Genomic DNA, 72,089 nt, shown 5'->3' with positions numbered 1-72,089 from the left:
GCTACGCCCAGCCAATCACATGACCACCAAGCCACACCCACCAACTAAGCCATGCCCACTGAACCGTTTGTTAAAAAATTTGAATCCCACCCCTGAGGCTAACCCTAACCAAAGCAGTCATTCGGGCCCATGCCTTTATCTCCGTCTTCTCCTGCCATCACTGCAGGAAGGGAAGTGGAGGGAGAGAAGGAGAAGAACGGGCCCATTGGTGTTAGCTCTCCCAGCATCCAAATGAGCCATTTTCTTCTCATTAAGTAGCGTCTGAAGAACTTTTCCTCCACTTCTCTCATGAAACACTTTCTACAATGAAACCATGAGCCACCTTATGGTGGAAATGCAGAGCTACCGTTCTTCTGTAAATGCCTCCCCTCTCCCCCCCTCCACCACAAGGAAGTGCAACCCCATCATGGCATAGGTCCTACAGCAATGCGTCAGGAGCATCCATTTTCTACATCGGTACTTGGAATAATGTGTGGGAACAACCTTGAAAGATGGGAACCAGCAGGGGTGGGCTTCAAAAATTTTAGCAATGGGTTCTCTGCCTGGTTGCTCAGTGGGCATGGCCATGATGGGCGTGGCCTAAGTCGGCTTCCTGCAGTCGGTGGCAGGGAGGTGCTTTTGCCCTCCCCGGGCTCCGGAGGCTTTCCTCGAGCCTCCGGGAGGGTGAAAACGGCCTCTCTGGGCTCTAGAGGCTCTCTGTAACTTTCAGGAGGCCTGTTTTTCACCTTCCCCAAGCCTCCATGTGCACCCTGCATTTACCTGCATCCAAAATAAGCCATGTGGGGACTCCTCCTGGGAGGGGCCGGGTGGGCAGGGGCAGCCAGGATTGGGATTTGGGGGTTCTCCGATCTGTGCAGAATCTTAGCTAGAGGATCTCCCGAACTGCGAACCCCCAGCAGCCCATCCCTGGGAACAAGCACACCCAGGCACCAAAGGGACCAACTTTTCTTCTCTCTCTCCTCCCTACTTCTCTTTCCCACGCATGCCAATAGGATAACAAAGATAAGGCGGCTCTTTGCTACCCGTTCGTTGATCCCATTGCTCTGTGTGATTGGAAACCTGACAGCAGAACTTCCACTTGTCCTTCTTCTCCCTTCCACGATGCAAAGTGGGGTTTTTTTTTAAGTGGCAGGAGAACTACTTGCCACTCTTTCTCTCTCTTCATTTCCACCACTTGTAGATTGGCAAGAGAAGTAGGACGAAGCTTCTGGCACGATGAGAGAGGCCTGAATGCCCCACTGCTGAAAAGATAAATAGCTTTTTTTGAATTATAATCAATTGCATAAAAATCAGTGGCATCATGCCCATGGCTTTATATGGCCAAAAAAGAGACAGACAGAACTTCATCCCTAACCTTATCTCAGGATGAATCACATGAATTTGCCAAGAAAGCAGCAGAGTCTACTCCAGGCAGCCTCTGAGAATTGGACAAAGAAAAAGAAAACTATAGGCAGTAAACTAGGGATGGGTGAAACACAATGTTGGGCATTTGTGTCCTCAACACGCCATTGGAGGGTCATCTTTGTGTTATGCCAAGCAGGATGTATGGATAAGACTTAGAGAAGCACCTTTGCCCAAAAGCTTTCTTCTATCTCCTGCTTTGTGCTCCTTGTTACAGCAGGAAGCAATCACCTGGAACTGTCCTTCAGAAGTCTTGGAGGAGTCATGCCTGCGCTTCCTTGGTGGCGCTGACCTTCTAATCTCCTTCTCAGAACTCCAGTTCCAAAGCAAAGACCTTCCCAGAGGAAGTCCGCAATCAAAACTGCTGAGTAGAACTGAAACGCATGAGGCTTTTTATGTTCATGAATCAAATTCAAGAATTCATTTCCTTTGATGAATGCCCACATTTTGAATCAGGAAACCTTTGAGAATCTTCAAGAGACATCAAGGAATACGCTGATTTACCATTTGTGAACTCACTTTTCATAATCTCTTATTTCTGTATTTATGTGCTATGTGGTTGACAGCCCACTTGCTTTGGCATTGAAGTAACACACGGCAAAATACATAAAGTAGGTTGCAAAAAAAGGTGATGTTACACCTGGAAAACCTGCAACTGAGTTTTAGTGACAGAAACAAGAAACACTGGGGAAAGTTAGCACATCCATCCTGACTTCAAATTCTTTTAATACTTACCAAGATATCTGACGAAGCTTTATATGGCCATGTTCAGTGATTTCATACAAGATAAGATTCTCTAGTCATTCTGCTTTCCATTAAACATCAGTTCCCCAGTATGGAGAAAATGAAACAGGATGCACAGGCCTTAGTTATGTATATCCTAAAAAAAATTATCTACATCCAGGTTATAGGTAATTCTCCATTTACTACCTCAATTGTGCCCAGAATATGGTCATTGCAGTCATTAAGCAGGTTATGAAGTGATCAGACTTGATTTTACAACCATTTTATGATGTTGTTAAGCAAGTCACCATGGCCTTTAACTGAAGCATGTGGTCATTAAGCAAATCCAGCATGTCTAATGGGCAAGTTTTGCCATTTTCAGAAAATAGCAAAAGTTGCAAAGCCTGGTCTCATAATTATGGGACATTGCAACCAGTCATAAATGTGACCCAGTTGCCAGGCGCCAAAATGAAATCACATGATCGCAGTCAGGGAGGGGGGAATGTGCCCATCATAACTTTGAAGCCTGTTCATGCATAGCTTTTTTGAAGTCTGCCGTAACTTCAAATGGTCATTAATCAACCAGTCACTGAGCAAGGACTACCTGTATAATCTACATTACAAGGAAGTTGATACCAACAGTCTGGGGAAATTTGTACACAATTGCCAAGGAAACATAGAGGCTCTCTTCAAACAACATGCAGGGGTGGGATTCTACCAGTTTGCACCTATTCGCTAGAACCGGTTGTTAGAAGAAACTACTGGCCCAATCCTGTAAGGAAGGCAGGAAGGAAACATTCTGGTTTTGCTTACAGAAACTGTCTCTCTGTTAACCCTTATTACATTCTTGGCAGGACTAGACTTCCTGTCTCAGGAACTTCTCTGGAGTTTTCTTCCCCTCCTTTGCTGGTACTTTGCTTGTGTGGAGTGACCATTCAAAGTTACAATGGCACTGAAAAAAGTGACTTATGACCGTTTTTCATACATATGACTGTTGCAGCATCCCCACAGTCATGAGAGGCCAGGTGAGGAGATGCGTGCCTCGATGATATTGAGTTGGCCACGCCCAGCCAATAACATGACCACCAAGCCATGCCCACCCAGTCACATGACCACCAAGCCACACCCACCAACTAAGCCATGCCCACAGAACCGCTTGTTAAAAATTTGCATCCCACCCTTGACAACATGGTTATGTGGGACAAGGTAAGTTAGCATGTTGGCATGCAGGATTCAAAGATGCTGCTAACAGAGGAATGAAACCCTGCAAAAATGGACAGCTCTAGGAATTTTGTTGTTTTCAATCAGCTGTTCTTTAGTGGCCCCAAGTTGATCTCCTGGTGATCTGAAACACATGGGTCTGGTTGCTTTTTATGAACATTACTGGAGCCTTTCTTCAGTACCCATTTAGATTGAAAGTAAGGTCATTTGAGAAACAAGACAGCATTCTCAACAACAGCACTAAGGCTGTATAATCTCTTTCTATTGGAAGTTTGGTCAGTTCCCCCTTTTTAAGTGAATGGTCCAAGCTTTCTTGTGTCATTAGGCTTTTGAAATGTCTGGACTTCGCACTCTGCTGCTACAAATTATTTTTTTTCAGCATCGCTTTCTTGAAAATAAAACTTTTAACATGCCACTCTCACAATATATGTGTGTCAATGTCTTAGATACAAAAGCTCTTGTCTTGAAATTGCATCCATTTACAGTAGATGAAGTTATACTGTGTTCCATATTGAGCCTTTTCCGTTATAGTCACTCTTTCCATAAATTACTGACAGTCTTTACTATTTTTATTTCATGTATAGGAACAGCTGGCTGAAAAGCCACCTACTTTCAGCCATTTACGTAAAGCTTTATTTTCTTCTGGCGGTTCTTGAAAAATATAATGAAATCTCTCCTCTACTATTCTAGATTAGATTAAGGTAAGGACATGGATGTATTGATATTTACTTTCATATATTTGAGGCAGGTAAATCCACCAGCAACATTGGTTCCTACTGTCCCTGGGACTAATATCCTTGATTGTAGGTAGAGGATTTTGTTTCTGCTGTTCTTTTCTTATGCAAAAATAACTCTTGAGACTTCAGTTCCAGGTAGAGTATATACAGCACGTAAATTGACTTTTTAATGTGCCCTGTACAATTCCGCAGGGGTAATTCCAAATGACGTCATCCTTTAGGTGTGAATTCATGCTGCACCTCATTTTCATCCAGTTTTCCTCTTGGTGGCAATAATCCATTTATATGGATAGATCCAGAACAGAAGGACATAAATTCCAAAATTCCAACAGAAAAACCTGTTTCCAGAGGTGTGGGGAAGAAGGTGAGGAAGGACTGTTAGGCTAATCCATCTCACACTAAATTGTTTTGAAGATATGCATATTTTAAAATAATGGTTTGACATCAGAATTCTTGAGTTTCAGATACACAAAGATTATGCTAAAATGAATTCCATGGTTTGTCTCTGCCTGTCATTTTACATTTTTGCTTACAAATTCGTATTTTAATATGTATGAACAGGTTGGGGATGCCAAGAAGCATTTTTATGTAAGAGTATATATGTCCAGGTAGCTACGGTATTCTGATGATTGGAAATGGGCATAGAGCATTCACTAAGGGTGGAAGCGCCGCTTCCCATGGAAAGTTCCTTTACTGATTAAATAGCATTTTGGATTATGCATTTTGAAGCTAAAGATTTTGATGTTTGAATACCTTTTTCTCATGATTGCAAAATCAAGATTAAAATAATGTTTTCTAATATATCAATAGTTTGCCTTTCCAAAATTCTGGTGAAAAAAATATTAACAGATGTACAACACTCTTTTGCACAAGCTCGCAACTGCTGTTCCCTTCAGAAAGAATAAGAAAAAGACTGCGGTAACAGTGCTAACTATATAAAGTCAAGGATACTGCATCATAATCTGCCCACTAGTGCAAAGAGATATAGCCCTTCAATATAGCTCCATTTAAGAGACTCGTATTGTGGTATTATTTTATTTGTTTTTAATCTATCTTCTAACCATTTTGGGGCAGTCTGTGTAGCCACAACACAAGATGTAAACAATGAGAAAAGAAAGAAATTAATTTTCTTTCCTTCTCCACAGATTCTGTTATAATTAGAAATAAACTTCTCATACGGATGCCTTTATCAACTACAGAAGCAGGCAGGAGCAAGACTGGGATCTACTGATAGATTCCTTTGTGATTTGCAGTAGATCTCTAAGGTTCATGAATCTCAGGGCTTAGAGTGAAGCAAATAAATGACAACAGAAAGTAAAACTTGGGCTTGCGTTATTTGGTTTGCCTGGACTCAAAATCTATAAATCTATTTATCTATAAATCAGGAATACAAACTGAATGTTTCTAGAAGGTTTTGGGGCAAATTGGCTGGCAAAGCTTGTTGAATCATGGAGTTGGAGCCATCGGATCCAAACCCCTTGCTTGGTGCAGGAATATAAATTAAAGCATCCCAGACAGATGGCTGTCTAACTTTCAACACTTCCAATGAAGAAGTGCCCATCACCTCTACGGGTAATTTGGAAGAACTGCATTATAACAATCCATGTCGCCTGGAAACTTATAGCTAGATTTGTATGTCTGCCAATCCCTGCGGCACAGCGGATAATTAACTCCACCTCCTAAGCTACCATGTTGGGTTTGAAGTCTTCTATCATCCGCTATCCTAGCACTGCCACTGCTTAGGAAAACTTCTGTAAAGAAGCAGGAAAGACCAATCTGTTTACTGCCTCCTCCTCTTCTTCATCATAGAGATGTCTAGAATGTGTACAGATACAAAGACAGATGATATAGACTCGTATACTGTATGTTTCTCGTTTTCCAGGGCTAATATTTTATTTAAAAGTACAAACTTTCAAAGAGAGGTCTCAAGGTCTGATTGGATTCCCTTCTGCCAAATTGATTGTCCTAATCCTGTTTTTTGTGGACCGTGAACGTGTAACATTGGAACTCATTTTGTCCATTTCTTTAACCTGCCGTCCCGCTCCAAAATTAACCCTGCCCCATTGTACCATGAAGTCCAAAAGGCAGAGAAGGAGAGACCTTGGATTTACAACTCTGAATCCTTGAATCTTTGGAATCATGGAGCTTTGCAATGACATCTTATTTTTCACCAGAGGGCAGGGGGTACATAGCTGAAACTTTATTTTCTGTTATCAATCCACCTCCCCCAAACACATGCACACATACTTTTTATTTTATTTTTGCTCCTGTCTTTCTCTCCACCCACCCTCCATCTCTCCTCCTCCTCCCTCCCCACACCCCCGCAGCCCCCATCCCCTGCTTCTTTCATTGGGCCTTGTAATGCAGATCTAGTTTTCAGGTCATGTTTTCAGTAATAACCTTTAATGCAGCTGGCTGGGGTCCAAATTGTTGCTATGGTGCCCTGCGTGTAACTGATCAGATGGACTATGAAGTGTTAAGCTGCCTCCGGGGTGCAGTCCCACATAAAGCTATCATTAATTTCTCTGAATTACACCAATTCCGGGACATTCTTTATGGACAGATAGTGAGAGAGACAGTTATATGACAGGACTTGCTGTGCGAAGCAGATGTGCCTGCTTTTCTGCTATTCTATGAATACTAAATGACTGCTCTGGAGAGCCCACATTACTCCTTGCTTTATTGCCAGACAGGAAAATGGCCGACCACATGCCTCTTTGCCAAAGCGGTAGGGAGGGCAGGGCAGCTTAGTGGAGTCCTCAGAAGTTGGCTTGTTTGGAATTGCCATTTCCCTCCAACTTTCCAGAGACTCTCGGAGGTGGGGAAGTGCAAAAGGAGAGAGCTCTTTCCCTCCCTTCTTTCCAATTTATCCCCCTTACATGTATAAAACAACCTGGAGATATTCGCATATGTGAAATCTCTGAAATTCAGACAATTTTTTTTTTTTTACAAAATATGTTTGGGGAAAGAAAAGAGAATGGGAGGCGGAAAAACCAGCATATAACCTTTCAGAGCAGTTGAAATGATGGATAGCAGTTGAAATGGTGGATAACATCCATTAGTTTTGGGATGTTCTTCCCTCACTTTCTCACCCCTTTTTATGCTAGTCTCCATCTCCATATTATATTTCCTCCATTCTTCTTCTGTTTCCTCTTGTCCTCTTGAGCTCAGTTGCAAAGGTAGTCTGACAGGAAAGTTGATGCAATTTGAACAATAGGTGGGAAACAATTAAGGGGACCAGCTAATGTAAAAAGACCACTAGGACAAGCCCAGATCTCTTCAAGGGTTTAACCCCCACGGACTTGATTATCAATCTGCACGTTGATTCAAAAAGCAGTAAAAAAAACCATAGAAACTACATCAAGGCTTAATCATGGCTAGAAATATGAAAAGCCTACTGAAATGGAGAGAATAAACATGAGAAGGGGGCATATCTTGTTGTGAATTCTTTGTGGGTCAATGCTGGGAGATGCTTGAAATTCCTCATTACTGCTTTAAGGCAGTGACTCCTAAACATGTTACCATCACATCTCCTAAGATCCAAACACCAAAATGAACACAAATGAACAATGAAAACAATACAATGAACCTTTGAGAAAGGTGGAATTCTTCATACTGCCCTAGACTCTCTCTGCACCCTTCAAGGGGCACCTCACAGTTTTGGAAACTTTGCTGTATGAGATCCTGGATATTTAAGAGTTGGCTACAAATACTAGATAGTACTGGAGAGTGAGTTACATTGTCCCTGAATCCTCCTTTACAAACGATAGACTTCTATTGGAAGATATTGTGCTGTCCAGCCAGTATATAGTTAATAGGGAACTGGGACAGTTAGTTAGGAATTGGGAGCTGTCCCTTTAAAGGAATGCATCATGGTACATGTAGTTAAGGCATCCTGGGAAATATAGTCCATGTCATGTGGTCACATCTGTAATCCTGATTGGTCATTGAATTGACCCTTGATGGATTGGGGGAGTTTCCTTTACTCTTGCTCGGACCCCAGCACCGTGCTGGCGTTTCTCACCTTTGCTCCACTACTATGGAATGAAAAGAGTACTATCCTTTTACACTAGGAAGTCAACTATGCAAGGATTTGGACGAAGAGATGAATCTTGATGTAACCGTGAGTTATATAAGAGGATGCCTGATGAACCAATAAAGGAACTTTGTATGGATGCTTTCTAGAGTTATCTGTTTGTCTTTATACATTCAGTTGGTAATTATAAAGGACAGAACAGATATCCTCATTTGAAACGATTTTAAGTCTAATTTAAACAGTACTCTAAGTAAGATCACAGTGAAGCACCTTAAACATACTAATAACACACAACAGCAGAATCATACAAGTCAAATCATCTGATTATAGTCTTCCCCAGGATATTTCCATTTATGTTGCAGTATTTTTTCTAACTGTATGCCCCTGTCAATCTACTGGGATGTGCTCATTATTTATGCAAATATTTGCTCTTGTTCTCTTGGTGATACATTTATTCCTTCTTCTTAAGATGGAAAGAGGGTCATCCTTAAGCATGCCAAACTTCAGCTGATTTAATTGTTCTTCTAGCACCAGGTAATGGGAAGCTGGCATTTCAAAAGCATTGGATGATACTTCCTCATTTCAGATTTTTAATTCATGAATAAAAGGGTCAAACAATACAACATCTGACTCAACACAATCTGAAATTGGCATTGTGTGGAGGAAGATATGATTAAGCTGCCTGAATTAAGAAGACTGGGCTGCTTTCTAGAAAGATTCTTAAACATTATTTGAATTTATTTTCTGTATTTCCATTTATTTATTTATTTATTTATTTTATTCAGATTTAATGCATCCCTTTCTTTAGCAATTTTGCAGATATATTATTTAATGTTCATTTAAAACCAGTGTTAATGGTAGCTTGAGAATTCCTACAGTATTTAGGTAAAATCCCCTTTTTGCTTGAGGAAGGCAAAGAATATATTAGTTATAACTATCCATTCAATACCAGTCCTTATACTGGGGAGAGTTTTCTCCCTGTCAATTTTTGAAGTGATTCAGAAAGATGGGCTTATTTTTATTTTGAAAATAAATAATGTTCTTTTTGCTTGCTAGGAAAAAAAAGAGCTCTTTAAATGTGCCTATTTTGAAATAATTTTTTCATAAGCAAACAATTATGGATGGGTTATTTATTTTAGTGGGATGAAGGGTCTGTCAAAAAACCTAGGGGAAAATTTAAAAAAAATACTATTTAGGATTAATAAACTTTTGAAAAACAGAGTAGAGCTCTTGGATGGAATCTTTTTTGCTGGGACATGGCCTTAAAACTGTTTCCCATTTCATAGGTTCAGTACCCTATGAGTAATGGCACAGTAAAGACTATGCCCCCTAAATATACCTATTAATACTAAACATTCTGTCTAGTTACAGCTTAGCGAGTACACACACAGAGCGTATTAAAATCCTGAATGCCCTCGGATTTGGGAACAAGATTTTATGATGCTTTGATAACATACTGATTTATGGCATTCAGGAGTAGAAACATGTGATTTGTACTGAATGGCAAATGTGCATTTTGAAGTTTAGGCTTCTCAAAAAACGATTCAAGGGGGATTGACGGCTGCCAAATCCTATGAAAACAAGCTACTTATTCTGTTTGTAATCTCTATCCCATGACGTGGAGCTGCTCTTTGGATTTTAATCTTTTAACACAAGTGATGTTGCTTTTTGAATTTTATTTAAGGACTTAGTCAGATACAGCCTCGTTTTTAAACTTGGAGTGGCATACAAATAAAAAATAAAAACTGCAGCAACATGAAAGGGGAAAGTGATAAAGTAACACCATAAAATAGGATCATCACAATCCCGCATCAAGAAGTAGTGACTAACACACACACACACACTCAACTTCAAAACTGCCTACTGGAATGTAGTAGCTAAAGAACCCAATGAGCAAATGTTAATAGGCCAATTCATAGTTTATTTATTGATCCAACTGTTTTTTGCAGCAAAATAATACTTGACTGGGTGATTAAAAATCTAAAATCAAAATCAGTTATTAAGCTCATCACAAATTATTAAATAAACAAGCTCCAATTGTTAAAAACTACTTCGATAAGGATGAGGTAACCATTCAAAACATCATGATCTCCCTGAGGTAGAAGCAAGCTCTGGAACTGTCATTCAGAAGACGCCGCCTCACCTTCTCACCAAATGGTCCTCATGTGAGCAGGCTTATTGTGAGAAAGTACTTCTTAGTCATACAGAGAGTTATAAACAACAGTCGAAATTATTTTTAGAAAATGAGCAAGCTTAAGTCTATTGTTTGGCTCAGCGTTGTATATCAACTGATCTTTCTAAAGTATTCTGAAATAGTAGAAGTTATAAATCCAGCAATTTTCTTTTTATTATTAAACTTTTAGCAGAAGAATATAAACCAACACAAATACAAAACAGAAAACAAAAAGAACAAAGCACAAATGAGTAAACAAGTGTCAAGGTTATTTTTTTTTAGTATTTCATTAGTAAAATTATGAATGATTGAAGATATCATTTTAAATTACTAAAACTTACCATTAAACTTTAAGAAAGGTTAAATATTAAGAATCATGGTCGACACAGTATAAATCACCAAAATAACATTATTAGCTATAATAGACTGAGTCAACACTGAAAATCTGTTCAGTGTAAATATGCCATAAAACTGAAGTATGGATGCTGTAAATAAACAAAAAATATATTTTCAGATGGGGTAATCTAAAAAAAATCTCATTTTGAATTAAATGCTAAGTCAGATTTACTTAGAAGTACAGGTGAAACTCGAAAAATTAGAATATTGTGCAAAAGTTCATTTATTTCAGTAATGCAACTTAAAAGGTGAACCTAATATATGAGATAGACTCATTACATGCAAAACAAGATAGTTCAAGCCGTGATTTGTCATAATTGAGATGATTATGGCTTACAGCTCATGAAAACCCCAAATCCACAATCTCAGAAAATTAGAATATTACATGCAATCAATAAAACAAGGATTGTACATAGAACAATATCGGACCTCTGAAAAATATAAGCATGCATATGTACTAAGTACTTGGTTTGGGCCCCTTTTGCAGCAGTTACTGCCTCAATGTGGCGTGGCATGGAAGCTATCAGCCTGTGTCACTGCTGAGGTGTTATGGAAGACCAGGATGCTTCAATAGTGACCTTCAGCTCTTCTGCATTGTTCAGTCTCATGTGTCTCATCTTTTTCTTGGCAATGCCCCATAGATTCTCTATGGGGTTCAGGTCAGGCGAGTTTGCTGGCCAATCAAGCACAGTAATTCCACAGTCATTGAACCAGGTTTTGGGGCTTTTGGCAGTGTGGGCAGGTGCCAAGTCTTGCTGGAAAATGAAGTCAACATCCCCATAAAGCTCATCTGCGGAAGGAAGCATGAAGTGCTCCAAAATCTCCTGGTAGATGGCTGCGTTGACCCTGGACTTAATGAAGCATAGTGGACCAACACCAGCAGATGACATGGCTCCCCAAATCAACACAGACTATGGAAACTTCACACTGGACTTCAAGCATCTTGCAGTGTGTGCCTCTCCATTCTTCCTCCAGACTCTGGGTCCTTGGTTTCCAAATGATATGCAAAAGTTGCTCTCATCAGAAAAGAGGACTTTGGACCACTGAGCAACAGACCAGGTCTGTTTTTCTCTAGCCCAGGTGAGATGCTTCTGACGTTGTTTGTTGTTCAGGAGCAGCTTGAGAAGAGAATGTCAAGCCCATGTCCAGGATCCATCTCTGTGTGGTGGCTCTTGATGCACTGACTCCAGCCCCAGTCCACTCCTTGTGAAAGTCCACAACGCTTTTGAATGGCCTTTTCCTGACAATCCTCTCCAGGCTGCAGTCATCCCTGCTGCTTGTGCACCTTTTTCTTCCACATTTTCCCTTCCACATAACTTTCTATTAAGGTGCTCTGATACAGCACTTTGGGAACATCCAATTTCTTTTGCAATTACCTTTTGGGGCTTTCCCTCCATATGGAGGGTGTCAATGATGGTTTTCTGCACAACTGTCAGGTCAGCAGACTTTCTCATGATTGTGATTCCTACTGAACCAGACTGAGAGACCATTTAAAGGCTCAGAAATCCTTTGCAGGTGTATGGCTTAATTAGCTGATTAGAGTGGGACACTTTGAGCCTAGAATATTGAACCTTTTCACAATATTCTAATTTTCTGAGATTGCGGATTTGGGATTTTCATGAGCTGTAAGCCATAATCATCTCAATTATGACACATCATGGGTTGAACTATCTTGCTTTGCATGTAATGAGTCTATCTCATATATTAGGTTCACCTTTTAAGTTGCATTACTGAAATAAATGAACTTTTCCATGATATTCTAATTTTTCGAGTTTCACCTGTATAAAACTATTTTAAATGGCGAAGGATACACCACAACTTGGTTAACTGTTCTTTCAAGGAGAATCCAGTATCCGCAGATTCAATGCACCGAAAGATAATATATGGTTTAATTAACTGTAATAAGAATATCACAGGCTGAAATGGGAATTCAACTTTAAAAATTTGTTTAATTGTAGAATGAATCATTTTTCAGAATTATTGAGCTTTATACCATTGTCCCCAATTATGAAAAAATTATCTGACTTACATGTAACATTGACTTGTACATTACCAGCTATTGTTAGAGATTGCATTATCCATTTTAGCAATTAAGACTACAGCGATATACCAATGATAAAACATCTTGCACTGAGTATGATATTTAGAGTAAATATATTTTTTGCACCAAATTTTCCATCTCTATTATTTCATTCGGCATCCATTTAATCTCAAAAAAGTTAATTTGTTCAGATTTTGAACCATGTTTCACAACTATTTATAAATTTAGTCCAACAAATGATCCAAATCACTTGTTAGAAGCATTTCAAATTCAAGTCAAGTCTCTTGGTATTTCCCCTTATTTCTGCTGTTATTTGAAGATACTGAAACTAATCATGTAAATGAGACCATTACAAAGTAAGAATATCAAAAGATTTCATCTTCCATTTAATTGAAACTCAATTTTGCAAAATAAATGAGTTATCTATCTTCTACTGAACAAATGTCTTAGTGCTTTCCTCTTCATAAAAGTAGATATTTAATAATGAAGTGAAGGGGGGAAATCTGGATATATTATCTTCCTGTATTTGTCCCAGACATCCAATATATTACTTATTATTGTATGATCTCTCATAAATTGTTTATTTCTGTATCAGTCCAGAGATATTTATGAAGGCCATCTGGAGGTCCTTAGTCTGACCCTTCCATAAAAGTATTTGGGCTATAAAGAGGTACAATTCTGAGACTCCTGTTAATCCAGCACATTTCAGAAAATGAAATGAAATTAAGTCAGTGGTGGGTGTCAGAGTATATTCATGAACTGGAATAGAGCTTGGTAACAATAGGCATAGCAACTAAATCAGCCAATGAGGACAGTTTGGAAACTGAAACTAGAAGTAGTCTAAGCTGGAAACTGAAACTAGAAGTAGCCTAGCCATGGCTCTATATTAAGCTCTGCAGCTATGTTGAGCTCTGAGTCTGTCAAAAATAAAACTGCTTCTCTTCTCTGCTTACTTGCTGAACTAAAATGAAACTAGAAGTTCTCTCTGTTCTTTGGGGCTACTGAAGTTACTTGCAATGTGTTTCTGTCTGAGTTTTCTCCATGTTGGAGAAATCCACAACTGGTTTGTAAAATCTACTTATTATGTTTATAAAGATGTTAAATGAAGCATCAGCCATCTGTGTTTATTTTTCTGGTGCTGAATTAACTCTGCAAAACTCTGAACAGTGGGCAATTAATTTTCCCAAGGGGGGCACATGAGAAACTGGGATTTTTTGTGGAAGGCCATTGCTGCCCCATCCTCCACTGATGCCGCTCCCCGATTCTGATGCCATGGGCCACACAGGAACAGCCAAAGAGTTGGATGTGACCCATGGACCATCAAATGCCCAGGTCTGAATTAAGGTATGTATCACTGTTGCCAGATATAATACCTTAATGTATGATGCACATTAAGGTTGGCATCAACCGTTGGCATAAACCGTTAGCTGAGAAAACATATACTGCTGGGCAACTGCAGAAACCCAGGCATCCAGATACCATCATATTGCAAAACTGGGTTGGCAGGAATGTAGTCCCAAATTTATGCAAAGTCCAGTTCTCCTATCTGCCTTCGGAATGGCAAGAAGTACATTTGTCTGGTCTGGATTAAGCTCTAGTGAGATGTTTCCTATCTATTCCGTTATTGACATCAGATTTAAACTAGAGGTGCTTTCTTGGATTTGGATAAAATAAAATAAATGTGAGGCACGACTGAAAAGCTTTTCCTTCTGTTGGAGAAGGCATCTGTGCATCATGTGATCTCCTGAACTAAGTGAAAATGAAGCTTAGTGAATAAAATTCTGCTTTTTAAAAAAAACCACTACTAATTCACATATCCCAAAGAGACGCACAAGGTCTGTTCTGGGCCTGGAAAAAAATGACCCTCTGCTAGATCAAGTGATAGATGATATGGCTCCACTGGGTTAAAATAATTTTAATTCAGTACACCATAGAAAAAGGAGATGCCAATAATGAAAACCGTGAATATATTGCCTTCTTTCCCACATTATTCTAGTAAATACATAACTTCTCAACATCATAGCTCCTAGACTCCAGCATGATGTTTGCCAATGTTGTTTTTCACAACCCAGAATATTTACAAAATGCTGCCACAGCTTTTTGCTAAGGTGGCCCTCACATCAGGTAGAAGGGCTGCCTCGCTCCCACCTTAATAGCTTGGCTACCATTTGAAGAGTTTTGTGATATCACCAAACATTTAATTTATTTCTAATCTCTGTAACACCAGTATTAAATCATAGAAACCACATATTAAGCCTACACAAATATTCAGTGTAGAAAGATGTGCATAATATCTAAGTACATGCGTATGAATGTATTCACAGTTACAATGAGCACATAGTAAATCATGCAAATTAAATAAATTACATATATACATATAGCAATTTATACATACATATATATATACATACATACATATAGTAATTTATCTGAAACTGGAAGAAAGTTACCGTAGTATTTGCCATTAAATTGCGAAATCTTTGTAGCACTATTAGATGGTCTATTATCTTACTTGTGGGAGCTGTTGCCTCACTTTGTCTCCTAGGAGTCAACTCAAGGCAAACTTTACCTTCCTTCTCCCCCTCAGGGCTTCACCATCTTTTTCCTGTTGCTCATCTATAGGCATTACTATAGCTTCCTTTTCTCCCATCCAACACGACAGCAAAAAGCAATATTGTAATGTTATCACTTGAATTTGTCAACAATATTATGTTGCCCTTCCCGTTTGCAATGCTTTTCAATGCAATAAGCATGGGCACTAAGCAGCCGTGAAGCTTCCCCTCGGAGCAACGACTGAGTTTGTTTTGTTTTGCAAAACAATTAGAAAAATAAATTAAAACTGCATAGCCAATATATGAGAGAGGGGTTCCAGCAATTTCTTGTTTCCTTTTTTGCTCAAAGGGGGAATTTTTGTTTCTCTAGGATTGTTAAAGCTCAGAGTAGGGTAATACTTAAATTATATCATTTGCAGGATCCTATTGATCAACTGGGGGAGTGTATTAATTGACTGACTGCTTTTTCTGAATGTTCTTAAGTGTTTGGAGAGATGCAGAAGTGAAGCCAATTGTAGAACAGGTGCCAATTGCTCGCTCAGAGATTGGGGACTAGAATAAGCAGTGGTATGTATGAAAGTGAACTGAGTTAGCAGAGGTATCTATTATGTGTCATCACTCTGCATTTCCTAGTTCTGCCCTGACAGTGAAACCAATAAAATGGAATGGGGGCAATAACATCTTATATCATCATTAAATAAGTGATGTAGACAAGCTTAGTTGAAGACATAGGTCAAATGCTCATTTATTGTCATTTAAGATTGATGAAGATCCTCTCTCATTTTTTCTTGCAAGAATTGATAAGAGAATTATCCCTCTTTCTTGCATGAGTGAAAAGAAAAAAATGTTTTTCTCTGAATATATTCTTGGCAGGAAGCAAAGATTTACAACATAAATTGCATTTCTCCATTGGCACCCACCTCACATCCCACCACCTATAAGCAGAATAATCAAAAATATGTTTAGGGGCAGTTAGTAAAGGAAAAAATGGAAAAACTTTCACCTGTATCCCTGCTTTCCCAGAATAAGGCAGAAAACAATTAAAATTTCGTAAAAGAGGCTTAATGAGTCCCCAAGCTCCATTCAAAGTCATCAGGTCTATGCCACCGAAAGGCTGTGATGCACAGAGACTTATATATAGCTGGTAATTTACGTAAAGCAAGTCAGCAGATGGTTCGGCAATTTAGATGTAGATGTAGATCTCGGCTTTATGTAGAATTTTATTGTTCCTAATTGTATCACTTATTTTTCTTTGCCTTTTTTTTTCAAGAAAAGAAAATCTTAAACAATATCTATGGCTCCTGCTGTTTGAGGGTTGGCTCAGGGAAGCTCAAATCCCATCATCCTGTTTCCAGAGCCCAAGAGATGGGATCCTTGTTTGTCTGGATGCAGAGGAGGGGCTCTTAGTTACAAGGTGGTTGTTGTTTTTTTTCAATTTGTCCTTAAGGATAAGTCACGTTAAAGGTGTAATCGTAAAAAATAATTGCCAGGCATAAAGCTTTCGTGAAAATGTTGTGCCCATTACAAATTGTCGTTGCTTTCTTATTGGGCTCTAGTGACATCTTGTGCTAATGCACTCCACTAATTGCCTCGGGAGAGGCTGGGTTCAAATCCTAGGTAAGGTCACTCATGAAACGAGCTCTTGGGACCTTAGCATTACAACCAGCATTGCCTTTGTAGGGGCATTGAGATTTTGTCTTTTAACAATTGAATGCCTTAGTAATTTGAAGAGGTGGATGGGTGGGACCCAAGAGAGCCCTATCAAAGCTGCTTCCAGAGTTGTGTTTTTGCCAATGCAGCTAAAATCTCCAGAGAAGGGATGGTGAAAGCTGGAAGGAGGGCAGATGTGGCTCTAGCTTATACGATGATCTTACACACGGTGGCTGACCCCAACCTAAGGAGCACTCAACATCTTGTAAGATGCTGTAAAACATCTTGTAAACAGACTCACAGCAAAAGTATAGAGCTGGCAGTCTGGCACCACCACATAGAAGAATACGAGTTTTACATGTAAAAGACCTGGATCCAATCCGTAGTATCTTCAGGTAGAGCTTTTAAAGACCTCCACCTGAAAATCTGTAGGTGGGTGAAGGGATGGCCTTGAAGGACAGGAGGAAGAGCCCATACTGAGACAATAGTCCGATGAAAGAAACCCGTGTCCAAGACAGAACTGTAGAGAACAGCACCTTCCATAATTCCCGCAGAGATCAAGAGGGAGGGGAAAGCGTATTCAGACTTGCAAGATTCTGCAGGAATATCTGAACAGCTCAGGAGGATCTTCAGCCAACACAACATGCATGCACACTTTAAACCCAAGAATACACTAAGGCAGAAACTTGCCCACCTCAAGGATAAAACATCCAAACACAAACTGAGCAACATGGTATATGCAGTACAATGCAGTGGGGCATGTGCAGATCTATACATTGGGGAAACAAAACAACCACTTCATAAATGCATGGCACAATATAGGAGAACAAACCCATCAAGACAAGAGTCAGCAGTCCATCTGCATTTAAAAGACAAAGGCCGCTCTTTTGAAGACAGCAATGTCCACATTTTGGTTTGAATGAGGGGTCACAGAGGCCATCTGTGTCAAAACTGAACAGCCCTCTCTCAACAGAGGGAGAGATAATACAACATCATCTATCTCCAGTCTACAACACAGTCCTTTCAGCAATTCCAAGAAGGCTCCACACCAATTTGCATACTCAGGTGACCCTGAGGACACAGATAAACTTCCAAGTGGCCTCACCGACCCTCCAAATAGAATGCAAATGACCAGCTGTCTGCAAGGAGTATAAATCCTTCCATTTCCCACCATTTAATAAAAGTTGAAGACGCTTCTAGGCTGAAAAATGAAACATCTTTAAAGAAAAACAGTCCAGTTGCCTCTTGCAAAAGCACCTTTGGGACATGGGTTTCCTAGTCTGCCCTTGGGTGTCAAAATCCCAAGAAAGCAGGTATCAGTTACAGATAACAGTATCAAGGAAGATAGCCTCAGTTGTCCTATAGCATGGCTGTCAATCTCCCAGCCCGCAGGCCGGATGCATCACATGCTGGCCATGTCCACATCTGGTTTAACAAAGGGGGGGGGAGTCCTGATACATCACGTGGTACCGCTGTGGTGTAAATTTGACACTCCTATAGCAACTTCTAGGTACCCTGAGGACTCCACAATTAGCACATACTCTATAGCCACTGTTTGGGATGGAAAGCTATGCCAGTATTACTGACCCAGTTCTCAGTCTCACTAATCAACTGATTGGTGTACTTTGGCTTTTTCTCAATTTAGGGGTCACGCTGAAAGGTCATTTTCTTGGACTTCAGTAACCTCCAAAGAAAAATCTTCAGTGTGTGGACCATCCTTCTGGATCTTTTAAGGCACTGTCTAATTAACAGCTCCCCAATAATCCTGGCATCCAGTTTGCATAATTAGCCTGATTTAAAATCAATAAGGGCTACACAAATCAGTTCACAGATTAAAAGCCAACATAATCTTGTTGGTTGGTTCTTATTAACCATATACCTTGCGAGGGCATGAATGTCAGCTATAATTCCTCAGAGGAAAGACAAGACAGGACATTTGACGACAACAATTCTGCAAATGTATTTATTCATGTATTTGCAAGTGTCTGTATACCATTTCAGTCAAAATAAATCTTAACATCTTACAAAAACTATATGGAATAAATAAGCATTCTATTTATTTATTTGTCTGCTTATCTATCTCTATATCTATCTTACAAAACAGTAACAATAGATGGTGGGGGAGAAGGAAGAGGAAAATAATCCACATTCAGTATTTCATTCTGAAGTCAGTCCAAAAAAAGTCTTGGGTGCAGTATGTAGAAAGAATCCACTCAGCAAAAATACACAGCAGGAACCCAATCACAGGATGAACTGGGAAATTTCCGGACAGTGGAATGAATTGTGAGTTGCCTCCAAAAGTTGTGGGTGCTGCAACACTGGAGGGTTTTAAACTGGTTTTAAATTGTTTGGACAACCATTTTTTCTGGAATAATATAGGGCAGGGGTCTCCAAAGTTGGAGACCCTGATATAGGGAGTAAGGGGTTGGACTGGAAAACCTCCAAGATCCTTTGCAACTTTTATTCTGTTAGACTGCCCATTAAAAAGTTCCTAATTTGATTAGTGATTCCATGTATGCCAGAAAGTGTGGGGGGGATCTAATCTGATGTTGGTAAACATTTATTCAATGCCTGAATTATGATTTGTAATTGCCCAAGATCCAGGCTCATGTTAGATTTCTTAACCAAAACATAGTTGTCGAGAGCTATGATTTTTGACTGGAGGAAAAGCAAGAATGTTTAAAGAGACCATTTCTCCAGACAGAACCGCTCAAATGCCCAGATCAGAGTTGTCTGATCCTAGCAACTTTAAAGATTTGTGAACTTCAACTCTCAGATTTCCCAATGCTATGCATGGCTGTCTGGGGAATTGCACCAGACTTAAAGTTGCCAAGGTTGGACACCCCTGGCTTAGATCCATTTCTTCTCAGCAGAGGGGAGAACAGCATATTCTGACAACATGCTTTCCTTCCCTCTCCTTAAATCTAAATGTTTGTGGGACAGAAAATAGCTGGGAGAAATCACTGCTCTGATCAAATTCCTAGTAAGCCGGGAATGTTCTACATCAGGGCTGTCAAACTCCCAGCCCACGGGCTGGATGCGTCATGTGCTGGCCCCACCCACGCCCGGTTTAACAAAGGAGGGAAAGTCCCAATAGGTCACGTGATGCCACCACGACGCCATGAGTTTGACACCCATTCTACATCATATCTAGTTTGGTCTGATTCTCAGGTAGGTTTGTTACCAATGAAGCTCAGGGGGACTGAGGAGGCTGCATTAAAGGACGTGCCCCCTTTGAACCTTTACTCCTCCCCAGAGTATATTCCATTTGGAAATTTGTGCTCTAACCTTGATAACAAGTGATGTGGGAGGAAGACATTGCAAGGACACTCCATCCTGTCACTTCTGCAAATCAGCATTATTTGCAATGAACTGCAACTCTTTTAACATGAGTACTTTTAGAGCATTTGCTACATGGGCATTTTAGTAGTGCATTTGCCTATTAAAAAGCCTCACAAGTATTCAAACAGAAGTGAACTATAGTTCATAAAATTCTTTGTGATCTTATCCTTTAGGGAAATGGTGCATTTGTCCCTACCTTGAGATGGGTTTGGCTTTATCACTGCCCGGGAGAAATGTTTTTTGGGGGGAGAGCTATTTTTTGGAAGGGGGTTGTTTGTTTTCAAAATCATTTCTTATTTTAGAGGGGTAGAATAGCAGAATAGAGACCACATATACAACACGAAGCATATGAACTACCCTTTATGTTACTTATTTAGGGGTAGGGAGAGAGGAGTATGAATATATATAGTACAACACTCAAAATGCAAGCATGGCTAGCCTTCATACATGGCTAGATTGATAGATCCTGTTGTCCCTTTCCAGGTGTGCCAGCAAAACAGCCACTATATGAGTCATTGAGTCACATGATCTCGGATGGCCTATCAGCTATCAAGGAGCATGTTTGGTGATTGTTAAATGAATGCAAATAGGGTTCTTCATCCCATAGGCTAAACAAAACGGCCAAGCAACAACAGAGCCAACTTTGTATCTTTTATAGGACAAGCAAACAAACTATTAAATTTAAATCAGAAATTGAAGACCAAATCTTTAAGCAGGGACATAGTTAACCTTGAGCAAGAGGCTTTAAATCAAAGTTCCCCAACCCTTCTGGGTTAACGGCCTGGAGTGAGGGGAGGAGTTTTGTGGGAGGGACAGGCACGTGTGAGCATTTGTTGTTCATGTGAGTGGGGCCAAGAGCGCCTGTGACGCTCGAGCAAGCAGGGCTCTGAGCATCTGCAACATTTGAGCACCAACTGGCCACTAACACGGCCTAGTTGCAAATAAGCCGTGGGCTGGTAGTGGGCCACAGCCCACAGGTTGGGGACCTCTGTCTTAAATAATCCCTATCATTTGAGCAGCAACAGGAAATGACATACCTCTACTGTGTGGTCAGTGTTGGTAATGTGCATGACATTGGTTGCACTTATTGTGCAACCAAAAGCATATTATTCAACAAAGATAAGCTATCTGGTGCCTTGCTGTATAACATGTCCTTGCTCGTCCATCCACCCCATTCCTCACAGCACTGAAAAGGGTAACAATAGACCACCGCTGTCTTATATGTTCCATATACGTTAAAAGGAAACACCCATCATCCAAAGTCAGTGCCTAGGTTGGCTAGGGATAAGAATTGTAGCTGAAGTCCATTCCAGAGGCGTCATATTAAACAGAGCTGGTTTCATTCCTCTTTGTGCATTTTTCTCTAACGAACTGCATTCTATTCTGTTCTGCGTAGCAGACTTTTCCTTCTTTTAAAAATGTGCCCTCAGATATGTCCTACACTTGAAAATGGCAGGATGCTTACTTCTAAATTTCTGTATTCAGGCCTGTTGTATCTAATAGGATTTGCTTACCAGCAGAATTGGCCCAAGGCAAGTGGATGGCCTGAGGTCCTTCTTTCTGCAGATGCCATTTGGTTGATAGTTGTGTCCTCCAACATGCCTGAAGGACGCAAGTCTGTTAAGAAGGTGCAGGAAAGATTGTGTACCACATAAAACAAAAAAAAAGGGAATGTCCAGAGAACACAAGAGGATCACTAGGAAATGCCATCACTGCACTCATCCTCTTCCTGAGACAGTTTCCACAATGCTTAATATCAAGGCTGACCCTTCTTCTCAGTACATAAATCTCAAGAGTATCCAAGCATGAATCCGTGAACATACCTCATGTAATTTGGTAGGACATTGGTGAATAAACTCAGAAAATTAAAGACTGTGACTTCTGCTTAAACCATCTCAAGAGAGCTTTGTCACAAGCTGGACTTCAGCATCTATCCTATCCTGTTGGAGGAACATTTCTCACTCCAGATAATTAGTATGTTCACTCAGCTGCAATGGAGTCATTACTTGCCACAATGGTTCAGCAATAACAGGCTGAGTCCCAGAGATAATAGCAGCCGCTCATGGGCTTTGCAATTATCCAGTCAATGGTTTGCTTGATCATTAACTGGCCAAGAGTGTAGAAAGTAGTGGGGCAAGGAAGACCTCTGAGGTTCTAGAATGATGAGAAGGAAACCTCCTGGGCATTGGGTTCCATATTAAAAGGAGAAGTAAGTAAGTACATATGTGATAGAGGTTCTTCAAGGTTGTGTCACATTTTTCTGGGAAGGCGGTTTTTACAATCATAATGATGTGCCCAAAGCTGACCAGATGGAGGCCACAGTTTGAATATGCATAGCAATTTCATTCTTTACATGTTTTTTTCACAATGGGATTGGGATCTTTGGTTGTTCTGAATTTCAAACATTGCTATCCCTCACTTTTATCACTGAACATATTAGCTACAACATCTTCAGAGTCATAAGATGACCCCCAGTGTAGGCTGGGTTCCACAATCAAATAATGTTTTAACTATTGGTTTCATAGAGTCACATTTTTGAGAAGTGCCAGTAATGTAAATTTAATGAATGTTCAGTAGAAATGACCTACTTAAGATCACAGGACTGGATTGTTCCCAAACGTCTTTGGGTATGTCCTCCAAAAAATTGTTAATAAAAGTTTATTAGTGTATAACAGAAAGAGAAATCCTTAAGTATAAAAATTTAGATAGAAGGTAATCATTTTAACTACATTTGATTTTTAAGATAATTATATATCAAATTGCATCATTTTTGTCTGGCACTATGCCCTATCTTTTGAAGTATGGTCCTAGGCACAAGTTTCAAAGGCTAAGTGCAGTCCTCATTTTAGAAGAATTTTTTTTTTTCTATATGTCAATGTCCACTAATATGCTGAAATGTTTAATAAAATATAATACAACAGGAGGCAACAAGATGTTAGACTAGGCTCACAGTTATAAGCAGATTTACTCTGCAAAACCAACCTGTCAAATTTATTTGACGGAGCATCTCACAAAAAATGAATGTAAATGGTGGACAATAATTAATTAAATAATATATAACAGTAATTACTTAAAAGGTAAAAAAGGACACAAGAGACAATGAGTATTAATCACAACAATTTACCATAGTTTTCAATATCATTGCTTTTGAGTAACTTGGATATAATTATAAATGAGTGCTATTTAAAGACCAGGCCTGTTTCATTTCTGCAAGAGACCTGCACCATATCATTCTCTGGGCTTCTTCCCCATCCAGCTGTCTAGAGTCATGAGTCAATACATCCCTGTCATATCATAGAGTTCATTCATATCATATGATTCAAAATCTATTTTAAACCAAAAACACTCTTATGTTGTCATGTTTTATATAGCAGCGTGTTTATCCTGATTTATATCCCACTCAGAGAGGCAGCTTTGAATAGTCTGTAAGTATCCACAGCCCTGAAAGAACACAAAATATACCACATAAATTTATGCGAGAATGAAAGAAAAGTGAGAGTAGCGAGATAGGCCCCAGAAGTTTAAATGTTGACTCAGGGGAGAAAATAGCATATATTTCACTCCACTATGTTTATCCATTTTAATGAGGGCAGTCTGCGTACCTAGTCTAGTTTATTTAAAGCCCACATTAATTAAACAGCAGAAAAACTGGGTCAGCTTACCTTGCTTTTATCTAGTAAGATAACAGAATAAGAGAACATGTAGAAAAGTGAATGAATTACACTTTGAGACACATGTTCTGAGAATAAGCATAGATCTTAGAAATGTTCATCTAAATGCATTAGATAGAATACATTTGTCATACTGTAAATACAAATAAAATCAAATTACCTTAAGGTTTATCTATCTGTATTAAGTATTATTATGTATTATGTATAAATTATGGTCCTTTTGCTTTATAAGGAGAAAGATTTTTCTAAATCGCTGTAGTTTAAATGATGAGCTCAACAAAACAAGGCAGGATTTCAAGTAAAGGAACTCACTAACCGGATGTTTTCCCCCCACCATTCAATTGTTTGATTGTATCATTTTGTCTCTTATGATCTGAAACTCTTCCCAAGGAGGGACTTTACGTGAGATAGGAGCTTTGCAACAGGTTCGTATGTGCACACTCCTGGAGTCTAGTTCCACCTCCATAAAGTCTGGTTTATGGCACGGGTCCCATCTTCCTTTCACCATACTGACATAGGCCAGCCAAAATGGGATGTCACTGGGCCGTCTGCTCAGACCAGCTGGGCCAAATGAGAACATGCCAGCAAGTTTGGTATTGCGATGGAGCCTTATGAATTTTAGCACAGATGCCTTCAATGAAACCAGCCGAAGATAGCTCTGTGTGGCTCCAATTAAAGACATTTCTCAGTGCCTGAATTTTGAAGAGTATCTCTGTTGAAGATAGGGCCTTCCTAGCATCCAGAATGAATGAAGAGAAAGACAGGGAGATAGAAGCAACGGATCAAGTACCCTCATGAAATGAAGTCTGCTAGGTGGTAAGCTGAAAATGGAAATAATAGGGGATAAAGAATTGAAAATATATGTGAGGAAATGATTTTGATATTGAATTAATGAATTAAAATATGAAATGGAAATGTATTTGAAGAATAGTGGAGTGGATAATAATTTGTTGTGATATTAAATGAGAAAGTTGAAAATGTAAGTATAACTATGTATAAATATTGTAATCTGGAATCACGTTGCTCACGTGAAGGGATGTGTAAAAAACAAAAATAAAAAAACTTTTATTAAAAAAGAAAAAAGAAATGAAGTCTGCCACTTCTGTGAACTAGTCTTTCTTTCCAACTCAGTAGCCCCTATGAAATGGAAATACCAGAGGCTTCTAGGGACAATGCTATTCTTGGACATGCCGCTATCCCACTTGAGCTTTTAGGAAGGCTACAAAGCAGAATGTTCCATTGTGAACAACTGGCATGGGACTTCAGTAAAAAGCACCATGGATGCAGTAGCTCAGTTCAGAATCTTGGTACAATTGTTTTGGTCTTTGTACAGAAGAAACATAGGAAACTGTTTTCTGCTGATCCATCTAATTCAGTATTGTCAGAGCCAAAAATTACAGGGTCCAGGTAGACATTCCTTCTTCCAACCATGCCATAAACATATATGACCTCTTGCAGGTAAAGCATACACTTTGTGTGAACTCCACCCAGCACAATCTCTCTACTCTTCCACAGTAACCATAAAGGACAAGATCAAGAAAATCAGACTCTTATGTGGTCTACTCATAGAGTACCAGTGCCTAGAAGAAGCACATCCTATCCTTCCCTAATATAAGCAGCAATCCCCAACCCCCCGAGCCATGGACCAGTACCAGTCCATGGCCTGTTAGGAACCAGGTTTCACACCTGGAGGTGAGCGACAAGTGAGTGAACAAAGCTTCATCTGTATTTGCAGCCACTACCCAGAGCTAGGTAGCATCACTGCTTCAGCGCTACCTTAAATCATCAGGCATTAAATTCTCATAGGAGCATGAACCCTACTGTAAACTGTGTGTGGCTTTGGTCATTTTCATTCATGGGTCTCTTTAGCACTATTAGCTTCTGATCACAATGTTTGCAGAACCAAGGTGTTTGCAATGCAGCTATGCATTTTGGCCAGTGTAAAATATAGATCTTGTGTACCGTTGGCAATCAACAACAGAGATAGAAATATAATACTGTACTGAGCAACATTGAGCAAATAGTAATTGCTCAATGTTGATTTAAACTTTTAAACCAACACACATATTAAACAAATAAATAAATGTGAATAGGGTGATAGATAAGAGTCCACTAAATAAACTTTAAGTGCTGACTGAAACTAGGAGGGATTTTTTTTTAATAGATGCATGGAAACATCAATAAGAAAGATGCTAGAAAAAAAAATCTCCTGGGGCAATGAACTACTTATATATAAATAGGATGTACCCCAAAATTCTCTTCCAAATATACTCCAGGGAGTCCTCAACATACGACCACAATTGAGCCCAAAATTTCATTTGCTAAGTGAGAAATGTGTTAAGTGAGTCTTGCTCCGTTTTACGACTTTTCTGGCCACATTTGTTTAGTGAATCACTGCTGTTCGTAAATGAGTATCACGGTTAAGTCAATCTGGCATCCCCATTGACTTTGCTTGCCTGAAGGTTGCAAAAGGAGATCACATGATCCTGGACATTGCAACTGCCATAAATATGAACCAGCTGTCAAGTATCCAAATGTGTAAATCACATGACCACGAGAATGCTGCAACAGTTGTGAGTGTGAAAAATAGTCATAAGTCACTTCTCTCAGTGGTGTTGTAACTTCGGTCACTAAATGAAACTTCTGAAAGTCACAGACTATCTTTACGGATACAGATAGGCTACATGAGATTCCTTTGTTAATTAAAGCAGGGGTCTCCAACCTTGGCAACTTCAAGCTTGGAGGATTTCAACTCCCAGAATTCCCTAGCCAGCTCTGAATTAAAGGACAGGCAAGTTTATTGAAGGTTGTAGTTGACTTGCACGCATTTAGCCACATTCTAAGTTCCAGAGTGCTATCAGGCAACTTGGAGGGGAAGTGACACCCCCTCCGAATAATGAGCAGGAGGGACTCTACATAGCTTGTCTCACAGCCTTGTTTTGAGTGACTTACAGGTTACAATCCAAGTAGAAGATCTGGCATTTTGAATGGATCCAAATGACCGTCAAAACCAGGAAGTCTCCAACCTTTTTTGGACCAGTAAGCGGATCTGATATTTGGGGAGTATATCCATTCACAAAACATATTAGTCACCTAATATCCATTTGCCGAAAGGCAACAGCTATCCCATCCTCTAACCATCTACAATACTGTCATGCCCTTGTTGGAGTCTGATTCTGAGGGGGAGATTGAGGAGCTGACAGGGAGTGGGAGTGTGACTCCAGTGGTTGTGGAAGAAACGGGGGAAGAGCACAGTCCGGCTGGGAATTCAGAGGGCCATCCCCTCTTCATCCTAGGGCACACAGGGAGGAATGGAGAAGGGAGCAACATGTCTTACGGGAGAAGAAAAGGCCCTGATCCCTTTCATTAGTTGCAGCTGGGAGAACAGATATAAGTGGGGCATTTTTAATAGCTCTTTGCTGGAAGCAAAGGTGCTTTATCTTGGTCATGGCTTATCTGAGTTTTGGCATCTTCCCAACTGTGGTTGATGCATTATCTTGCGGAAGTCTGCAATTTATCATCCTGGCCTGCCATGTTAATGATTCCAGTGTGGTTTGTATTGGGTTTTTTTTATTTCTACTTATTTTTACTTTTGGTTCAGACTGCATTTACTCTCTTCGTAGACTGTTTTTGGAAGAGTTTGATATCAAGTCGAGGATAATTGGACATTGAGGCCCAAGTTGGAGGCATTAAAAGGAATGTATTCTACTTTAATTCTACTGACTGTGTTATTTTTGTGTCACGCTCTGGGTCATTCACAATTTTTTTTTCTCCCCCCCTCCCCCTTTTTTCCCCCAGGACCACTTTCATAAGCAAAACCAGGAGTATAACAACCTATTTTTTATTTTCTAACAATTCCTACCAGGGTTGATACAGAAATCAATAGCACTATGGGAACAAAGACAGTTCTCGAAGTGGTCTTTTGCTTTGCGTGTCATCTTCCTTTTTATTTTTTTTAAAACTTTAGTGATGTTTAAACAGTAAAATGGGGGCCAGAGGTCTGGAGAGCTGGTAAGAAAACTCTTCACAGCCCACTGGTACACTTAAGAGGCATGCTGGGGATTGCAGATTGTGAAAATGGGAGGTGAAGGGGCAGATTAAAACAGACCCAACATCAAGAATTAGCTTCTAGTTGTCTGTGTTATTACATTTACTTTAAAATAAGGGACTGAGCAGCACATATTCCCAAATAATGTAGCATGGATATTCATTGTCAATAATACTGATTCCTTGCTATTCTATGATGCTAACAGTCTGGTTTGTAGGCCCAAAAAACCAAACAAACCCTCACATCTCTTACCTTCAGAGCCCTGGCTTAACCATTGTTGACTGAATACTTCTCTCATGTGTACTTTGAGACTTTCTTTAACAATTCAAGGAAACAGATATAAGGAACCACTTTCTGCTGTTAAAACAGGTCAAGCAACTGCGTTCTCTTCGCTGACGATGTAAAGCTATTCAACACCACAGACAATTCTGCTACCCTTCAAAAAGACCTCGACTATGTATCAGAATGGTCAAACAAATGGCAACTTCAAATCTCAACAAACAAATGCTCTGTCTTACATATTGGCAAAAAAAAATCAGAAAATAAATACAGGCCGAATAGTCAAGACCTTGTTGATGATCCAAACTCTGTCAAGGATCTTGGAATACTCATCTCTAATCATCTAACTGCTAGAGCCCATTGTAACTACATAGCCCAAAAGGCCTTAAGAGTTGTTAACCTAATCTTACGTAGCTTTTTCTCTGGTAATATTACACTACTATCTAGAGCATACAAAACATTTGCTAAACCAATACTCGAATACAGCTCATCAGTCTGGAACCCACATTACATATCTGATATTAACACAGTTGAGAAAGTCCAGAAATATTTCACAAGAAGAGTTCTCCACTCCTCTACTCGTTGCAGAATACTTTATGCCACCAGACTCGAAATTCTAGACCTAGAAAACCTAGAACTACGCCGCCCTTGGTCTGATCTAAGTATAGTATATAAAATCATACATTGCAATGTCCTACCTGTCAATGAATACTTCAGCTTCAACCATTACAATACAAGAGCAAATAATAGATACAAACTCAAGGTTAATCGCACCAAACTTGATTGCAGGAAATACGACTTCAGCAACAGAGTGGTCAATGCCTGGAATACTCTACCTGACTCTGTAGTTTCTTCCCCAAACCCCAAAAACTTTAACCTTAGACTGTCTACTATTGACCTCACCCCTTTCCTTAGAGGTCTGTAGGGGGCATGCATAAGCACACCAATGTGCCTACTGTCCCTGCCCTATTGTTTCTTTTATTTTTCTTATATGTACCCATGTATTCATAACTATGTTTTTACTTACATCTATTATCTTGTAAGCAATTGACAAACCAAATAAAATAAAAATAAAAAAGAGACAAAAGTGATTTGCTTCAAATAGAGTAAATCCCAATATCCTTGACTACTGGCCAAGATAGCTGGTTAACAGCATCACTCTAATAAAGATCTGGAGGGTTCCCCATTTGCAACATGATATCAGTCAGGAGCGTAGTAGTTTCCCAAAGGATAGCATTGCCAAGCAACTTCCATAGTGTTGCCAAGGAAACTACATGGCCATAAGGTCAGTAGTAGTCAAGGGCAAATCAAGAGGCACATTTCAAGTACAGCCTAGCGTTGTTAGCTCCCACACCACACTGGCCTCTCTTTGCCACAACCAAGAGCTAAGAAGGTGAGCTACAGCAATAGAGTATCATGCTAAGATGTAATGTTTACTTTGGGTTAGCAAGATGTGGCAGGCGGTTAAGTTATTTGGATTTGTAAAACACGATTATGAAAATTAAACTCAATTGTTAATGGTTTCTAAATCATGATTCATGTTTGTATTTAGCCACTAATTCATTGAACTACGATTCAAACCAAGTATGGGTTCGGGTAAAAATGAAGCCAACGTGTGTGTGTGTGTGTGTGTGTATGACCTGCAGCGCCAACCAGCTGAGAGGGTAAAGAAGAGAAAAAAGCGCAGGGATGGGTGGAAGAGATGATCCTGCTCTTTTCTCTTCTTTTTCCTTTCAGCTGATGGTCTCAGGCTGTTTCTCCTCCTCTCAGCTGATCTTGGGAGGCTTTATTTACCGGCAGTAAATTCAGAGGGCGCTCAGAGGGCAGCACTGCTCAATGCAAGATGCTTCAAGACATAAAATGGGCAGCTACCAGCCAAGTACTCTGATGTTGTCAAGAAAGCCACCAAGTCAATCTGAGGCCACCTCTTCTAGCTTGCTCCCTTTCCTGGAACATTTTTATAGACCAACTTGTGTATCTATGCAGGTTTCATTGGGTAGTATCCTCAGGACCTATAGAGCAGGGGCCTCCAACCTTGGCAACTTTAAAACTTGTGGACTTCAACTCCCAGAATTCCTCAGCCAGCTTTGGCTGAGGAATTCTGGGAATTGAAGTCCACAAGTTTTAAAGTTGCCAAGGTTGGAGACCCTTGCTATAGAGTATTTTTGCAGCCCATGAAAAATGACTTGGAATCTACTGTATATATTGCCTATGGACCACAAATTTGAGACCACTGCTGTCAATGGTACTTTAAAAAAAATAGCCACCAAAAGAATTCCCTGCTCCCAAGGCACTTACAATCAATACTTCAGTAAAGAGAGGGTGAACAAAGGAAGGATGTTCAAGGGAGACAAGTCAAAAAGAGTAACATAAACAAGATCTGAAAAGAACTGTGATGAGAGCAGTGTAAAGAGCAGAATTGCACTTAGGCCGTTTTGCGCTTTTCATGAAGGATGAGGAAAAACAACAAATCATCTGACTCACAAATGGAAGTTATGGATGTATGTGTGTATGTGCGAGCCACAAATGGAAGTTATGGATGTATGTGTGAGCCACAAATGGAAGTTATGGATGTATGTGTGTATGTGAGAGCCACAAATGGAAGTTATGGATGTATGTGTGTATGTGAGAGCCACAAATGGAAGTTATGGATGTATGTGTGTATGTGCGAGCCACAAATGGAACTTATGGATGTACGTGTGTATGTGTGAGCCAAATGTTCTTCTGATGAGCAGGTTCACTTTAGACCCACTGATTGGCAGGCAGGGGGAGAAGAAAATCAGCCTGGCGCGACAAGGCGGGCTGGCACACAGTACGAGGCTGGCCGCAGAATGCCGAGCCAACAGCCCCTTCTGTTCATTTTAATGCCAGGCCTGGCATCAGAGAGGCAGATGAGCCAGCCGGATCGAAGACTTAATTAGGTCCCTCTCAAGCAGTGGTCTCTGTTTTTTTAGCACTGTGCAGCAGCACCATCCTCCAAATGGCTACAGCAAGCTGGGGCACAGAAAACATTTTTATGCGCAAGAAACAACATTCTCAGATTCCCCCCACCTCCCGCCCACCCACGCACTACAGGGCGCTCGCAGATTCATGCATTCTTGTCACACTTGCATTCATGCCACTGAGAAACTTGCTGACATGGGGCTCCGTGGGATCTTAAAAACATGCTCTGAAGATACTTCAGTTCCCGTTTTAAATCAAATAAGACTCTTGTTGCTTTTTATGTTACGAAGCCCCAAGTAGCTGTAAAAGTGAAGGCTCGGTATAGCAGACGTTGCCTCCTGTGCTTCCCTTTCACTGCACAAACAAGTATCATTCACACTGGAATAACTTTGGTGGGACACAGCAAAGAAGGACGTGAGGAGGTTTTTCATATTTTGGGACCAAAATATTAAGCAAGCTCTCTCTCTCTCTCTCTCCCACTCACTCTTAGTGCTTTATATTCTCTTACTTTCTCAGAATGCTTCTAACAAAACTCACTTTGCAGGGAACAAAAGAGCTATTTTAATAGTACGCTTGTACAGGTAGGCCTCAACCTCAATCAGTATGCTGTACTATGTTTTAAGAGGCCATCTTGGGCCATTCAGTAACAAGTACGATTTTGAGAAGTACCAGACATTGACCAGATATTGGTTTAAAATCAATAATTTAGATTACTGACCAATTTATGCAATTTGAAGCAGATGGCAAAAACAATTTTTCACTTGAAAGGCCTAAGAACAAAGTCAACACTTCAGTGCAGGCAAGCCACTGTTAGCTTTTTGCAAGGCATTGAAGATTTGGATGTTTCTCCGGCTATTTGACTGAGGCAGGTAGATGAGCTCTGTTGTTAATGATGTGCATTTTTCATAAGTGGTGTTTATTTATTTTTAAAAATGTATACAGCTGCCCACTCACAATGATTTTGAGCAGCTTACTAAAAAGGGGGTATTGTTATTATTGGGTGGGGTGGGGGTGTTAGTCTTGTGAGATTCCAGACTAGAAACACACTCAGGATATTAGCAATATCTTTATTGTAAGGTTACATTGGCAGAATCTTGCAGGCCTAAAATCATATCTCTCCACTTCCAAGAAACTACGAAGGCTCCCTTCTGAGACCTTTGCCATCTTCCATTCATTTTCCCAGCTCGTCTGCCTATTATCTGACCATTGCCAAGTCTGTGGTTCTTCCTCCTACCTCCCAAGATCATTCCCACATACCATTACTTTGAGGTAAGACAAGCTAATCTTTTTTATAAATAAATAAATTACAGGATTATATGTGGTGGGTTTTCTGTATTTTAATTTTTATAATTCACTTGTGGGAGATGGGTGGCTATATAAACCACATAAATACAAAAATAAAATTTGTCTCACTCCCTTGAATGCATATAGTACTGTATAAAGAACAGTGTAATACATGCAGGAATGGGGTGCTGGATAGAAGCTGTTTGCTGATCTATTTCTTTCAAAGATGCAATCCTAAAAGCGTTTTCTCCCCTTCCCAGTCGTCTAACATTATTGCAATATTTGACGTGCTGTACTTTTATCTTTCAATCTACCTCCTTGATGTTTAACCAAACAAGTTATTCTTCTTCTTAGCGTGGAAAAACCGTAATGCATGCAGCTTCAGCTGTCTAAATTCTATTAATATGTCAGGCAAGTAGCAGTCCATCCCTTCCCCTCCCAACAGAAGTGGACAAGGTGGAACAGTAGCTTATCTATACACTAGTCAGAGGAAGCGAGTGGGTTCATTTAAATGCCGAGGGGCCTTTTCTAACAGAATATATCAATCAATTGTGATGTCGGGTACAATTGTTATATTTTTAATATCCTGGCCAACAGGTGAGCAAGCTAAAAGGTAACCCACTTGCCTGTGGCAGAAATTTCCAACAATTTGTCTGGAAATTGCTTTGGCAATACTCCAGAAAGAGAGAGGGTGCTTTCAGATGAGGCTTTTAATATCTAATTGTCCTTTCACATTCACAGAATTTTATGGAGGCACGAATAGGGAAGAGATGAGCTTTCATACAGCGTTGTCTTCCTTTTTGTAAGCATTGTTTTAGCCTTTTCCGAAAATCTGTTATGGAGGGGGAGAAAAGGAATGCAATAGGTACCCCTACATTTTGGCTTAAGAGATTTAAAAATTGTTGGTCTAGAAGAGTAATGTTGACTCTGCTGGTATCCTCTCCTCTCTCTCCCTCCCCCTCTCCTCCTTTCCCCCGCCCCCCGCCCCACATACACACTGTACAAAAGGGAAACAATTCTCTTACCTCCACTCCAACCCATCGAGGCCACCCTGAACAGTGGCACTCAGCAGCAACATAGATGCTGGGCACGAAGCAGAGGGCTGGGCCATGACTTCAGCCTTAGTAACACTGCTGCCATTCAAAAAAACTACCACGCAAACCTTAGGAAATGGTGTGATTGTCCCCACAACCCAGCAATCCCCAGGATTTGCTGTGTACCGCATACCTTCAGCTGGTGTTCTCTTTCTATTGACAGGCTCCTGGGACCTACCTGAGGCTGCTCTGGACCGCACAAGGCCTTCATTCTGGAACAACTTTCGATAATGCTCTTCCGCAGTCTCTGTAGGTTTTGAAAATCACTCAAAAACACACCCTATTCTTTCACAATCTGATTGATAGACACGAAGAGCTACTTTACTTATTCTTAAGATTTTTCAGGAGGCATGAAAAAAGAATTATACTAACCATTGTTGAAGTAGAGAAATTAAGGACTGCCCAATTGTGTAAATGATCAGAGTTCTTACCTCACACAGATTTTTGCCGTGAAGGAAGATTGCATGTAGGGTTACAGGTAACCATCAGGAGAGGTGAGGAGATGAAGTCTGGAAGAGACAGAATGTTAGCATACGATATTGGCACAACTTACAGCAGGTTAAATACCACCCCTCTCTTGCTCTAACTTCAACCAAGTAATGCAGACTGCAAGACCAGTATAGGTTTCCATGTGGGAACCGCAAGCAAATGGTCGATGAAGGTTGTCAAATTGTTTGCAGGGCAATAATTGTGTCAGGATAAGGGGGTCAATAAGGGGAACAACCTACACAAAAACCCGAAGAACTAACAGGAATGACTAGGATTAAGATGAAATAAATGTCATCAGGCTATGACAATGAACAAAGGTTATCCATAATACATTACAAAAAAAAGTCTTCCTCCTCAAGATCCATTACTTAATTAATCTCAAATAAATATTGCCCTATCTCCAACTTCTCCTGCTGGGAAAGGTTGTGAAGATAATACAATTAGGGAAGGCTCTGGGTGGTGTGGATAATCTTGGTCCTTGTCAGGTACAAGGAACTAAGAACAACAGAAGGAGTTACTCTGGAGCTGTTTCTTTATTGCTTGCCTATAGACAGGAATCTTGCCAGACTAAAGCACAAATCTGCATAACTATTAGGAATACCCAGTGAAAGGGTAGGAAGTGTCCTCACTGGCTTTCCTCCTGCCTACCAGAGACTCCATACTGATCTGCCTCTTTGCTTCTTAGCGACTCTGTATACATTCCACCTCAGTCTTTCTGGATTTAAGCCTTGGTACTGAATGAAAACTGCACTGATTGCTCTTGTGAAAGACTTATAGCAGGACTAGGATTGGGGGGGGGTGGGGGTGCGGGGGCTGTATTCCTCTTTCTCCCTCTACTTCCCATGTATTAAAATATCTTTTTGGACCACTTGCAAGGATTGGAGATTGGGACATTTTTTCAGAGGTTCTGCTTCTGCATGAGTGGGTGGTTCCAATTAGCACTATTTGGGTGGATAGATTGAACCACTGCACACCTCTATGTGAGTTCTGCAACCCTCCCTTTCTGCAGCAAGTCATCATGGGGAGGTATTGTAAATAAGCTGAAGATAGCTACCTGAAAATTTCTACCCCAAGCCAAGCAGGAGGTGAAGTGCAAGTTTTGATCTGGTTGTTTGAGTCTGAGGCAGATTGGATGGGATTGGACAGGCTCAGAAAGAATCCCATCAGAATAGAGCTACTAGGCTGACTCCATCTTTAGTTTATGACTGAGTAAGATTCTCACTGAAGGACCATGCATGCAATCTGGATATCCTAGCCAGCTTCAGCTGGTTCACCATGTGCAACCTTTCCTGGACTAACAAATCTTGGCTACCAAGATTTATGCCCTTGCACTTTCTTGGTTAGATTATTGCAATTTACTTTATATGGACACAATGGAAATTATACCTGGTAAAGAGGATGGCTTATTTTTATTTATTTGTCAAGCAAGTATTAGGTAACAGGTATAAGTGTAAGCATGGTTATGAATACATGGATACATATAAGAAAAATAAAAGAAACAATAGGACAGGGACGGTAGACACGTTGGTGCGCTTATGCATGCCCCCTACAGACCTCTTAGGAAAGGGGTGAGGTCAATAGTAGAAAATCTAAGGTTAACGTTTTTGGGGTTTGAGGAAGAAACCACAGTCAGGTAGAGTATTCCAGGCATTGACCACTCTGTTGCTGAAGTCGTAGTTCCTGCAATCAAGTTAGGTGCAGTTTACCTTGAGTTTGTGTACTCTTGTATTGTTATTGACGATGGAACTTGGTACAGCGAAGATACATATTTATTTCCCGCTTTAATCATTTTTACAAATAACACAAGGCAGTAAACATATCCAACACACCTTCCTCCTCCTATTTCCCCCACAACAACCTGTGAGTTGGGTTGGACTGAGGTCACCCAACTGACATTCACACACCTAAGGCGGGACTTGAATTGACAATCTTCCGCTTTCTAGCTGGTGAACTAAACTGGCTCTCATTAAATCAGATATTGTAACTGTATTGGTTGCTTAGAGGCTTCTGAGACTAATTCAAAGTACTAGTTGTTTCCTATAAAAATCTTTGATTCTAGTCCTCATTATCTTTAGGACCATGGCTCCAACTATAATCTGCCTGTGCAATACGTGCTAAGAGGACATGTCCCACATTTCTACCCCCAGGAGTAAGGGAAGGACTTGGCTTTTTCGCGATATATTTCCTTCACTCTAGAACTGTGAAGGAAGGCCTCCAAGGTTAAAATGTCCTGGTGTTGTTCTTCTTGAAAGCAGTGCAACAGAGTAGTATAGTACTTGGAAAGGAAAGGGATCCATAACAATGGCAGCCCCTAATTGAGAGTGGCTGCTGGGATGGCTTATTTGTTACTGTTTAAATATTGTCTGTTTTGTGGCTTTCCAGGTGATTTATTCTTGTACTAGTATTAGGAATTTGCAGCATATAAATATTTATATAATTGAAATATTTAAAATATTCACAACACAGCTAGGGACAAGTAGTGCTGTTTTGTACACAAAAATCTAGGCTGTCGTTATTAAACCCGCAGTTGGACTTTTATAACAATGATGTAACAGAAAATAGAGATTTCCTCGATGCATTTTCTCTCTATGCATTTGAGATTGATTTCCTGACTTTGATGTTACTCACTGGAACATCTTTTTAGGCATGATGCCCATGATTAATTTCCTATTTTTATCTTTGGATCATGATCATTGTATACGATGTCTCTACATATTCATTGCCCTGTGTGTATATTCAAATGTTCATGTGCATTTTATAGCCCTGTTGTTGTCATCTCTGAATTTTTTATGTAGTAGGTTTAGTCAGATCCCAGAGGATTTTGTGAGGAAAATCGCTCATAGTACTTAGGAAAATAACCTCAGAATATATTCTGAGACGAACTCTCAGAATCTTAGATTTATCACCTTGGCAACTTGAGCCCCCTTCTCAACAATTTATTTTTCTTCCCGGGAACTGCTTCCCATCTCCCTGAAACCCAGATGCTCCCTGGAACTTGGAGTCCCACTGGCGCTATTTCCTCTTGTTTCGCTGGGCCTCGGAACTACCAAACCCACAATTCCAGGCGTCCTCTCGGCCCTCCGTGGCAGCTTGTATCTTACCTCTTCGCTCATCTTTAATTTACGAGCCGGGAAAAAGAACTACAACTCCCGACAGCGCTTAGAGCTTCACCGGGCCTCCGCCTCTCTCAGCTGGCTTGAAAGGCTGTTATTGTTGTTACTAAAAGATTAGTGGACCAGCTGGTTGCTCTCTGGGTAAGAGACGTCTTCGGTACTGGGGAAAAGGGCTTTTCTGTTTTTCTCTCCTCCTTGCTTTATCTTTGTTAAATTGCTCGGAAGCATCAGATTTGGGGTGTATTTGGGGAGGGGGACACCTCTCCCTTCTCTCTTTTGAGTTCAGGAGTTTTTAATCAACTGCACTTCCCGTCGGGACAGGAATCAAAATCCAAAAGGAGGCTGTGGATGCACAGGTTTTCACTTCTCCCGGCATGAAAGGGGAGAGAGAAATGTACGAAAGGCTTCAGTGGGCCTTGAAAGTCTGAACTTGCAGCACAAAAAGCAGGCAATTGGGAAGAGCACCCGTTGAAAAAGGGAATTTCTAACCCGCTAAGCGTGAAAACCCTAACCTCTGTTTCACATCGATCTCCCCGTTTCCTTTATACAGACAAGCACTGTTCAGTGTTGGGACACCCCAAATCTTTTCTTCCTGTTTTAACTGTTGGAAATATTCGCTGCCTGTGATCTTTCGCTCCTTTCTACTAATTTTCACTTCGGGATCCATTTTGACTCCAAAGTCTGCCCCCCCAAACCCTAAACGTAACTGCGACGAAGCTTCGACTTTCGTACAATCTGGTGGTTATGCGGGAGAAGGCAGGACGGGATGAGGCTTGTAGATTCTTGCAAGCTTACAGTCATTTTCTTTGTTTGGCTTGAAGCTGCCCAAGTCTTAAGCCGTAAGACGCCAAGAGGACGGCGCCTTTGCAGCAGAAGAGTTACAGCTCTCTTCCCACCCCCAAAAAGGAGAGGTGGGGAGGAAGAGCCGCCTCCATTCCCTAAAAGTCCATCAGAAAACTGGGAAGGGAGGGAGGGGGGGTTGGTTTTTGCGCATCAGGCCAGCGAGGCAAAGCATTTCTTCCCACGCTTCCGCTCGTCTCTTCCCAGAAGCGGCTCCGCGGTCGCTGGTTTGTTTAGCTGGGCTCCCTTCTCGGTTTCTGATTGGCGTTTGCCTTGGAGAAGCTCCGCTCCGGGGCTCTAGTTGCTCCCGGGGAAAGGAATGTAGCAGCAGTGCTGGGAGGTGCCAGGCTTGGGCTTCGTGCCCACGTAGCTCGTCTGGGTCACGCGGGGGGAAGCGCGTTTCCTTGGCATGCGGCGGAGAGGAGGAGAGACTGTCTAGTGCGGGCAGGCCCGGCTCCACCTGGTTTCATAACAGGCCTCTCTTGTGAGGGAGGTTTGCCACGTCCGAGCTCTCTCTCCCCCACCCCCCACTTAATTTACACTAGTCATATGGAAGCCCATATGAGGTCTTCAGAAGAACGCCCTTATTTATCTGAAAGGGGGAAAAATCTGAACCTTTAAGATTCCTCCGTCCCTCCGAAGGTTAGATAGAAAAATCTCTTCTCCCTTTGCTGTATTCTCAGCCTATGTAAGATCATCCCCCATTGTAAATATAAATTACCTGCAAGGACAGCAGGAGGATTGGTCCTTTCAGCTGAATACTGCCGCTGAAGAGGTTGATACTGAACTCTTCCTTTTTGCCCGTTGAAATAATACAAGAATCTGAACATAAGGTTGAGGAAAGGTAGAAAGAAGCACCACTGAGGCATTTCCAAACGAGGCATTGGTTGTCACAAGATATCATGATACCTAGTAACTTGAAAAGGCAATTAGATTCGGGGAAGGTAATCATGAGTAATTAGGAAAAAGACCTCCAGGCCGAGATTAATGTTAACATTCAAGAAAGACAGCGTAACAGTGAAACTGAGCCACCTAGAGTTGCATATGTGGGATGGGCAGCTGTACAAATTGAACTAATAAAAATGGAATAATAGAACCGATAAAATGATCAGTGGGCCCAAGTCATTATCACTGAATGTCAAAAATGCCAATGTGAATAAATGTGAATTAAAATGATTTTTCATTATGCATCTTGACTTTAATAACAGGGAAAACCTCTAAAGAAGTGGGCTGTTTCTCAGGTTGGGAGTCTGAACAGAAAAACCATTCTTGATACCTAATAAATGTGTATAGGACGTTATGCGATCATAACAGCACATTATGCGATCCAACAGCACATTATGCGATCATTATAGTACCCATTGGATTGGGCAGAATTCTTTGAGAGAAAACAGTTATCCTGATAGGGGGTGCATACACACACATATGCCCTGTCTATCATATACATACATGCATACACACACACACACACACGCACACAAATAATTTTAATATTATTTGCTTTCAAAGCAAGCAGTATTACGCAAAGTCCAGAAAAGGAATAAGCTGCAAACCAAATAAATTGAAAACATGAGATAAGAAAGATAAGTAAATAACTGCAGATCTCTATATCTTACAAAGCCCCTTTGTTTTCGCCATATCCATACAATGCTTGGTTCATAGTGCATCGTGTACTCTTACATCTCTCATCTCTTACCAGCTCTATCCAAATAACAGCTTTCTGGGTCTTCCCCTTCTCAACTCATTCTTCCTATATTAGTTTTTAATTTGATTCACATTCATTCTTTCTATATAACCAAGCTGCCACAATGTACTACTTTCATACTGGTCACTTATTTTTGTATTTAGTCCACATTCATCACCTGTTTATTTTGACCCCTTATCTTTTAGTCATGTTTTCCTATACTGTACATGCTTCTTCAGGAAGTCGAATTCCCACAACATTAAACTTTGTGTTTCTCCTCACCTGCCCTTCTCACTTCGGTGTTCCGAAAATATTCCTAGGCCTGCCATTTTGTAGGTCAGGAAATTTCTGTAATTTGGTATAGTAGTTAGCAATATGGCATCATTTTCATACCGGTCTATATATATTTCACATCCTCCACTAACATACTTCTGATGTCATCACATGCATTATTTATATATTTGTCCACAAATGTAATCAACCATTTTGTCTTAATCCATGCTCAATGTTGAATAAGTATTTCATATATTCTTCTATATTATTAGATGTTTTACTTTATAATTGAAGCCTATTTATTGTATCATCCACTTTCTCTCAATCGTCCATGGGCATTCTCATTTTTTTTTTCTGTTTCAGACTTGCATCACATATGCCGGGTTGATTTACAAGGAGTTTACTGGTGAGTAGTTTTGCAGTAAATTACAAAGGCACAGTGTGGCCAGTGCAAGTGCATGCAGTGCTCCAGGAAATATAGGGAAGCGTGGCCTTGCTCATGGCTGCTCAGATTACAGCTCATCGTGGGACTGGATTTCACCAGGGTTTGACCTTCATCACCTGACTTCTTCAGCACCTGTTCACATTGATTTTTCTGCTGATTCAGCCTTAGGTAACTGATTATCCACTGACTTCCAAGGCTGGCACACCAATGACTCATACCTCTCTGCCCAAAACACATTCACACCATTCTGAATGACCTATCAAAGAGCAAAACATCGATCTATATGCCACCTGCAATGCATAAAGCTACATTGCATTGACAAATTTTTCTCAATGACATTTCTCATAACTTTTCATTTAGAATTTTACTAAATGCCTTGCCCAGGCACGCTTAACAACTAATCCCCTTTACATCTTACAACCTATTTATGATATTTATTTACTATTATAATCTGATATGAACTATAAGTGAGTGATGAAAATAATAAAAAAATTCTGGCACACAAATTTCGGCACTGATGGCTCCATACGCATCAGTTCATACATGTTTTCTGGAAGAGAAAAGAGTTTTTCTAGAAAAGCATGAAATATCTCCTGTTACACCATCTACAGCAGTGGTCCCCAACCTTTTTTGTACCACAGACTGGTACAATCCACGGACCGATCCACGGACCGGTACCAGCTCAGCACGCACGACCAAGGCAAGGCGAGCCGAGTGACCGGCCAGCCAGCCGTCCCCCGCTTCTCCACGCCACCATCAACTCCTCCTTTGTACCTTCTCGCGGTCGATGGGCTTTTTGGGCTCTTTCTTAATCTCCTCCTGAGTAACGCAAGACTCCACTGCCATCGGGATGGCTTTTCGTTCGAAACCGCCCCCACCCCACCCCTTTGACGAAACTAAGGTGCGAGGATTCCTTCAATTTCATTTGAAACAAGGTTGTGCATTCAAAAGCAAATATGTTTAGTCCTTTTTCTAAGCAGCCATTTTCCAAGACCACCATTCTTCTCTGAAGTGCACCGTCCTTTTTTCTGTATTTTTTTCTTTTTCTGCCCAAAACATTAATGTCACCTAATGGAATGCTTTCTTTCCCCCTTCGTTACTTTAAATCTGAATATTGTACAGGTTTTATTCAAATTCATCTTTAGTCCTTCTATTATCGTAATTCATTGGAGCGTAATATGCAATTGTCACTAAACTCTGAAGTTTTACTTACATATAACATCCTGTAACATCCTAAATAGCACTATTTCGTACTTTCTGACATATGTTTAGCCCTTTCATTCATAATTAACCTACACTTTTACTTGCATTTATTCATTACTCTATTCCACAGACCACTTCCTTATTCAGATCTGTTGCATCCTTCCCCTTCCTTAAGTTTCACAGATATACACCATATATTGTTCCTTCCTTTTTATCATTCATTCATGTCCCTTAACATGTATCCCTTTACAGTCTGAGTTGCGTTCTTCCTTTGCCATGGCCATGGCCATCTACCCAACTTGTAGCTGTGACTTCTACCACCATGGCTTTGTACAACTATGGCTTTGGCACAATATTTTTATTATATTTGACATAATGACTTTAGTAAATTTCACCTAAGATGTTAGCTTTAGTCATATTTGTGCTACATGCAGCATTCTCTGCTAACAGTAATGACAGTATGGTACCAGTTAGTTTTGACACATTATGATTTTATCTCATAAACACAACCAACATTTTTTTCATCTCAAACATGCCCAGACTATTAGTACAAGCTCAAATCTCTAGTCCAGAGAGTACTTTGCAAATCAGCATATTGTTGTCTGCATTCCACCAACTACAATGCAGTATACTGATCTACAAACAGAAAGTATTTTCAAGTGCCTTATTTATTAAAATTATATAGATTTCCCAATTTTGAGGCCTCCTGATTTTCTAAAACTACAACTTCTACCACTTCTAGCCAGCTTTCTGAACTATTCTGAAACTTCTGGAGGCATATATGCTAACCACAAACACCAGATATCTACTCTGAATGCTACTTGCCAGGAATTACAGCTGTCTTGTCATTACACGTTCTGATTTGGCTTCTTTCAAGCTCATTTCTTGCTTCAGATGGGGCGAGATATGTAGCTGGTTTCATCCAGGATGATTCCTCTTAATGCTCCAGAAATAATATAGAAAAAGCTAAACAAAGTCAGGTCCACAAAGTTGTGGGCATACAGACAGGAGAATTACATTCTCCTATATCTAGGCGATAAATTCATTTCTCTGACAATAGCATATTGTTCAGATAAACAATCCCTAATCTTAAAGTACGGCCTCACTGGAAAAAGCCACGGTTGTTATTCTTGTTTCTGCTTCCAAACTTTTATAACTGAATGCTTCTGGAAACTTGGGGTATGGAAGGTTCACTGTTTATATACATGGATGTTCCAGTTTGTTTTATGTGTTTGATCTTGTGGTTTACCTACACACCAAGAAAAGCCCCCATCCCCAATTTGGAGTTTATCCTATGTTTATAACCTTTAATCTCTTTGAGGAAAGGGGGCAGTTTAGAAAGGTAAAAATATAAATGGATGGATGAATAAATAAATAAATAGATTTATTTATTTATTTGTTCGTTTATTTATTTATCTCATCTGCTCCAGTCAGGATTTGCTGGGATAATGATGATACATGTTTGCATGCCAGGTAGGCTAATTTAATCTTTTTCTTAAAGCAGCAGCCATTGCGTTGCCTAGAGAAATTAATTTCACAAGTGGGTGTTGATGGAGACCACAGTTGGGATTATGGGTGGATTAGTCACGAAGGCTACAGCTCGGTTTGGCTTTCCTGGTGCTCCCATTAGCCAGATGTCTGTCCAGGTGCTCAGTCTGTGAGCTCATATGCTCTAGCCCTGTGTTTCCTGCCTGGAGCAGAGAGTGGCTTCGATGGCCTAAAATGAGGGTGAGCAGAAGGTAGATTTGGCTCTGCCGGTAGACCTCTTAACTTGAAGTAGAGTACCAAAAATTTCCAACTCCTGACTGGGCAACAGCAACAATAGTTTTCTGCTGTCATAAAACCAGGCTGCTGAAACAAAGGAAGTTGCACAGAAGTGGATTTTGTATAAGCAAAATGAATTCTAATGCAGTCGTGTCCTGGATCTGGCATGGTGCTGAGAAACATTTATTTTTGTGTACTTCATGCCTATCCCCACCATAATTTTGAACCTCTAGTCACTGGATTTGGGAACCTTGTAAAAAAAAAAAAAAGAGTATATCCAATACGTCTGAAATCTTATTTTTCCTGCCACCTCATTCATTCCTACTGATTTATAAAGCCAGTCATGTATTTCAAATGTACATGTCTTAAACACAAAGGTGTGTGTGTGTGTGTGTGTGTGTGTGTGTGTGTTTTCAAACTTCCATATTTGTGATGGAGCTACGCTTTCTCCTTTTTGGGGGTGGAACACACACACACACCAGTATATCAACAGTGAAGTGCTCTGCTGTACTACAGAGTGGCAAATTGTCACATTAGGCCTGCTTGCTCCTAGATCTCCTGGGTTAAAGGAGGAGAAAGATTGTCAGACGCAGTTATACAATGCTAGTTGCCATTACAGTTTCATGGCCAAACTTGTTAATACTTGCTGTGACCCTTTGCTTCTGTTGTAAATGCCAGAAACAAGCAGCTATTATCTAGGCCGCATCCCATTGTGAGGGGCTGATCCTTTGTCTTGTTGATAGCAAATCTTTCTCATCCGGTCCTTGTAATATTATAGTGCTAAAATGCCAGGGCCACAGCTTGGTTGGCCTTCAAACAGATCTGCCCTTCAATGTGAGATTCCAACAAAAAGTTTCATTTCCACTAAACCCTACATTAAAAAAAGCCTTGAAATTACATTGCCAGTGTATATTGAAAGACATAGTGGGAAAAAAGTCTTTTAAAAGCACTTTGTAAGGTTATGAACTGCTTGGGAAAAGCAACATCCTTTCTTGCCATATGTTGGTCTCTTAAGAAAAGTTTTCACAGATTCAGGATGCCCTATAACGAAGAAAGGTTTGCCTCTGAGTGCCTCTCACTTCATTTTTGATCCCAGCAACAAACTTGAAGGAAGATCTTTCATGCATGCTATGTTCTGGTCCAACCAAAGCTTAAATTTATTGCCTGATGCCTTTATTTATTCACTTCCTAAGTTAGTTCAGCATATCCCATTCACATTTCTGCAGGATTCTGCTTCTTCTGTTGATTTCTCTATGAAGGAAAGCCTTATGATTTTCCATAATTTATTTAGAAGTCAGATGGGATTCAGACCTGTGCTGTGATTTCCCACCGAGATCATGGTAGGTGCGGGTGGGCTATTAGGTCTCTCTGTCCCTCGTTTTGAAACAGATATTGTACAAAAGCAGCAATAAGCAGCCTTTTGAGATGTGCTCATTTTCCTGAAGAGCTCAGTGAACTTCTAACACACACACACACACACACACACACACACACACACACAAAGAGGGGAGACCCAGATGTAAAAGTGCTGGATCCTTAAGAGCAATTAAGTTTTGAAATAAAAAACAAAAAACTTTTTCATGTATAAGATGAGGTTATAGAACAAAGATAAAGAACTATTGTGGTCCTTTGGGTGTTATCAGATTGCAGCTTATTTTTTTTAATCATCCCTGTTCTTTGGCCATGCTGGCTATGCCAAATGAGAGTTGTAATCCTACATATCCAGAAGGCCCTGAGTTAAGTGGAGGCTGTTCAAATCTCACTTGTTTTTCCCCTTCCTCCTCTGCAATGAAATCCCATGGCATAGCCTTTCTCAATGAGAAGTGGTATTCAAGAACTGGTAGCGGTGATTTGGCATGGCTTGCTGAATCAGTAGCGCCCCCTGGCTGCTCATGCCCCCGACCGGGTCACCTGGTCGCTCACTTGCCCCGGTCGCTCTCCTAGCTTTCCCTACCACATGGCAGCCGTGGCGCAGCTTGGGCGGATGTCCCAGGACTGCTGCACATGCGCACTGCGTGTGCAGCTGCTACACATGCAGTGCGCATGTGCAGCAGCCCTGGAACATCCACCTGCCTGCCCATCCTCGCAGAGCATGTTTTCTTCTCCTGGCGCATGCGCCTCTTCCAGCCCGGCCCAGCAGCCAGGTGGGTGGGGCAGGTGTCCCGGGGCTTCTCACCCCCCTTGTCATGAGAGGCCTGCAGCTGCTGCATGCTTTTTTCCTGTGCGGCTGCAGTCTAGCAGCTGCACTGAAAAAAGCACACTCTGTTCTATGTGCCGGGCCCAGCAAGTCTGAACCGCCGGTGCAAAGAACAGGGCAGCACCAGACCATTGGAAAAGCAGAGCAAAGCCAGAGATCAGTAGCTGCATCTTTCTCAGTGCAAGAAGCCTCCCCGAATTGGCCATTTTCGCTGGCAGGGTGCTCAGACCACCACAGGAGGCCCCTGACAAGAGTGACATCGAGCTGGCCACACCTATCCTGACCGTGCCCCCCCAGCCTCACCCCCCCCAGGTCAAACACAATCCTGATGCGGCCCTCAATAAAATCAAGTTTGACACCCCTGGTTTAGAGTTTCTTGTTTTTCCTCGTCCAATCTACAGATAGGATTAGCCTGCCTCCATAGATTCTGTGGCTGCTTCCATACATAACATGTAAGCTGCCCAGAGTCATGGATTGAGATGAGTGGCTATAGAAAATGAATAAAGAAATAAAATAAATACATGTTGTTCCAGGATCAGTTTTGTGTTCCCTTGTGACCCCACAATAATGCTCCTATTTAACAACTCAGACGTTCATTTCTGGCTCAAATGCAGTGCAGCTCAAAACTTATGAGTCCAGTTTTATCCCACGGAAATGCAGAAAAATGGGGAGAGGGGCGCCACGGGAGGTTCCCCCAACCAATCACTGGGTCTTCCTGATGCTTCTACTTCATTCAAATATCATTTTAGGGTTCATGGATCAGTGAAATGGCGAGCACAAGAATGTTGCTAGGGTGGCCTTTCTGTTTAATGAATTTCTTCTACATTTCTCTAAAGCACCAAATCAGTGAAATTTGGGGAGGTGGGCAGCTTTGCCGCTGTCATTTGTTATGCTGTCCTCATGGAGAGAGAGCACTGGTTGCTTATCGGGCTCCTCGGTATCTTGTGGCAATAAGAATGATCACAAGCTCGGTATGAAAGCGTCCCTGAGGGCTTGGGGAGTGAAAACGATGACAGGTCTATGTTCAGACTTTTTATGCAAACAAGAAAAAGAGGGTTCCAGAGCTTTTCTCTTTCAATTTTATTCTCTTTCCGTCCCTTCTACATCCATCCTCTGAACCGTTGGCTCTCCTGCTGCCTTTCCCTGAACCCTGCAACGCTCTCCTTTGCTGAAATTATGCCATTGTTCTTACAGCTCTGAACTGCGTTGGCTGACTTTTTTTTTTTTTAAAAAAACCCTTTTTCTCTCTCCTCCTTCTGCTGCTTCTTTCCATCATTAACTAGACTGTAAGTGCCTTGGGGACAAAGATTTTTCTTTTTTATGTGCCTACTGTATATACGCGCTGCAATGTACCATGTAAACTGACAGGGTGGTATAAATAAATCATTATAACAATCAATAATTAACCGAAGTATCCCAGTGATGGAAATACAATCTGCAAACATTAAGAAGGCCATCCTGGCTCTGTCCCTTCCTCCTGGCTTCCATCCATGTTCCATTGTACATACGCTGCCACTCCTAATGCTTTTTCCTATTTCCTTTCCTGTCCAAAAAAAATCCCAACAACTCCCCAAAATTGTTAAATGCTCCTTGTTGTTTCAGAAAAAAAAAACAACAACTTTAGGACCAGAGTATGTGGATTAAACTCATGCATGTGCAGTAAGCAGTTTAATGCAATTACATAATTTAATTTGTGGCTTCCATCTGTAAGCAATACTGTGCAAAAATGCCTGCAAATTTGAGGATAATGCCAGGGAAAATATTAAGCTGAATGACATGTGGGTAGATATAGTAAACTCTTCCATATTTACTTTTAATGCGTGCATTTTTGCACATATCCATCCTATCCTTACCTATGCCCAGAAGGAATAGAATTAATACTCCAGAAATAATATGAATTTCAGCTTTTTCCTGACTTTTTAAAAAAATCTATAGATACTGTGTAGATAATAATTACAGGTGTCCTGTTCTCATCCCTGATGAGAAGGTGATAATTTCATGTCCCAAGACATATTCTTTTTTCCTTTATCCTGTATTTCTGCTCCAGTTAGCAGTGGCTGTTAAGGGTTTTCAGCAGAAAGAAAGTCTTTCTTCCATTCTGCTACATAAGAGGGCAGGGCTTGAGAGGTGGCCTTTGTCAACACTGTTTTGGTGCGTAAAGCTAGCCTTGCTCATATTGCAGGTCATGTCCTGAGATGCATTTGCTGGGAAGCCAGTAGAGCAAACCACATGGGGCAGAAATCTAGGATTCCCATCTTCAAAGAAAGAGCAGAACTAATTAATTAACCAAAGGTGGCCTACCTTATGACATCATAAAGTAAATTAAGTAATATACATTGCTGTGCAAAAGATACCAGTTCCTCAACTAAGGGCGGAATCTAAAACAATCCACCTGCACAACAAGATGCCCATTAAGTGCCCATCTGTCTAATTTAGTTCCTTGAACTATCAACTACTTTCATTTACTTTACAGTCCAAGTTACTAAGATGGAGGAGGCGCAGTCCCACCCCAGTGTAGTTTTCCTGAATGTGGCCTCAAGTTACGTACCCCACACCAAGGTGGAGTGCTACTACAATCTGCCACCTGGCATGAAGCCATCAACTAGAGATTGGATTGGCATCTTTAAGGTACTGCAAATGGGGACAAATGGGATGATTATGCTTGAATGCGTATGGTTGCATTTCAGGACATTTCGGGAGAAATTGTAATCAAGCCTATATGAACCGCACACGTTTTGTTACCTATTATTTTTATTACTTGCAGTTTTGACAGCACTCAGGAACCTGGCGTCTCATTCAGATCTAACTCCACTTTTTGTAGCATCAAGGGATGGACGTATGTTTTTCTAAACAACAGCATTCAAAGTGGGAAAAAAAGACCCAGACAAGATTTTCTGATGGTCTCTCATCCAAGTACTAAACAAAGTCTAAACCTGTGTAGCTTTCCTGGGTCCTTCATATTTACCAGGAGAATATACCTTCTTTCAGTTAAGAAGATATATGTTGTTCTGCACATGATCAGAATACCCTGCAAGTAGAAAGATAGTACTGCTCTCCTAGAACTTTGCATTTTCAATATTCTGATTGCTATTGTCTTTGTAATTCGTAAGGAATTCTATTTATTTATTAAATGTATATACTACCCATTTCACTATCAAGCAACTGGGCAACTTTTCACATGATCAAAACAACAGTATAAAACCTTAAAACATTAGATAATTAAAATTAACAAAAGTTAGCTAGGATAGGAATTTTGTGTAAAGAGCAGCATTAAAAAAATACATTCTCACACTCAAAGGTGGTTCCATCCAAAATTGTTGCCTTTGCAATGGACCTTCAGGGAGAGTTACACAAGTACAACCTCTTCTAATGCTACCTTTCCCATTCCTTACCTCAGGTGGACGCTTCTTCGGTACGTGACTATTATACTTTTGTGTGGGGAATCATGCCAGATGGTGGAGCTTCTGAAGGAACCCTCCATTGCAGCGTCCAGTTCCAAGGTAGGTATGTTTCAAGGGATTCAGAGCAGATTCATCAAAGCATACATGGCTAAATGTTTTGAGTAATACCTGAAGAATGACTTCCTGCCCGAGCAGAATGGTGACGCAAGATAAAGTAGATAAACAGGACAACTGGTCTTACTGAACTTGGTTTCAGCAATCTATCTGGCCTGCCCTTTCAAAACAGCTTAGGGAAAAATTCATGGGAAACAATAAATGGTCCACAGTGCTCAAATCAATCCTATGCAGTGAATTAAAATAAAATGCCGATTCGTACTAAAAGCAAAGCAAAAAGATCTCTTAACAGTTCATTGGAAATTCAGAAAAGAGAATGTTAATCGAAACTGAGATCCTGATTTCCTACCCCTGGTTTTCCTTTTACCTGTGACTCATTAGGAGCCAAGCAATAAAATAAAGCCTCATACTCAGAAGTCAGAAAAGTAATACAATGAATACGTTTGTCCTTTCACAGCTAGCTACTTACCTAAACCAGGTCCGCAGCAATATCACTTTCGTTATGTGGATCGCCATGGAGTGGTGCATGGCCAAAGTTCTCCTTTCCAGTTCAGCGAACCCCGTCCCATGGATGAGCTCGTCACTCTAGAGGAGGCCAGCGATGACGGAGGTGGAACTGATATGCTGCTAGTGGTTCCCAAGGCCGCTGTACTTGAGGTAGGATATGCTAAGCAACCCTTGGTCCTCGCTGTCAGCCAATGTTCTTGACCCTACACCCACTTGAAGTATTTCCTTCTTTGGGTATAATTTTTTTGTATGACTAGCTGCTGCCTAACTATAGCATTCAACTCAGCTCAGGAAATTCTAAATTTCACTCAGCTATGAAATGCTCTAGATTTTAGTCCTGTTTACATTTTTTTTTTCAACCCAACCTATTTTGTGAGGTTATTGTAGACATTCTTAGCACCCTCTAGAGAAGGGATGGCTTAGAAATAAACAGCGACAAACTCAAGCTTGCTGATTTTAATTCTGTTCCATATCATACCTAATACAAAGGGAATGTTATCATATCTATATTAAATACACAATCACTTCTGCCATAATTAAAGGTTAAGCAAAACCAGCAGTGAGAGAAAGGCCCTATCCCTGGGAATCATTAGTGGAAAATATACTGGTTGCTTCCTTTGAGTCAGCATCTTCACTTCTTTCCACATTCAAATTTGGAGGTGCATCCTGGCACAAATTAAACTCTTGACCTATGACCTGACATTTTCCTCAGCATTGGTGTCACAAGTTGGTCTTCTTCATGCGCCTGGCTCCAACGTCCATCCACCTCAGCTAACTTGGCTAGCAGTCTAGAAAGTAGTCCAACAACATCTCTGCGCCCAGTCTGCCCTCCTAAATGAATGAGGTGGAACAAGAGTTTTAAGATGTCCTGGGCCATCCATCCAATATTAAATGGCTGACCTTCTGCTTTCATCAGGCTAAGAGAGCAGAGCTTTTCGATCTCCTGGAACTATACCAGAACCATTAAGCTGCTACTCAGACATTCCTTATTTGGCTTCGCTGTATAAAAAATTAAGTATCTGAAGGCCGAGATAAATGCTTTTCCCTGGCATGTTGAGTTTTCCTCGTGCAAAGCTGTTTTGCAAAAGCAACGGAGCATACAGATAGCCTTGAAATATTTCAGCCTGGAAAGATTATATCGTGATTTAATTTTTAATCAGCTTTTAATCCTAGGGCGGCAGTATAAAGACGGTAAACCTCAGCCCCCTGAATGAATGTGTCCCCTGACTTTGTACTTCACTATAGTATCTCTCTCTGCTTCCCCACAGACTCAGCTGGAAGAGAGTCGTCAGGAACAAGGAGCCTTGTTGCGTGAGTCCTGCCACCTGAAGGAAGAGGTTCAAGAGTGGAGAAGCCGCGCAGCAGATCTAGAAGCAGCACTGAGCTCCTTACGTGATGAGCACACCAAGCTGGCTGCACAATATAAGGCAAGGCAGAAAGCAAGGTTTTACGGCAGGACTTGCCAGCTCTTTCAGATCCAGCCTCTTCCCAAGCTTCAGGAAAGGGGTTGTGTTCCCATCATCTTACGAAGCAAAAAGCTCAGGTGGCCACAAAACTTGGTACAACATCTGACTCCAGGCCTGCCGCAAGATCTGAGTATCCCTTCTGAGAATTAGAACAATTAACCAGTGGAACACCTTGCCTCCAGAAGTTGTGAATTCTCCAACACTGGGAGATTTTAAGAAGAGATTGGACAACCGTTTGTCCGAAATGCTATAGGGTTTCCTGCCTGAGCAGCAGGTTGGACTAGAAGACCTTTAAGGTCCCTGTTATTCTGTTCTATTCTATTTTGTACAGCGGGATGCCCCTCTCCCTTAATGCTTGCATGATATTAGCTCATATGCATGCAGTGATTATTAAAATGTCTGCAAAGGATGCTCCCATACACCAGGTTCAGGAGAACATTAGTAGAAAAGGAGTATGTCTCCATCTCATATTTTATGTCTGGTTGGGGATCATGAGAAATAACTATTCTGAATCAAAATGAGCCTTACTTTCATCCAGTAGGGCTATTCATATGTTGCTATGTTCAATTTTGTCAGCAAAACTACCGTGTTTCTCATAAAATAAGGCCGGGTCTTATATTTTTTTGAGCCCCGAAAAAACGGCTAGGCCGTCTTTTCGGGGATGACTTAATTCCCCCCCTTGCATCCTCATCTAGAGCGCCCCGTGGGCAGCCTCACCACCAGCCACTCCTAACGGGTGATCATGGTGAAGCGCAGAGAGCTCCCTACTCCCATCAAACACCTTTGCTGCAGACCCAAGACCTTTGGCACCTGCCACTGTTGCTTTCCCTTCTGCCTATTCCACCGCCACGTTTGGAGCTGCCGCTTCTGTGTTTGGAGTGCCGCTGCCATTTGGAGTGCCGCCGCCATTTGGAGCACTGCTGTCATGTTTGGAGCTGCCACTTCCGCGTTTGGAGCTGCCGCCGCGTTTGGAGTGGCGGCAGCACTCCAAATGGTGGTGGTGCTCCAAACAACGGCAGTGCTCCAAACGCAGAAGCGGCAGCTCCAAACGCGGAAACAGCAGCTCCAAATGCAGATATGGCAACTCCAAACAGCGGCAGTGCTCCAAACAGCGGTGGGGTTCCAAATGCGGAAGCGGCAGCTCCAACCGCGGCGGCAGCTCCAAATGCAGAAGCAGCAGCTCCAAACAGCAGCAGTGCTCCAAACAGCAGTGGTGCTCCAAACGTGGAAGTGGCAGCTCCAAACGCCACGGCGGCATGGGCAGAAGGGAAATCAACAGTGGCGGGCGCTGAAGGTCTTGGGTCTGCCGCAAAGGTGCTTGGCAGGAGTAGGAAGCTCTCCGCGCTCTGCCATGATCGCCCATTAGGAGCAGCTGGTGGTGAGGAATTGCTGCCTGCGGGGCGCTCCTAGCGGCAAGTTCCCCCCCGCCCTTCCCCCCATTTTGCATGTTTTAAAATAGGCCTAAATTTGGGGGAGAGGATCTTCATTTCATTTTATGCCTAGAAAACATGCTGGGTCTTCCTATTGGGGGAGGTCCGTATTGTTGGAGAAACACGGTAGTAGCTGGGTTTTTAGATTTTATTCAAATGTTATAGACATCATTCGCTTTTCTTCCTCTCTACCCTCAACCAGGAACTGTCAAATTCTTACGGAGAAATCTCCAAGCAGAGAGATACTCTAAGCCTTCAAGACACTGAGCAAGTGGCCCGAATCCAGGAGCTGGAGGGCGACATCCAGGCGATGGGGGAGAAGATGCTTCAGAGGGAGACGGAATTAGACAGGTCAAGGCCGTGTCAAACAAAGCACCTCAAGTACAGTCAAAAGGGAGAGGGATGGCGGGAGGGGGAAAAGGGGTGGGAGGGAGGACAATACCTTCTGAGCTACCGATAGGCAATCAGTCCTGTTGATGTTCTGATTAGAACTCCTATCAACTCAGACTACTGGAAGTTTCTAGGAGCAACAGAACCGGGGGGGTATCCGATTGGGATGGACTGAATTATATCTTCTCTCATGCTAAAGTCAGAATCATCATAGAATCAGTTCTCTGTGCCATTCCAACTCAATCTCGAGGAATTGTCCCAGGATTTAATGTCTTGTGTCCTAGTTTCCATATCTTTGGTTTTGTCAGGGGATGTCCACTACCATTCGGATCATGAATTAAACGTGGGTGGAGGAAGTAATAGGGATGAAGGAAGTTTAAGGATCAATACTGATTTTTTACATGGTTTGTAACAAGCCCACTCTCGGGGAATTAGGTTATGTTGGGGAATGTTTTCATACAGAGAAGCCGATCTATTTAATAACCTAGTGATGCCTTGAAATTAATAGGCTGTGGCTAAAATATCATCTTGGAATTAGGCTGCTGGGCTATTGGATGCTCATGCTATATTGAGGAAGATGCAAAGATGAATTAAAGGATAGTTTCTAAATACTGTGTTTCTCGTATAATAAGGCCGGGTCTTTTTTTTTTTTTTTGAACCCCGAAAAAATGGCTAGGCCGTCTTTTCAGGGGTGACTTAATTTCCCTCCCCCCCTTGCATCTTTGGGCGGGCGGGCAGCGATGGCTTGGATGTTGACCTCGGCGTTAGTGGGGCACTTCGTATCGGGGTCAACGCAGGCAGCACCATATCCGGGTGTGCAAGAAAAGTACTTCTTAACGGCAAGCCCCCCCCCCCACCATTCCCCCCATTTCGCATGTTTTAATATAGGCCTTAATTTGGGGGGAGGGGCTTAATTTCATTTCATGCCTATAAAACATGCTGGGACTTCCTATTGGGGGAGGCCGTATTGTTGGAGAAACAGGGTACGTATGTATGTACGACAGACAGACAGACAGACAGACAGACAGACCTATTTTAGAGATGCCCCTGAGTAGAAAGAGCACAGTGGATATTCCTCACACGTGCATGTACTATTTGGATCATTTCTGCTGCAGGGTGAAAGACACAGTGAAGTCACTTGTGAGGGAGCAGGAACACATCCACCATCAGCTCAAAGAAGAGAATGCTGAGAAAGAGCAGTACCAGGTGAGCTTGAAGCAACAGGTTTGAAAAGAGGGACGCAAAGAGGAGCAGGAAAACCAGAGCTGATGGCATGTTGGAAACGTCTTCTCTCCTCTGCAGGTCAAGCTGCAGGCTTCCAAGGAGGAGACCCGTAGCCTGGCCTCCGACTTGCAAGAAGCCAAGACTCGTCACGGTGAGAAAATCTCCCAGGCTCTCATGCTGCAGGAGGATATTCAGAAGCTGCAGCAGAAGCTGGCAGCCGCTAACCGCCGCACAGTAAGCACCTGAAGACAGGAAGCCTCTAAGAATATTAAAAATAAGGTTTATCAAGTCCAGTGTGCTGTCTCTAATGGGCTGGTCTTGGTGTCCTCCCAGAACTTCTCAAGACACCCAGTCTTGATAACCTATCTCCGGCACCTAGTAATTTCTCTCCTTATGCAAGGAACCTCTTTTTCTCTATCCCAAATGAAAGTAACCATCTCATTTCATTGAGTATGGAACCTTAAGTAGCCATCCAGTGGATATCTCTAATCCAGTAGTCTATGCCCACTTTTCATTACTAAAAGAAAGGTAGTAGTTTACAACAAGAAGGAATCCAGGATTTCAGAATGATATTTTAGACCAGGGGTGTCAAATTCAATTTCATTGAGGACCGCATCAAGGCTGTGGTTGACCTCGGGGAGCCGGGTGGGCATGACCAACTGGGTGGGTGTAGTCAGCTTGACACCACTCATTGGGTATGGCTGCCTGGATGGGCGTGGTCAACTGGGTGGGTGTGGCCAGCTTGACACCACTCCCCAAACTGCTGGCATGTTTCGTCTTCGTACTGGGTAGACTAGGCCAAAGCCAGGCTGGCCCAATGTTTCCTCTTTGCATTGGGTAGACTGGGCCAAAGCGATACGGGCCAGCCCCTTATATTTTCCAGGACAGCCCCCAGACCAGATCTGGCCCAGGGGCCTTGTGTTTGACGCCCCTATTTTAGACTGATAAAAAACAAAGTTGGACGAGGAAAGTTCAGATCAGAACATGTCATAGACAAAAAATGTAGGGTGATGTCGCTTCAGGCCCAACCCCTTTTCTCCAAATGTGTATTTTGTGGAAGAAGATTCATGTACAAAATGGCACCAGGTTCTAGTGGGCACTTCATGAATTAGTTTTTTAAAGTTCTAGAGAAATAAGGTATTTAATTATGGATGGAGTCCCTTAAACTCATGGGCTTTGTTTCATAAATAGTCTTGGAACAAAGTTATTGACAACAGAGGTGGTTTCATATTAGAGAACAAGAAAGAACTGACAAAAAATTAGCCACCCCTGATTTAGGCAAAACCAGTTGTTCTGTCAGGACTTGCAGGGCAGAGGAATGGATGGGTGGGAACCAGAACCCAGGGATTTATTCTTGGCCCAAGGAAAGAAACCAGATCAATCTCTCTCTCTCTCTCTCTCTTTACGAAAATGAGAAGAAGAAAAAAAATTTTGTACAAGAATTAGGTTAGAGCTTGAAAACCTGAAATACATCAAGTATTGGAAGACACTCCCATCCTCCATAATCAATACTTGTACTTGCTGGGACTGGTTCCCACTTCAGGACTAGAAAGTGTGCTGAATCCTAACGGCTAACATTATAGACCACCTATCCTCTTCCTGGAGCTCTCCGAGTGCCATAAAGGTTGGACTTGGTCTCTCCACCTTCTCTTGGGCCTCTTCTTCTCACCCCTCTCTCTTTCCAGGCGCAGATGGAGTCCCTGTGTGAACAATTACGCACCACACAGGACGTTCTGGCTGCCAGCCAGCAGAAAGTGGCTCTCTTAGGGGAAGAGCTAGCCAGTGTGGCCTCCATCCGAGACCGGACCATCTCCGATCTCCACAAGAGCCGCCTTGAGGCGGCTGAGGTCAACATCAAGCTTGCTGACATGACCCTCAAGTGGAAAGAAGGCAAAGGCCAATGGTGGAAGGAGAAAGCCATGCTGTTGCAGAATGTAGAGGTATGTGCCTGTGGTCCCCTAAGTCAGTGGGGCAAACTTCTGTGTTTTTTTTTTCCTTCGTCATTTATGTTCTTTTTGTCTTGTGGGAAGAAACCATGTATGTGGAAGCCTCGTCTCATTTACCTTCTCAGCAATCCAGGACTGAGATCGGATTGAGAGGGAGCAAATGGTCTGGAATTATTTATAATCAAGTGGAATTATTCCGACACCAGAGCTCCTTCATCCTAGGCCAATATTTTCAGCACTGCCTTCCCCAATTCACATACGCATTGCTTATTTCTTTGTAGTGGAGAGAGGGAATAAAGCAAAAGGATCCTGACATGCATTGATCTTTTGTTTTGGATTGAAATTAAACTCTGGGGAAGTTTTTAAATCAGTTTTGCATGCAGAAAGAACAAAAATCCCCAAGCAGTTGAATGCCAAGAATGAATGTTTGGCAGTTTCAAAAGAAAAAAGAACAATATGGCTTTGGAGCTAAATTAGTCCTTATTTTAAAGGGATAAAAGACAATATTAGTAGCTCAAGAGTTGAACTGTGAATCCTTGGTGCTCTCTAAGCTTGGTTGTTTTCTTGCAAATGTTTCATTACCAAAGTAGGTAACATCCCTAGTGCTGACGGTGTTACCTAGTTTGTTAATGAAAAATCTGCAAGAAAACAACCAAGCTCAGAGAGCACCCAGGACTCCACAATATTTAGTTGTGCCCTCTCCAGATTCCCTTTCTGGGAAATGTCTCAAGGAAGGGATAAACTTTTTCTAGTATGCTGCCCTAGATTATCTTCTATAAGCTTAATAAAGCTAAGTCTTATTGAGAAGGATGCGTTAAAGGGTGCAGGTTTCCATCATTTCAGATTTTATGTGTAGGAATCTGGAACATTTGAATTTGAAAGGGGGTGTTTCGACTGTAGTGTTCCTCCAACCATTCTGAAAGTGTTCTGAACTTAAAGCACTCCTATAGAATTGGCCTTCTGAGCTTAAAATGGGGCTAGTTTGAACTTCAAACACTTCTGGTAAGGTCAAAACAGTTTTGAAACATCCAGTGAAGCCTGAGTAGCTGTTCCAAACACCAGTTGCCTTGATGATTTGTCTTGAAAAGTTTCAGATGTAAAGTGTTTTACTTACTATTTGAAAGAATCTCATGTTATGTTTGAATTTTGTACATGTGTTATTTTTTTTCCAGTAGGACCACAAACATAAATTTTCAGCAATGTAGTTTGCTCTGTGGGATCCCTTTTATCAGTAGTGTGGATCTTGTGGAGAACTATTCTGTCAATATTGACTGTGTTGAGTCCTCCCCTCCTTGGGGTCCTTCCTTCCTTCCTTCCTTCCTTCCTTCCTTCCTTCCTTCCTTCCTTCCTTCCTTCCTTCCTTCCTTCCTTCCTTTTTTCTTTTATTTCCCTTACTGTTGAGACAGGGACAAAATTGCTGGGATAACTAAATCTATAGATGACTCCTTCCTAACCTAGCAGTTCTTTAGAATTGTAGATGTCCCTGAACTAAAACATTTGCTATCTCTGACAACATGGTCATTGCTGAGGAGTTGATGGGTTTATTTGTTTATTTATGTGTTGAATTCATAGTTACATGGTTGCCCATCTGACTTGCTTGTGATTCTGGGCAGCATACGCAATTAAAACAAAATTTACAAAGTTTACATAATTTATTAAACCCAACTAAAAACTGTAATAAGAACCATTACTGTCGTTAAGTAGCATCTAGGCTTCCTTGGGTTCTCCAGCCCTGCATATTTCATGAAGAATCCGACCATGCCAAGTTCTTGAATAGCTTTCCCCATAGAGCAGATGGGTGGGTGGGTGGGAGTAATCTCATCCTGCACTGACCCTTCCTTTCAAATGTATGTTTTGTTAGGCAGAGAAAGATAAGATCCTGAAGCTGAGTGCCGAGGTTCTCCGCCTTGAAAACAGCCTGCAAGAAGAACGGGCACAGTGCCAGGTGTTGCGTATGGACCTGGCACAGGAACGGGATGCCAATCTGGTAAACTATCTCTCCTGGTGGGGAAAAAAAAAAAAAGATTCCATCATTCAAGGCGGGAGGGAAAACAGAGACTTTGGGCAATTATTTCTGCCCTCTCACAAGTAGAAGCTGTTTGCAGAATAAGATTGCCAAGCTTCCAGGAAGAGGTTTAACTCCCTTGCCCGCTGTCTGGATGGGTTGCAAGGCATCTTTACTTTGCAAGGATCACCAGGAGAGAAAGTTTTGAAAAGAGCTCTTGGTGCTTTCTCTCCATTGCAAGACAAATGGTCCTTTCTGAGACTTTTTGAAATATCAGCTAAAGGCTAACAGAGCCCATCCTTCCATTTCATTTCTCTTTTTCGAGTTGCCAGTCACTATCCTGTTGTCATCCTTAGTTCTCACTGAGAACTTTTTTTTTTTTGCGCAGACCTTCACAGTCCTGTATACCCAATTATTTGGTTAGATGCATCTACAGAATAGGTCTTCCTAACTTGGGTGCTCTCTAGACTGCAACTCCTTTAGGTCTGTCTTGACCATCCTGGCCAGGAGGTCAAAGAACTGTTGTCTCACTGTATCAGGAGACCACCATTAAAGTTAGGGAAGACTTAAAATGGATCCAGCATGCCAGTTCTCTTATCCCGGATAAACCTTTGCTAGCACAGATTCTAAGACAAAGCTGGATCACATGAGGCCCATGGACTACACTAGGCTCATCAAACATCCAGGGGTGGGATTCTACCGGTTCAGACCGGTTCAGGCAAACCATAGTTCCAGTGATCATTTGGCCCCACCCACTCGCCCCTGCCCTTTTCCTGTGCTTCATTTCCTTGTTTTTGAGCACAGCTGATTCACGCAGCAGAGCAGTTTGCCGTGCATCAGCTGTTTTACTCACTGCAGCAGACGGTAAGTATTATAGCTAAAAGTGGTCTTTTCTAAATGTGCACGCAAAGCACATGCGCTCACCGAACCGGTTGTTGCACCGGTTGAATCGCACCACTGCAAACCTCCCTGTGGGATTTGATGCTGCTTATTAAAAAGTCGTTACATTCACTACCACTCAAAAAAAGGTGTGCTTCTGAGTATCTCTGGCTTCACTGCTGCCCCTTGTTCGAGCGCTGCCTCCTCTCAACTAGCAGCTGATTGATCCTCCAGGTATTGCCTTGCAGCGCACAATTATTTTTAATTCATCAGTGTGGCCCTTTCCCCTCTCTGGGTTATGCAGGCCTGCTCTAGTGGCAAGGTAACAATAAATGGGCAAAAAAAGAAGCCTAAAAGGCCTTTGGGGAATGGAGTTGGCCAGTGATGAAGGGGAGGCTCTGCTCCACGTTAAGTGAATCACTTTATTTGCTAAGTTAGTAACATAGTTGTTAAGTGAATCTGGATTCCCCATTGACTATGCTTCTCAGAAGCTGATCACATGACCCTGAAGACACTGCAACCTTCATAAATATGCACCAGATGCCAAGTGTCTTGAGTTTTGGTCGTGTGAGCATGGGGATGCTCCAGCGGTCATAAGTGTGAAAAACACTCCTAAGTCACTTTTTTCAGTGCCATTGTAACTTTGAACAGTCATTAAATAAACTGTTGTAAGTCGAGGACTACCTGTATTTTGTTCTCTAGTGGGATTCATAACTCTCTATATATGTTATTCTAAAATTCTGCTTTGGCCAACGTCACTTTTGATCTCATCAGGTTCAAGTCTCTGAGAACCGTCGCGAGCTACGGGAGCTACGGGCTGCCCTGCAGGTTGGCCAGAAGGAGAAAGAGCAACTGCAGTCCGAAAAACAGGTTAGTGTGGCATCCAAATGGAGGGGAGAAAGGCTGGCCGTAGCCTGAATTGAGTATGAGAAGAAGACGCTACTCTTCAGGGCTTAATGCTGATACGTTGCCCTTTCCCTGCCTTCAGGAGCTGCTGGTGTATATACGCCGCCTTGAAGAACGTTTGGAGAAAGTAGCAGATGAGAAATGGAGCGAATCAGTTCTGATTGATGAAGAGGAGAGAGCTCTGGATACTCCTGGTTAGTTCCACTACTATCAGCTGTCAGCCCGGCCAATTATATTTAATGACCCCGGTCCATGCTATCAGTGACCAAGACACACACGCACACCAAAAATGTAAGGATCAACAGACTTTGTTGAGTTCTGAAACTAGCCTTGTGAATCAAAATGTTCAGGCATCCTTAAACTTATTCAGAACGGAGCAGTCAGCGGTCTTGATGGAATTTACCTTGAGATTTAAGCTGCTTCTCCAGAATGTTGTTTAGCTAAATCTTTTCTTCCCATATTTAATCTGAAATGGGCGATATAGGGTTGATGGATTTTAATTCCTATGAGTCCGTCGTGGCCAACAGTGAGGAATGATGGCAGCTGCAGTGCAGCAATATCTTTGTCAGCTTTGGAATCCTTCTTAAAAGCTGACACACAGCTGCGGAGGATGGAAGGGGGTCTACTCTTGTTTGAGTAGCTTTCAGTAGACAAAATAGATATATTACACCGTCAGGGTCATTCTCTATGGCGCAGCAAGAATTATAGCTAAAAGGTGATTGGTTCACGTGATTTATGATGTGATAAAAAGGGGTGCGGGTAGGCTAAGTCTTGTGGGAAGTTGGGAGGAAACTTTAGTTCCGGAATTCCACAGACGTGCCAAGTTTCTGTTCTAATAAAGCACTTTGAGATTATGTTTGTCTCGGAGTCATTGATTGGAATGGATAATTTCTGGAACCCTGACATTATTCCGGAATTCCACTAAAGGGGCTGCTGAAACCCCAAGGGACTTTTTTTTTTCCCCAGCGATGGAGAAAGTCCAAGAATCAGCTAACACTGAAGGTGAGACGGAAGGAACTTCGGGAGGGCCCTCCAGAGCATTAGCTGAATCCCTCAACCACCCCTTTGAGGAGATGATGCCAGCCTTCAGAAATGCAGAAGAAAGACAGGATTTAGGAGCCAGGCCAAGACGTTCCAACTCTTGGGGGAGTTGTCAGACGGTGTTAAATAGACTGCCTGGGGAAAAATCCTTTTCGAGCCCTCTGCATACAGCAAAGGAGGCAGACTGGAGGGATGAGGCCCAAACTGAATGGGAACCCTTTCAAGGTGACAACCCCCAGGTTTATTCTGGAAGCCAGTCGTTAGCAGAATTACCACAACAATTCCAGCAATTAAAAGTGGAAAGTTTTGTCTCAAAGCCACAACCTATCTGGCCAAGTTGGAGCCTGGCACAGCCCATCTTCTTGTTTCCAAGTGTTATGAAGGAAGAGGAAATTACCCAGATGCCAAGTAGAGAGGCCCAGCGTGGCAGCCCACGGCGACAAGGGCTGCTGACTAGAAGAGGTATGTTGCAACCTCTAAGTCCTACTCAACACCCAGAAAGGAGTTTACACCCTGCAGAAAGTATCTCTCCAGGGTGGGGATTTTATCCAGGCCAGGGGGTGGATTCAGTGCCAATGGATGCCAGCGCCAACAAAGCCCTGGTCCAAAAGGGAGTCAGAAATCCCTGTCCCACAAGGGGATCTACACGGACAGCAGTCACTCCCCCTCCACCCAGGCAGAGATCAAGGCAATGCCCACCTTCCTCATGGCAACCACCAATTGAAACCCACTTGGAGCAACCCTGCAGAAACCTCTCTCCCAGAGAGACACAACCCAGCCAGGCCTCAGAAGACCTTCCCAATCTAGATACACACCTCATCAGGCTCCTTTCATTCCAGCTCAACCTGCAGGTGCCAGGCCAGTACCACCTCCCCAACCACGACCCAGGCCAGACCAGATACAGTTCAAGGCCATTTTCGATGGGTGCCATGAACATTTTAATTACTTCCTCACTCGAATCTGGTCCCACATAGACCAGTCTGGAGACCAATACATGACAGACCGCGATTTGGTTACTGCGATAACGGATGGGGTGTATGAAGGGGATGCTTCTGACTGGGTAGCCCAGCTCTACGATGAACAAGCCCCAGAATTACAAGATGTCAATGGATTTATTCGATTATTGAGACTCAGATTTGAAAATCCAGACAGGGTGGCAGAAAATGAAGAGAAGTTAATGGAAATGAAACAGGGCAAGCGACCCTTATCAGATTTTATTTGGGACTTTAGAAGGGTCACGGGCCATCTCATAGATTGGCCTGAAAGAATGACCTTACACTATTTTAAGAATGCCATTGACCCATAAGTAAAGAAAGCCTGTAACATTAGAGGAATACCAGAGACTCTGCAAGTGTGGTATGCCACCACCCTCAAATTAGACCACTACATCAACCCACATAAAAAAACCCTACCTGAAGGCCCGTCTAAGAGAACTGTGACCAGACGACCACTGAGCAAACTTGCTGGGGCTACTCACATCCGACCCAACAGGATGATAAAATGTTACCGTTGTGGCCAGGATGGCCATAGAGCAGCAGACTATCTGATTCCCGCACCTGTTCCACAAGCACCACAATCAAGGTCTAGCATGGCTATCAGAGGTCGGAAAAATCAAGGAAAACCTCCTGACACTAGCCGGTTTGCTAGACACATCCTGGAAGGTCCTCTCTATGCAGAAAGGAACAACAAACTTCCAGACCAACACCACCTCCCCGAAAACCCGACCGACGAAGACGACCCAATGGTGAGTGCTGCCATCATACCTTTCACTGTCAAAGTCAAATTAGTGGTACCTAACACAGGGGAGGTTAGGGAGTTAGAAGCTGTCATTGATACTGGATGCTCTAGATGCCTTATTGGACTTCCTATCGTTGAACAATTGGGCATAAAGACTAACCCACTAAAACGCCCAATCAGATTTGAGCAAGTAGATGGGACATTAACTGGGGAGACCCCAGCAACCCAAATGACAGAGTTGATCAAAATGGAAATGGGTCGTCACCGTGAACTCATATGCTTTATAGTGGCTCCAAGAATGTCAGAATTGGTCATATTGGGACTTGCTTGGCTAGATAAATAGACCCCTACCATCAAGTGGGAGGATGGATTCAGGAAAATCATTATTGGATTGGGCCCATTGCCCCCGCTTCCTCCCACTAAGAAAACACCACCCGACTTGAATCCAAAACCTGAAGCAGCAGCCACAGCCTCAAACCTTCTTCCAGGTACTCCCCAAGTGCCCAGACAATATAGATACTTGGCTGAGGCATTCAGTGAAGAGGAATGTAATATTTTACCTCCCCATCAACCCACGGATTGTGCCATAGAATTAGAACCCGGGGCAAAACTGCCAAAAGCAAAGATGTATTCCATGACACCAGCTGAAATGACTGAATTGAGGAAATACATCGATAGTAATTTGGAAAGAGGTTTCATTGAACCTGCCAAATTTAAATTGGCCACTCCAGTGCTGTTCAAAGAAAAGAAAGATGGCGGGTTGAGACTATGTGTTGATTTTAGGGGCGTGAACGCCATGTGCGTCAAAAACATGTATCCTCTCCCCCTTATGAAGGACTTATTAAACCACCTGTCAAAAGGCAAGGTCTTCACCAAGCTAGATCTGAGAGAAGCTTGCTACTGAGTCCGCATAAAAGAGGGAGATGAATGGAAAACAGGCTTTAACTGCCCTTTGGGTAATTTCCAATTCAGAGTCACGCCTTTCGGACTTCAGGGGGACCCTGCAATATTTATGCAACTCCTCAATGAAGTGTTACATCTGCACCTGTACCGGGGGGTCCTCGTATACCTGAAAGACATCCTTATATTCAGCGAAACCATCGAGGAACATATCAAATTGGTCAGACAAGTCCTGAAAAAACTTCTAGCTACCAAGCTGTATGTAAAACTGTCAAAATGCGAATTCCACAGGAAGTCACTGGATTAATTAGGCTACCGAATTTCCAACCAGAAAATGGAGATGGATCCTGGAAAAGTGAAAGCCGTGCTGGACTGGCAACCTCCCAAAACACGAAAGCAACTTCAAAGTTTTTTGGGTTTTGCCAATGTCTATAGACAATTCATTCCTTCATTTGCAGAGGTTGCTTATAGTAATGCAGTACATAGCAGCACAGGGTTGACTCCATTCCAAATGAACACTGGCATGGAATTTGTCCCTATGCCAGAATTAACTAGAGAACCTCCTACATCCATGTCTGTAACAGAATGGATGAGCTCATTAAAAAAAAAGGTTGGGAGAAGACAAAAAAAAAACTTTAACTGAAGCTGCAAAGGATTACAAAAAGCAAGTGGACAAAAATAGATCCCTTCAACCACCATTTAATATAGGAGACAAAGTATATTTGTCAACCAAATATCTTAGATTGAAACTTCCTAGTAGGAAGTTAGGACCCAAATTCTTAGGTCCATTCCCAATTTCGAAAATAATCAATCCAGTCATGGTCCAATTAAGTCTTCCCCGGCTATTGGGGAAAATCCACCCAGTGTTCCATAGTAGTTTATTAAAACCAGCTGTTACATCAATGCTAAGACCAATACCAATTGCTCCCCCTAAACCTTTAATTATACAGGGTGAGACACATTATGAAATCAAAAAAAAATCCTTGATTCAAAATAACACCGAGGTCAGTTGCAATATTTGGTCTTATGGAAAGGTTACCCTATATCAGATGCTACTTGGGTAAAAAGTTGGAACGTACATGCAGATAGATTGGTTAACCAATTTCATCAGGAATTTCCCAACAAACCAAAAGGTCCTCTTGGGTGGTGGGGTTAAGACATAAGATTAACCCCTGTTTGTATTTGTTCCTTATGTGTTTTTTTTGGAGGCGAAATTTTCAAGGGGGGATGCCTGTCAGCTTTGGAATCCTTATTAAAAGCTGCCAAACAGCTGCGGAGGATGGAAGGGGGGGTACTATTGTTTGAGTAGCTTTCAGTAGACAAAATAGATATATTACACCATCAAGGTCATTCTCTAGGGCGCAGCAAAAATATAGCTAAAGGGTGATTGGTTCATGTGATTTATGATGTGATAAAAAGGGGTGGAGGTAGGCTAAGTCTTGTGGGAAGTTGGGAGGAAACTTTAGTTCCGGAGTTCCACAGATGTGTCAAGTTTCTGTTCTAATAAAGCACTTTGAGATTATATTTGTCTTGGAGTCATTGATTGGAATGGATAATTTCTGGAACCCTGTCAATCTTGAGTACTAAATGTTTACTACTCTGGTGGGTAGGGCCACAACTGAGAAAAACTATCTCTGTTGGTGCAGTTTGTAATTCTTCCATTTTTTTCTCACTCTGTGGGAACTCTGTGGCGTATTCTATAATGAAGCTGTAACATCAGAATTTAGATTTTGTGAGATATTTCTTCTGGGTGGATGGAACATCCTTTCCTAGGAACTTTCAAAAGGAGAACCTTTTGCTTCCCTTCCCCAAATCCATGCCAAGCACATTAGGAAATGTTTACTGTCTCCCGTTCTTGCCTTCAAGTTAGCATTGACTCCTGAGGACTGCTCAGCTAAGTCCCTGCAGATTTTTTTGGGCAAGGTTTTTCAGAAATGGTTTGTCATTATCTCCTTCTTAGGACTGAGAAAGAAGGACTGGCCCAAGGACACTCAGCTTCCATGTCTGTGGCAGGACTAGAACTCATGATTTCGTGGTTTCTAGCCTGATATCCTAACCACTACACCAGACTGGTTCACTATCTTCTTATCTGAAATCAATTCAGTTCTGATGAAAGGAAGATAGGAGGGAGAAGGCAACCAAAGAAGGAAATGTCAAATAAATTTCTGGGATCAGGACAAGTTTGGGTGTGAAGAAGTAGAGGAAGGGAGAATGGTGATCAAACAAAAAAGGCCAATATGCAGGGCCTAGCAATGACTGTGTGAAAAGCCCTTATTTTTCAACTTTTAGAGAGCCCCAGCCTTCTTGTGTCTGCATTCTGAGTAATGCATCCACCAAAAGCAGAACTCCGAGGCAGGTAGATTCCTCAAAGAACATGTTTATTGGATACAACTTATCGGCACAGCAAGTGAAAACCAACTCTAAAAGTTCCTATGGTTTTTAGCCTAATTAAAAGAGCAAATGTTTCCTTCCCCAGATGTCCAATGAAAGTAGCTGGCAGGCTGATTGGTCACTTCTCATTCAACTGCCACCTGTTGGGATGACCTTGGTTCCCACAAGAAAACTTTTTGTTTTGACTGTTAACCAGTCTATCTACTTCCCCCTCCCTTCCCCGCTTCAGAGTTTGTGGCAACTATGAAATAGCAAAAGATGGCTTCAGCCAGGTTTGCTTCAGAGTTGACATCTTGTTCTTCAGAGCACCTTCCTTTTAAGGCTCCTTTTTGAGGGCAGGAATTGGAAGTATCCCACCCAGCAACCCTGGATTAACCATTAACAAAATAAACATGTGCTTGGAGCACCAATGGACAGGAGGGCAGATTTACCTCCTAGACAGACATCCAGTTTCAGTTTCAAGCCCCACTAGGAGGCTAACTAGAGCAAACCGAGCAATGTTTTTCTCTGCAAGGTGAGCCTCTACTGGGAGCATCATTGCTTTCTAGGAGAGATTTGTTTTTTTTCACAGACACATCTAATGCCATCTCCTCCATTTTCATCTTCCAGGCTCCCTGGGCTCCTCGCTGTCTGATTCTGAGGACGAATGCCCTGAGGACATGCGTCTGCCTGCCCAGCTCAGTTCTTACAGCCTGTGTGACACCCGGGCACTGACCACCAAGCCTCCCTGTGCCCATGGCTCATCTCACACAGTGGTGATCAGCCAGCCTGCTCCTATTGCTAGTCAGATCAAACAGCTGCCCAAGGATTCCAGTTCTGACTCGGTGAGGCCCTGAGAAGCAAGGAAGGACCCAGCTCAGCCCAAGTAGAGCTGTCCAAGGCAAAGGACAAAAGAGTTGCTTTGGGGATCCAGCCAAAGAGATGATCTGGCCCAGGGATAGCGCACTGTGGGTGCCTTCATGCCATGGAATCCTCGAAGGAGGCCTGGCACTTTCACAAAACGTTTGCTATTGGAGCACAACCACAAGGAAGACAGCGTGTTAAAGATGCTCCCCATCAACTCACTAGCCTCTCCTAAAGGATGCTTCCTATCATGCTGATTTAGTTTTGTATCTTTTTTGGGAGGCAGGAAGATAGCAGGTCTATAGCTACTCATGATTTTTATTTTCTCAGTGTCTGTCAGATCCAGGAGCAATGTGGGTTTTCTGTGTTATTGTGTATATGTGTGCGTGCGTATGCACACGCACGGACATCTGGGTTAAAGTTTGATGTGCTTACTTTCCATGATACCAGCTTCCAATTTTGTAAATTCAGAGAAACAATAATATCTAAAAGGGACAAGAAATGTGATTAGCACCAAGAGAAGTGCCTACTGACCTGGGTCTGTACCCATCGTCCGAAGCCGTTTAGCCTGATTAGCTACAGCTCTCCAGAATTTTAGGCAAGGACTCTTTCCTTCATCTGCTTCCCATCATTCTTCTAGTTGGAGAGATTGAATCTAGATCTTTCCTGTGCAAATCAGGTGTCCTGAAAGGAGGAGTCTCTATGCATGCATATACTAGAGATAACTCGAGACATAGGAGTTGTTGTGCCCTCTCCAGCATAGGAAAAACAGTCCAGTTCTCGTGAGCACGAGCCAAAGTCAAACCTACTGAAAGCATGCCTCTCTTTCTATTTGTAGGAAGCTGAAGATGAGAAGGCAGTTCTGATGGCAGCTGCCCAGAGTGGTGGTGAAGAAACCAATCTACTCCTTCCAGAACTGGGCAATGGCTTCTGTGAAGTGGCCAGGTGAGGGGAAGTCACTCCATTTGCACTTCATTTCCTTGTCCTCTCTCAGATGTATTGGACTATACCTCGAATCACTCCTGGCAACCAGCTTCCGGGCAAGGGCCAAATCTGGGAGTATGCCAGAGAATAAGCTGAAAACACAGAAACTGCAATTATTTCTGTAAGAAATCTTGGCTTTCTTCATGGGTGGGCAGGGGCGGAAATGTTACCAGCAACGTCTGAACGTTTTTCTGGGTGGTACCTGTCAAAAGCTCAGAACCCAGGGACCTGGCCAAATTGGGGTTCCAGAAATTCGGTAACCTAAAGTGCTCCCTAGCCACTTTGTAAATATTCCAAAGCCAGACAGGTCATGGCTTGAAAAGAAGAAAGCAAATGCTGATTATGCAAAATACGAAACGCATGGAAAAGTACCCAGTTTAATTAGGGTTTCATCTTCCAGTTGCCCATAGTGCCAGACTGGACTGTGTTAACCGCCAAACTGTATATATAATGACACAGAGAATATACACAGCCTTAGCTGTGGAACCCTGAGATCAAAGTTTCCCATATTTTTTTCAGAATAAAAGCTGACTCCACTTTGGTATCTAAGCTCCTTTCTCCTCTGCCCATTTTTCTCTCTTGTAAATTCATCATGCCTCCGTATCCTCTTCCTTCCCATCCTTTCGGCACCACTAAGCCTCACACTTATAGGTGTCTCTTTCCCCCTCCATTGTTTTTCTTCTGTCTCCTTGCTGAGTCTGATTGCCACAGGTGTTAGCTATATGCTTAGTGAAGGGCTTGTTTAGCTTAAGGGCCCCCCGTGTGTCTGGTAGGATGAAGCTTTTCCCCTGCCTTCATATGTGATGAATGTATCTTGGCTTACACTGGAGATCAAGTCTCACTGACCTTAATTCTGTGACCCTAGGCATCTTGGGCCTTGTCTGCCTGAGCAGTTCTTCATTCTACTCTGGTTTTGCACAGTGAATCCTGCGGGAGAATGTTCGGCACCATTTCAGAAGATCAGTTTATTAAATTTTACTTTTTTTCTCTCTCTCTCTCTCTTTTCTTTCCTCCGTGCTCAGTGGGCTGACAGGGCGGCAGATGTCAGAACCAAACGGAATGGGCGTATCTCCCTTGGACCTGCCCTCTCCAGGCTTTTGGAAGGAGTGTCCCATCTGCCATGAGCGCTTCCCACCTGAGAGTGACAAGGAAACTGTTGATACGCATGTTGACGGTCACTTCTTTTTCAGCACCCACGACCCCTTTACTTTTGAATAAGCTTCTGGCCTCCATCACCACCACCACCACCATGTCCCCTTGTTTTCCCCCTCTGTCATTTCAGTAGGATTCAGGCTGGCTCCTTCCCTCTCTTCTTGCTTCCATAGAGAGCTTCTTAAGAAGAATGAATTATCCTAGCACAATTCTATCCTTGGTTTGGTGGCTGTAAAAAAACTGTTGTCTTCCAGGGACCCTTTCCAAGGCAGAACAGTCAGAACCATCTTGCATCAGGGATGGGAATTACGTGAACTGTAGCGGGATGGGCCGTGTATCGCCATAGAGTGGTAGTTGTCCAGGCATTTGGGGTGATCTTTTACAGATATCCACCATGACTTTGCCTTCTTGTTTGCCTGACAATGTGCTGCAAAATTCTTAAAAATGCTTGCATCAGCAAAACCCACCAAATTATATGTAGGTCCTCCCTGCGTATATGCCCAGAAGCTTTATGGTCCCTATGCTGTGCAAGGAAATCATTGGTTTTCACACTGTCCAGTGACCATCAAATCTCACTACGGAAGGTAATGACACTCTGACCTTTGCCCTGGAAGGACTCTGTAGACTAGGGCTGTCAAACTCAAGTCCTGCGGGCTGAATGCGTCACCTACTGGCCACCTGGGCACCATGCCTGGTTTAGCGAAGGCGGGGGAGTTCCAATATGTCATGTGATGCTGTGACAATGTGAGTTTGACACCCCTGCTGTAAACTTTATAGAAAATCAGGAGCAACTACAACTGAGATATGATAATAGCACTTAGCACGTAGACGTATATATCTCCCCATAGTGCTTTACTGCTATTATAGCACTCTCTTGGGCTGTTTGCAATGTCAGCATACTGCCCCCAACAATCTTTGTCCTCATTTTACCAACCTCTGAAGGATGGAAGCCTGAGTCAACCTTGAGCCCGGTCAGGATCGAACTCCAGGCTGTGGGCAGAATTTGTGTGCAATACTGGCTCCTAACCACTGGACCACCACGATTGCTCATTAACAGGCAGACGGAGACAGAGAAGAAGAGGTTTCAGTTTCCTTATCAGTAGCAGCTATATTGAGATCAATGGGAAAGGAAGGCCTTTAAAAGTTGTGTAGGTATTAAGGCTCCAGTCAAACATGCTGCACCATATCTGGTTCTCCTATTACAAAGACTGCTGATTCCTGGCCTCCAGGTCTAATAAGATTCCTTGCGGCTGGTTTCGGCTGGAATCCAGCCATACCTGGGGAGGTATAGACTCTGTACTTCTGGAATAAACCAAAAGTCAGTATTTGAGAAGTTCTCAAATCAAGGATATAAATTCCTTGGTTATAAATAGTTGGGTGAATGTATATCTACAACACAAATGTTTGGGGAAAAGAGTCTGGGGGCAAAAATGTCCATGCTTAGAGAGGACTTCTCTCTCTTCTCAGTGTTAAATATAGAACAGCTCAGTAGCCCACCTATTGTTTAACTCCTCAATATGTAAAAGGAGAGAAAACACATGAAATGCAAATGAACGGATTGTCTGTTTATTGGTTTAGCTACTGGTAACTCTTCCAACAAAACCTCAAAGGATTTTATTGCTTATATTTATATATTATATGGCATTGTATGTGGGCTTTTTAAAATAAAAGCTAAAGCCACCAGGCTCGCAGACATGTAAATTAGAGTAAAATTGAGAAGAGATTCCATAAAATCTCTTTTCTGCATGTCTCCTCACCACGAGGGAACAAAATTATACAAATCCACAGGCAAGGTTGTTTTTCTCCCCTAAACATGATCAATAACTTTCCTAAATGTGGCTGTTACCTTTACATAAATAGCAAAAGGCAAGATTATTCTATTATAATTCCTGTTCTCAAGTATTCCAATGATATTATTTAAACTGGAGAAGGAGGGATAAGGACGTTACAGTAATGTACAGTAACTGCCATTTCTCTCAAGGAATGGGAAATGGTGAGGAAGGATATTCATGAGAGGTATCTTTAAATTAGAAATTAATTCAAGTGATTTTAATCAAGTTAACTTTCTTTATCTTCCCACCAGAACAGCAATTGGTGCATTTTCCTTCCAGAAGGAACCAAAATGAATAAAGAGCAGAAAAAATAGCATTGGCTATTGCACGAGAATCTTGCAGCAGATAATTCACTTTAAGAATTAGCAACAGGAATAGCATTTTGCCATGACAATAGTATTAAGCAGAAATACACATATTTTTGAGCTAGGGACAATGCATCTGCGGAAAACATCGAAGCATGCTTATCTCGATGCTTTTGATCATAGCTGTGCGTAAATGTACTTTGGCCCCAGACTTCCATTTTCTCACCACAGAATAAATTAGGCCCATTATGCAAGTCAGCTCATACTAAAATAAATTATGCTTCCAGAATAAAAGATAGCAAACATATCTATTTCAGAAGAAAAACCAAATTAAATTACCATAAGATATAGAGTCCCAGATTAGCTTAATTACTCAATTTATATTTAGCACAAATATATATATGATACATTGTATTAGCACAAATATGTACAATAGATTTATATTAGCACAAAATCTCATCAAAAATAACACAAATCCAACGTAGCAAAGAATGTCAATAGCAGGAAAAGGCAGAAACTGGAGTTAGATGATGTGAAGAGCAGGGATGTTCTACAAATAGCCAAAGATAAAAGTTATTAAGAGTGCCAACGCCAACTGCATGGTGTGCAGAACCTCATCGATTAGAGAGTAAAAGCAACCTTGCCAGTCTTACTCAGATTCTTTTGCCTTAATGACGTGGGAAAATACCCGAACAAAGCTGAATACCATACATGTAAGTACCCGCGAAAACTTGAGAAAAAGTGTGTATTTGTTTTCTGAGGTTTTCGCGGGTGTTTGTATGTGGATCTTTGGTTATTTGGGTTTTGTCCCGTGTAAAATTGGAAGTATTTTGGTGACGTTTCGACAAAATGTCATTCGTCATCTTCAGGCTTGTGTCTTTGGCTTCAAAGTCAAATCAATATATATATATAAATATATATATATATATTTGCATTATATCTGCAGTTCTGAACTATTGGGAATGTATAGTTACTCCCTAACACATGATTTACAATTCAAGGCTTCCTCCCCCATTCAGATCGTTTGCATGAGCCCC

General features: G+C 41.8%; 1 protein-coding gene across 6 annotated transcripts; it reads left to right on the top strand.

Moving 5' to 3' along the window:
* Window positions 1–37,181: 37,181 nt before the first annotated feature.
* CALCOCO1 (calcium binding and coiled-coil domain 1) lies at window positions 37,182–70,598 on the top strand. 6 transcript variants are annotated; one of them, XM_087925363.1, is made up of 17 exons: window positions 37,212–37,334; window positions 40,354–40,396; window positions 44,629–44,742; window positions 48,073–48,227; window positions 48,997–49,099; window positions 49,572–49,771; window positions 50,890–51,048; window positions 52,720–52,868; window positions 54,023–54,113; window positions 54,210–54,365; window positions 55,817–56,071; window positions 57,939–58,064; window positions 59,736–59,831; window positions 59,950–60,061; window positions 66,546–66,760; window positions 67,618–67,724; window positions 68,786–70,598. In XM_087925363.1, the coding sequence occupies exons 4-17, from the start codon at window positions 48,087–48,089 to the stop codon at window positions 68,979–68,981; spliced, it is 2,106 nt and encodes a 701-aa protein (XP_087781489.1). In that variant the 5' UTR covers window positions 37,212–37,334; window positions 40,354–40,396; window positions 44,629–44,742; window positions 48,073–48,086; the 3' UTR covers window positions 68,982–70,598. The 6 variants fall into 6 exon arrangements, with proteins under 6 accessions (XP_026570641.1, XP_087781486.1, XP_087781489.1 ...); XM_026714856.2 differs by lacking the exon at window positions 44,629–44,742 and having other exon boundaries at window positions 37,182–37,334; XM_087925360.1 differs by lacking the exon at window positions 44,629–44,742 and having other exon boundaries at window positions 37,187–37,334; window positions 52,720–52,898.
* Window positions 70,599–72,089: the final 1,491 nt, after the last annotated feature.

Source organism: Pseudonaja textilis, chromosome 2, assembly GCF_049901715.1.
Source record: "Pseudonaja textilis isolate UNSWEBS1 chromosome 2, rPseTex1.2, whole genome shotgun sequence".
NCBI lineage: Eukaryota > Metazoa > Chordata > Lepidosauria > Squamata > Elapidae > Pseudonaja > Pseudonaja textilis.
The sequence above is the reverse complement of the archived record's forward strand: the minus strand, read 5'-3'. Positions and strand labels throughout refer to the sequence as shown.

Bases quoted from the DNA above. Each gene is read 5' to 3' on its own strand.
- CALCOCO1 (XM_087925360.1), top strand. From the start codon at position 48,087: ATGGAGGAGGCGCAGTCCCACCCCAGTGTAGTTTTCCTGAATGTGGCC. The intron at 56,072-57,938 runs GTATGTGCCTGT...ATGTTTTGTTAG, and splicing joins TGCTGTTGCAGAATGTAGAG to GCAGAGAAAGATAAGATCCT. The intron at 66,761-67,617 runs GTGAGGCCCTGA...TTCTATTTGTAG, and splicing joins AGGATTCCAGTTCTGACTCG to GAAGCTGAAGATGAGAAGGC.